The sequence below is a fragment of the Triticum aestivum genome, chromosome 3B (genome assembly GCF_018294505.1).
Source record: "Triticum aestivum cultivar Chinese Spring chromosome 3B, IWGSC CS RefSeq v2.1, whole genome shotgun sequence".
NCBI lineage: Eukaryota > Viridiplantae > Streptophyta > Magnoliopsida > Poales > Poaceae > Triticum > Triticum aestivum.
Genome location: NC_057801.1, coordinates 725,971,833 through 726,043,921, shown reverse-complemented (window position 1 = coordinate 726,043,921; position 72,089 = coordinate 725,971,833).

The window sequence follows — 72,089 nt, the reverse complement described above, 5'->3', positions numbered from 1 at the left end:
TTGACATCACTTATTTGAAATGACATCACAGGCTTCCGATCCTGGCACCGCCACTGGTGAGATCGATGCTGGATCAGTCATGGCAGGAGCCGGCAATGTCCACCATGACGTGGTTGCGTCGCCCGGGGTTGCCTTGCACCATAAGCGGCGCTAGAGAGTGCGACTCCGCCTCGTCAACGTCCAGTGCGAGGGCTTCTTGTTAGAGTATACGTAGTAACCTCTTGTATGGACAGTGTTCGCGCCTTGTAAACCTAGTGAGCGCATGTACCTGAGTAGTGGGCACACAGCCTGCCCACAATCTGTCCTTGTAGTGGCACACGACCTCTCTGTAAACTGTATATGGACTCAGCCAGAGAGCTAATCGAATTGTGTTGAATCCCATAGTGTTCCTCCTTTTATCACTTCTATTGCCTCTCGCGGCCGCTGCCTAGCACGGCAGGCACGCACGCCGCACCATACTTGCGTCGGATGACGCTCATGCATTCACGTTCGCCTCGGCGCGCCAATGTAATTGTTGCATATCCTCCAATGCATTGGGACAGCAAATGGGCAACGGCATCACACCTCGCGCCGTATCCATGCGCCATTTGGGCGTACGCAATAGATTCCCAGTCAAAGGAGTCCGACCGCTGCAGTCGGGCAGCCTCCTCCCAGGAGCGATGCAAAGCTAGGTGGACGGCCATCTCCTCCTGGAGGCCGCGTGGGACAAGCTCCAGGTCAACGGATCTGGAGGTGTAGGACTTGGATCCGTTGTCCGCCATGCCGAAGACGGTGGGAGCTCGCCGGGGGGAAGCTTGTGGGCGGAGGGGAGTGGAGTGAAGAGGAATGCGTCTACGGTTTCATCCTGAGTGCGGATATGGTCCAATTTATGTGGGATCGGATGGGTCGGCATGGACCGGACCTGACGTGGCTGGCGTGTCCAGGTACGTCCGGGCATTCCATATACACGCCATATATGGGCTAGATACGAGGAGTGCCGGTCAATCTGGACGTTTGAGCCGGATATGGGGCGCCCGACTGGATGGCGTTTTTCGTCCGCTGACCGAGCAGCCCGTCCGGGTTTGGGGTGGGTACGGAGAGTGCGGTTGTAGATGCTCTAAGTGGCTATGACGCACATGATCCTCTTTCAGAGTGTTGACGAAATCTTGACTAGTTGCACATCTCCGAGCAAAGCTCTTGACCCGAAGCGTGTGTTTGTGGTGGTGTGATTGTGTGAGTGAGTTAATAAGTTGCTGCTTGCTTGGTGCTTGCAACCTACGCAGCCGATCGATGATGGAGCCGACACAGGGTGGCGATGAGGGCTGACCGATTGTCAGCGCAAGGCGGGAGGAGGTCCCATCTCCCATGCATGCGATGGTCCAGCCGGCAGGCCGGCTGCTCCTGTAGCGGCAGCTGCTGCTCGTCACAGGCCGGCGTGAGAAGTAAGCATCCTCCTGTTGAGATGTGTTGTGTTGGATTGGATACATCCCCCACATCTCTCTCAGCTGCTACACCGGTTTTGTCCGGACATCCTACGTGCATCGATCACATGAGTGGCATATAAGTTGGGTCCTAGGGGAGCACATCCTATCATAGGGATGCCCATTATCGAAGGAAACATCATGTGGACGGATCATGTCATCGGTTAGGGTCCTAGCTAGGAGAGGCCGGCTACAATCTTTCCTAGCTTAACTGCCTTACACGAAATCCTCATTGGCCGTTCGATCAAGCGCAGATTGGACGGCTCGGATCAAGGCATGCGGCATTTTTTTTATTGAAAATATGGGCTAAAACATCCCGACCTCAGCATCCTAGGACATAAACTTACAATCAGAATACAGAGTAGTCGGCAATGACAAAAACACTAAGTCTCAATCATCCACAGCAATGCCTTCAATAAGTAAGTGTGCACTCAAGCAGACATCACTAGATCTAGTCTTTGAAGTTCATGACTAGGATATTATTTTGTTGTCATTTCTTGCTGTGGGTTGAACTAACCAATCAAGGTCAGACATCGGCAAAAAGAGACAAATGCAATGTCTTTCACCGAGTGGATGACACAGGTGTGTCGCTGCCAGGTCCAACGAGGTACACGACATGATTCTGGCAACGCACGAAACACTAAGACAAAACGTGACTTCGGGTCGAAAGTGCCGCGACTGCCGTGTTTTCAGGCTTCATCTGGAAACCGTGTATTTGCTTTTGCTTCAGCTTCGCGCTACACTAAACAAAGGCAGGCTAAAATTTCTAGTTCTTCATCCTATTGTTTGTGTTGAACATATGGTTTGTACAAGTTTATTGTGTAACTCGGCCCATCTCCTAGTCCTTATATAGTTAAGGTTGAGACTCACTTTGTACTTCATATATACGTGCGCTATGCACCGATCAATACATCGTGTAGCATTGCCAAACTCTCGTTTCCAACATGGTATCGTACCTCCGATCCTAAAACCCTAACCCCCAGCCGCCGCCGCCGCCGCCACCGCGATCTCATCGCCGCCGCCGCACCACGCCGCCGCTGCCACATCCCGCCGCTACCGCCGCCGCCGCCGCCGCGTCTCTACGCCACCGCGCCGCCCCCCAGGTCTGCAGCCGCCGCCTCCACCCTACGCTTCCACCTACACCAACCCTAACCCGCGCCGCCGCATCCAGCCGCGTCGCCACCCCCCTGCCGCACCGCCCTCTCCGCGTGCCGCCGCACCGCCTCCCCCGTTTCCTCCGGCACCACCCGCAGTAGCCGCACCAACCCGTTCGACGGTGCCGACCCCGTCATCATCCGCGATCTCAACATCCTTGCTCGGGTTCCCGTCGTCCTCGATCATCTCACCTCCACCTACTACGCCTGGAAGACGTACTTCTCCCTTGTGTTCCGTGAGTACAACCTCCGTGATCACATCGATGGCTCCGTGGATTCCCGCTTCATGGAGAACGATGAGGAGTGGATGTCCATTGACGCCACCCTCATCCGTTGGTTCTACACCACCATCTCGAATGACCTCTTCCACACGGTGGTCTCCGCGGACGATGATGCGCACGCCGTTTGGACCAAGCTCAACGGCCACTTCACCGACAACGCGCTCCAGCGCAAGGTTTTCTTGCACGGCGAGTTCTTTGGGTGCCAGCAGCTCGACTCGTCCGTCGACGACTACTGCATGCGCCTCAAGAAGCTTGTTGATGAGCTCTGTGACCTCGGTGAGACGGTCTCCGACAAGCTTCTTCTCAGCACCCTCATCGCCGGCCTGAACGACGACTTCTGGAACGCCGCCTCCAACATCCCCCTCATCACCAACCCGACCTTCCCCAGATTGTCGCGTACCTAAAGCTGGAGGAGAGGAGGATGCGGATGTCGCGTACATGGGCTACCCACACGGCCCTCACCACCGGTACCCACGGCGGCGCGCCACTGACCGCCCCGGCCCCCCCGCCGCGGCCTGCCCCGGCCCCCTTCCAGGCACCGCCACCGCCAGGGTTTCCCTACCCGCAGCACCAGCCGGCGCCGACCCTGTCCCCCGCCGAGCGCCGTGGGGGCCGCCGTGGCCGTGGCGACTGCAAGCAGCAGCAGCAGCCACAGGCCACAGCTGTCATGGTTCTAAGTCTGACAGTAGTGTAGGGGGGTACTAATGGAGTGGCAAGATCCTAGCTATGGAATAGTTGTATACGCAAGAGTTTTACGAGTTCATGCCCTTCTCGGAGGAAGTAACAGCCCAACGTCTCGGAGCCCAGAGGCGGTCGACTGGATTATATGCGTATGAGTTACAGGGGTACGAACCCTTTACACTAAGGAGGGGTGTGGCTTATATAGAGTTCGCCAGACCCCTCCAGCTCTCAATTATGCAGGGTTTAAAGTACATTAAGACCGGGGGTTACTGGTAACGCCCACATAAAGTGCTATGAAGACCATAAAGGCTACTTAATGACAGACCATTACGTGCAGAGTGACTTTAGGTTCCCCGTTGGTCGAGTGGATGGCATCATGGTCGAGTGCCCTCGAGTCCGTCGAGTGGAGCCTTTACAGGTCGACTGAAAGGTGATTTCTTCTAGAGACATCCTTGGGGAGGGTGTCTTGGACAGGTCCATGACCCTACCCTAGGTACATGGCTTCATCATTAGCCCCCAAATGGATCGAGGTTTGAGTGGAAAAGGAATTGAGAACTCTTCCGACCCACTTCTCGTGCTATGAGTATGTCTTGTCTTGGATCAACGAACTTTAGGTGACGGTGTCCACTTCTTTTTCAGTCGCTTGATCCATTCTTTGTATCTGTCGAGTGAAGTTTTCGCTTCGAGAGCTCCGAGTGACAGAGTGGAGGAGATCTTCCATCTGACGAGTTGTTCTGCAACCCGCGGATTTTGTGGGATTCGAATTTTGGGAAGCGCGCAGGATGGGGCGAGGCCGCAGCAATCAGACGGGATAAGGCATGGACGCCTCGATCTCCGCACCACCTTTTTCGCCACATATCGCGCGCGTGACTGTTGCGGGATTTGACAGGATCGCCCGGGCCTACATGTTAGCCACTCGGAAGCGGCCTTATATAAGGCGCTGGACTAGGGTTTTGAACAGTGCATTCTCATTTCCTTCCCTCTTCTCCAGATTCATCCGCCGCGCTCGCTTCCACCCTAGAGCTGCTGCTTCGTGCACGCTTCGCCGGCGACGATGGTGAAGGAGAAGACGGTGGCTTTGGAGCGGGCGAAGAAGGCGACGGCGAAGGCGAAGGGAAGGGCGACCAGTCGGGGCGGATCTTCGTCAAGGACCGGCCTGCCGCGGGGCTGGATCCAGGGCGACTGGATCCGCTCGACGATCCGTCAGAAAGATCTTGACGACCTGGCCAATGAAGGATTGATCCCCCATGGATCAGCGAGGCTCCAGGGGAACGAGTCGGAGCCGCAGCCTCATGAGGGTGAGTGCTTCCTCTTGGCCACCCACATTGACCGCGGATTTTCTTTGCCCCCTCATCCTTTCCTGGGGGATTTCTGCACTTCTTTGGGGCGCAACTCCACCATTTTACACCCAACTCTATCGTGTATCTTGCTGCTTTCGTGTCGTTGTGCGAGAACTTCTTGGGTTGTCGGCCTCATTGGGGTCTTTTCAAGCACATTTTCACCTGTCGCTCACAGACGGTGAAAAAGGCCAATCCGAGTGATGAGAGAACCCAAGTGATCCAGATGTGCGGGGGTCTTGGAGTTCAAATGAGAGGAAAAAGCGCCTTTCCGGCCATGATCCTTCCCGACTCGGTTCGTGGATGGCAGTCGACCTGGTTTTACTGCAAAGTCCAGCCGACGCCAGGGCAGTCGACTGGACTCCCTCCTTTTTCTATGGACCGAGTGGGGAAGCCTTCTTCTTTGAAGGTGATCCCGGAAGAGAAGGCGCAGGTTAAAGTGTTGGTCGAGCGTGTAGTTCAGCTTATCCGTGACGGGGTGACCGGCATGGATCTCCTGGAAGTCTTCCTCCGATGACGCATCCAGCCTCTTCAATATCGAGACCATCCAATGTGGATGTATTCTGGCACTGAAGACACCACTAGGGTCCACCCGAAGGAGGTCGAGGATGCCACGCTGGAGAGATGGATGACTGCCATCACAGGGAATAGAGACAACCCCCGAGGAGCCAGGAGGATCCCCCCACTCGACCAATCATACGAGCCAGACAAGGTCCAATTCTGTTTCTCCGACTGTGATCCTACTTTCTTCATTCCGTTTTGTTAGAGTTCAGTTGACTGACCTTTGCTTTGTTTGTTGTCTTCTAGGTCACCACTGAGATGTACTCAATGCCCAACGGGGTGCAAGAACAAGTCGAAGAAGAGGAGGCGAGCGGAGGCGAAAGCCAGGAGGAGTGGCAATCTGACACTGAGGGGGACGAAGACGACGATGACTCTGGTGGAGAGGAGGAGGAACAGGAGGAGGAAGAGGAGGTGGAAGCCGACCCTTCTCATACGGAAAGTTGATCCAAGCTCACCCACGACCCCTCGGTTGAGCGTGGCAAAGCAATTGTGCCTGCGGGACAGTCGACGAAGCGCCCTCGGACGTCCTCCCCTGCTCCGACTGAAAAAGCTCCGAAGCATCCCCGAGCGGCGTCGTTGAAGCCGTTGAAGGCCCTGCCCAAGATGAAGATGGCCATTCCCACGATTTCCGGGTAATAGCAGAACTCGTGTTTCTTCGTTTAACATGGGTAGACTCTTGGTCGACTCGTTGGTTAGCCGACTGATTTCTGAAATCTGCAGTGCCGCTACCTCCGAGACCTCCACCAAGAACGATGATCAATAGATGGAAGACGCTGCCACCACCAATCCTGGTACGCTCTCCATAGTTTCGCTTCTGGTCGATTGGATTTTCGTTTCTAACTCTGGATTTATCCTGTAGCTCCTCCTCACGTCATAGATCTCCCTGATGACGATGATGAGGTGCCACTGAGGGGGAGGAAGAACAAGAAGGCGCCGTCTGGCAAGACCATTCGGACTGCGTCGATGCCTGAGGCATTGGTTCAAGAAGGTGGTGAAGTCACTCGGCATTCTGTGTCCTTCGCTGTGCCGCTGACGAGTACCCGGCCTTCATCGTCGACTGCTGATCCGCCCTCCCTTTTCGCCACACACCACGTCCTAGAGGACCAAGCGGGTGCTGCTAGGGAGGCTATACGCCAGGCAGGGATCATGATGGAGCAGGTGAAGGCGATCCGGGAAGCCGGCCAAGTGGCTTATGATGCTAGCTCAGCCCTCCAGAGCAATGTCCAGGTTAGTTGATCACCGCTTGTTCTGTTAGGATATGCAATCTGAAGATTTCCTTTCCGAAGATCTTTGAAACTGTGCACCCACTGGGTGCGTCGATTGATTTTTTCAACTTTTTGAACTGGTGGGGGCACGCTGAGTGCACCCACTAGGTGTAGTCCCCGAGACTATGGTCGACTACTGGCAGTCGACCGTAGTCTGTGTATTTTGAATTTCCTCATTCTAACTTCGGCAGTCGGTCTGGTCAGACCATGTCGAACGGAATCTTGGAACCGGTGGGGGCACGCTGAGTGCACCCACTGGGTGTAGTCCCCGAGACTATGGTGGACTGCTGGCAGTCGACTGTAGTCTGAAGATCCTGTTTTTTTGGTAGATCGTGATGAGACCATGACTGATTGCTGGCAGTTAGCTATGGTTTTGGAACCACAATCTCTTTGTTCCTTTTGGTCGACTGATCGGATCAAGTCGATAAAACTAGTGGGGGCACGCTGAGTGCACCCACTGGGTGTAGTCCCCGAGACTACTGTTGAATATTTTGATCCGACTGTAGTCTTAGAAATGCTACGGTTTTTCTCTTAGTTACTCGGAAGTAACCTCTCTTTGATATCTGTCGACTGACTCTTTGCAGAAATCTTGCGAGCTTGTGGCTCGTTATACTGAATTGGAAAACAAACATATCCAGCTCGATCTTGACCTGAAACTTGTTCAGGAGAACTTTCAGAAGGCGAAGGACGAGGCAAAAGGTACGATTGGTGAGAACTTGACGACTGTTTTCATTCTTCTGCCCATTATTGATTCTGACCTCCTTATCATTTTGCAGAAAAAACGAAGGTGGATCTAAACAAGAAGGACCAGGAACTTGTTGAGGCGCAGAAGGCGGCTTTGGACAAAACGAAGCTTGCGGAAGAGAAGATGGCTTCAATCAGCAAACTTGAAGAAGAGAACGCCAACCTGAAAGATTCTCTCGACGCGGCCAACAAGGAAGTCAGCCGTCTGAAGAACGACAAGATTGCTCTGAGTGACAAGGCTAGTGAGCTGGCGGGGAAGAAGAATGATCTGGAGGCTTATCTGGGAGGGCTCGCCAAGAAGTTGTTCATCATGCTTGAAGGTAACCTCTCCCACCCGACTGATTTGTTATCATTGACTCGTCATGGAACTGCTAGTTTATCTTTGACTTGTGTGTACAGAATTCTGCCAAAACTTCGAGGAGGAGACCAGTCGAGTGGAGACAGGCTTGGATCCGATCAACTCTCCTGTGAAGGATGAAACTGCCATGAACGTGCTCCGACTGGAGTCTCGTGTCGCTGGTGTGTTCGACTATCTTGCTCGACTGAAAGTTGCGGCGTCGCGGATCGACACGACACTCTGGCCGAGAGAGACGCTTCAACTTGACCTCGAGTCTCTGATGACTCGACTGAATGAAGTTCCAGGTCGAGTGCAAGAATGGAAGAAGTCCTTTGCCAGGTGTGGTGCTGATGTTGCTCTATCTCTGGTCCGTGTTCACTGCAAGGATGCGCGAGAGGACAAGCTGGCGTCCCTCAAAGTGGCCAATACCAAGACGTATGACTTCCAATCTTTCATGAAGACCTTCATTGCCGCTGCCACTCGGATTGCAGATGGAATCGACCTGGATCAGTTCGTCGTGCTTTCCAGTCCTCCATCGGAGGAGTAAAAAACTTCTATTCCTGAAGCCTTAAATTTGCCTCGGAATGCCGAGTGATTTTGTAACCGATAAACTTTAACAGGCTTGACGCCTGAGCACTTTTGGACCCGTAGGATGTTATCTGAACTTGGCTTTGCTGTTGAATATGCGTGCGTTTGTCTTCGAACGAACCTTGTTCTCCACTCGGAGTATATTTTAGTGCTTGGTATGTACTCTTGCAGGTTGGAGCACAGATTGCAGTTGACTTGCGTCCTTGCGGGTTGGGATGGAGCTTGAAGGAGAAGGTAGCAGTCGACCTGCACCTCATCGTCCTTGCAGAGCGCATGTTGTATTTGTGCCGTAGCTCGAGGAGAAGGCAGCAGTCGACCTGCACCTTGTCGTCCTTGCAGAGCGCATGTTGTATTTGTGTCGTAGCTCGAAGGAGGAGGTAGCAGTCGACCTGCACCTCGTCGTCCTTGCAGAGCGCACGTTGTATTCGTGTCTTAGCTCGAAGGAGAAGGTAGAAGTCGACCTGCACCTCGTCGTCCTTGCGGATCAGAACGAATTTCGTACTTAGGCGAGTGCTGGACTGCAGCTAAGCCTCCGAGTGAGAGGCAGACTCACCACTCGGCAGGATTTCAAACACTTAGGCGAGTACTGGACTGCAGCTAAGCCCCTGAGTGGGAGGTTTGCTCTCCACTCGGTAGGATTTCAAACACTTAGGCGAGTACTGGACTGCAGCTAAGCCCCCGAGTGGGAGGTTTGCTCTCCACTTGGTAGGATTTCAATCACTTAGGCGAGTACTGGACTGCAGCTAAGCCCCCGAGTGGGAGGTTTGCTCTCCACTTGGTAGGATTTCAAACACTTAGGCGAGTACTGGACTGCAGCTAAGCCCCCGAGTGAGAGGCAGACTCACCACTCGGTAGGATTTCAAACACTTAGGCGAGTACCGGACTGCAGCTAAGCCCCCGAGTGAGAGGCAAACTCACCACTCAGTAGGATTTTTATTACTTCACATTGTATTTGTGTTGTAACTTGAAGGAGAAGGTAGCAGTCGACCTGTACCTCGTCGTCCTTGCGGATCGGAATGAATTTCATACTTAAGCGAGTACTGAACTACAACTAAGCCCCCGAGTGGGAGGTTTTGCTCTCCACTCGGTAGGATTTCAAACACTTAGGCGAGTACTGGTCTGCAGCTAAGCCCCCGAGTGAGAGGCAGACTCACCACTCGGTAGGATTTCAAACACTTAGGCGAGTACTGGACTGCAGCTAAGCCTCCGAGTGGGAGGTTTGCTCTCCACTCGGTAGGTTTTCAAGCACTTAGGCGAAACGGATTCGCAGCTAAGCCCCCGAGTGGGAGGTTTGCTCTTCACTCGGTAGGATTTCAAACACTTAGGCGAAACGGATTCGCAGCTAAGTCTCCGAGTGAGAGGCTTGCTCGTCACTCGGTAGGAATTTTTTTCACAAAGGCGAAATGGATTCGCAGCTAAGCCACCCACTGGGGGATATCTTACATAAACCAAAGCACCAACAATTAATGGGAAAATTATAACACTTTTGTCTTTGATAAACAAACTACAGGAGTACTTTTATTACATCTCATCCGAGTGAATACTTAAGTGTAAAAGGGGCAGAGCAGATCCGCATTCCAAGCTCGTGGCTCATCAATCTGGCGACCGATGTTGTAAAGACGGTATGCTCCATTGTGGAGAACTTTGGTGACGATGAAGGGGCCTTCCCAAGTAGGGGCGAGTTTGTGTGGCTTCTGTTGGTCCACTCGGAGGACCAAGTCTCCTTCTTGGAAGGCCCGACTCTTCACGTTTCTGGCATGGAATCGACGCAAGTCTTGCTGATAGATGGTCGATCGGATCATGGCCATCTCCCTTTCTTCTTCCAGAAGATCAACTGCATCCTGCCAGGCTTGTTCTACTTCAACTTCAGAGTAGAGCTCGACTCGCGGTGCATTGTGAAGCAGATCACTCGCCAGAACCGCTTCAGCTCCATAGACCAGAAAGAATTGAGTTCTCCCAGTCGACTGATTTGGATTAGTCTTCAATCCCCAAAGAACTGATGGAAGTTCGGCGACCAACGCACCTGCTACGTATTTGAGATCACGCATCAACCGGGGTTTTAGTCCTTTGAGAATCAGGCCGTTGGCTCTTTCTGCTTGTCCATTCGACTGGGGGTGGGCGACTGAAGTGTAGTCGACTCGTGTGCCTTGAGAAGCGCAAAAGGCTTTGAATTGGTCGGAATCGAAGTTTGACCCATTATCGGTGATAATGCTATGCGGAACTCCATATCTGAATATCAACTCTCTGATGAAGCTGATAGCAGTGCCGGCATCAAGATTCTTGATAGGCTTGGCTTCGATCCACTTGGTGAACTTGTCGACTGCCACCAGTACATGGGTGAAGCCGCTCCTGCCATTTCTCAGTGGCCCAACCATATCTAATCCCCAAACAGAAAAGGGCCAGACGATTGGAATGGTCTTCAAGGCTGAGGCGGGCTTGCGCGACATATTGGAGTAGAACTGACATCCTTCACACTTGTCGACTATCTCTTTCGCCATTTCATTTTCTCTGGGCTAGTAAAAACCCGCTCGGTATGCTTTAGCCACAATAGTCTGAGAGGACGCATGATGGCCACAGGTCCCCGAGTGGATGTCGTTAAGAATTATCCGGCCCTCTTACGGCGTTATGCATTTCTGACTGGCTCCAGTCGCACTTTCTCTGTACAACTTTCCCTTCATCATAGTGAAGGCCTTGGATCGACGGACGATCTGTCGAGCTTCTTCTTCATTCTCTGGGAGCTCTTTCCTTAGGATATATGCGATGTAAGGCACTGTCCAGTCGGGAGTGATAACCAAAACTGCCATGATCAGGTCGACCAAAGCTGGGACCTCGACTTCAGTTGGATCCGGGGCACTTTTCGGCTGCGGGGCTTCCTCGATGAAAGGATCCTCTTGAACTGCCGGTGCGTGGATATGTTCCAAAAACACACCACTGTGAATGGCTTCTCTCTTGAAACCTATCTTTGCCAAATTATCGGCTGCTTGATTTTTCAGTCGGGGTATATGATGAAGCTCTAACCCCTCGAATTTCTTCTCCATCTTTCTTACTGCATTGCAGTAACCAGTCATGGCTGGGCTTCTGACGTCCCACTCCTTCATCACTTGGTTAACCACTAAATCTGAGTCGCCATAGACCAGAGGGGACGGACGCCGAGTGAAATGGCCATACGCAACCCATACAAAATTGCTTCGTATTCTGCTTCGTTGTTGGAGGAACCAAAGTGAATCTAGAGTACGTATCTGAGCTTATCTCCTTAGGGGGAAACCAACACTACCCCAGCACCAGAACCATTCAGCATTTTAGAGCCATCAAAGAACATGGTCCAGTGCTCCGAGTGAACTTGAGTCGGCAGCTGCTGTTCAGTCCACTCAGCGAGGAAATCTGCTATTGCTTGGGACTTGATAGCTTTCTTTGCCTCAAATCTGATATCCAGGGGAAGGAGTTCAATCGCCCATTTTGCCACTCGACCAGTTGCATCTCTGTTGTGCAGAATCTCTGACAATGGGGCGTCGCTGACGACTGTAATGGTATGGTCAGAGAAATAATGAGCAACTTTCTTCGTGGTCATGTAAATCCCATATACAAGCTTCTGATAATGAGGGTATCTTTGCTTTGATGGGGTGAAAACTTCAGAAATATAATATACTGGGCGCTGAACTTTAAAGGCTTTTCCTTCTTCTTCCCGCTCGACCGTAAGTACTGTACTGACGACTTGTCCTATGGCTGCAATGTAAAGCAGCAAAGGCTCTTTGCTGATCGGGGCAGCAAGCACCGGCTGGGTGGAAAGTAGGGCTTTTAGCTCTGCAAACGCTGCATCAGCTTCAGGAGTCCACTCGAACTTGTCTTACTTCTTCATCAGTCGGTAAAGAGGCGATGCCTTTTCACCAAGACGAGAGATGAATCGACTTAAAGCGGCCAAGCAACCAGTAAGCTTCTGAACATCGTGCACACGCACAGGACTTTTCATTCGGAGTATAGTGCCCACTTTCTCTGGATTTGCGTCGATTCCTCGTTCGGAAACGAGAAAACCAAGTAATTTTCCGCCAGGAACTCCGAATGTGCACTTTGATGGATTAAGCTTGATATCATACCTCCTGAGGTTGGCAAATGTTTCAGCAAGGTCAGTCAGCAGGTCGAAACCTTTCCGTGACTTGATCATAATATCATCCATGTACGCATCCACATTCCGACTGATTTGAGTGAGCAAACACTTCTGAATCATCCTGATGAACGTGGCTCTGGCATTCTTGAGGCCGAATGGCATGGTGACATAACAAAAGCACCCGAATGGGGTGATGAAAGTCGTTTTGATCTCATCGGGTCCAAACAGACGGATCTGATGGTACCCGGAATAAGCGTCCAAGAAAGACAGTCGCTCACATCCCGCAGTCGAGTCGACTATTTGGTCAATGTGGGGGAGAGGAAAATGATCTTTCGGGCAGGCTCGATTGATATGTTTAAAGTCAATGCACATGCGAAGTGACTTGTCCTTCTTGGGGACCATGACAACATTGGCGAGCCACTCGGAGTGGTAAATTTCTCAGATAAATTCTGCTGCTAAGAGCTGAGCCACCCACTCGCCAATGGCCTTCCTTTTCTGGACGGCGGACCGTCGCAGATGTTCCTTGACAGGTTTCGCTTTTGAGTCGACTCGTAGACGGTGCTCAGCCAGCCCCCTGGGTACACCTGGCATGTCAGAAGGTTTCCATGCAAAGATGTCTCAGTTCCCACGGAGGAACTGGATGAGCGCTTCTTCCTATTTAGGGTCGAGTGTTGTAGAGATATTGGTCGGAGCGGCGTTGGGGTCGGTCGGGTGGATGTGAACTGGCTTTGTCTCACCGGACGACTGAAATGCTGATTCTGTAGCGGGCTTCTTAGCTCGCAACAAATCACTCGGGTCTGCATTCTTCTGGTGTTCCTGCCACTCTTCTGCTAAAATCTGAGCATCGGCGATCTTTGAGCCTTTCTGAAAGCACTCTTCCGCCTTCTTGCGGTTACCAGTAATAGTGATCACACCTTTAGGGCTAGGCATCTTCAATTTGAGGTACATGTAACATGGTCGAGTCATAAAACGTGCATAGGTTGGCCTGCCTAAAAGAGTGTGATAGGCACTCTGGAAATCCACAACCTCGAATGTCAACTTTTCTTTGCGGAAATTTTTGGAATCACCAAAAACCACATCAAGAGCAATCTGGCCGAGTGACGCAGCCTTCTTGCCAGGAATGACTCCATAGAAACTCATGTTGCTGGTACTGAGTCTGGACATCGGAATGCCCATCCCTTGTAATGTCTCTGCGTATAGTATATTCAGGCTACTGCCACCATCCATCAACACTTTAGTCAGTCGAGTACCTTCGACGACTGGGTCGACCACCAAAGCTTGCCTCCCAGGGGTGGCTATGTGTGTCGGGTGATTGGACTGGTCGAATGTGATGGCAGTCTAAGACCATTTCAGATAATTGGGTGTCGCCGGAGCAACCATATTCACTTCCCGATTGATAACTTTCAGTCGACTTTTGCTTTCAAAGTCAGCAAAAATCATCAGGGTGGAATTGACCTGGGGATATCCGTCATCACTATCCTCTTTGTCCTCAACTTTGTCTGACTCCTTTTCCTTATCTTTGGGCTATTTCCCCTAGAATTGCTGGATCAAGAGCCGACACTGTCGAGTGGTATGTTTCGGGTAAATGAAGTTACCATCTTCATCTTTCTTCGTGTGGATGTGGCATGGCAAATCCATCACGTCATTTCCCTCCTTGTATTTCACCTTCTTAGGGTTCCAAGGACCTTTGGGCTTCCCTTTAAACTTTCATTGAGTCACGGCCAAGGCTTCTCCAGGAGCAGTTGGCTCAGCTTTCCGTTTCTGCTTTTGACTGGAGTTACCTCCTCCGGTTTCGTGGGCGACCGACTTGTGCTTGCCACTCCGGAGCTGATCCTCTTCTTCACCATTGGCATACTTGGTGGCTATCTCCATCATTCGACTCAGAGACATGTCTCCGGTTCGTCCGAATTTCAGGTTCAGCTCTCTGTACTTAACACCTTCCTTGAAGGCACAGACTGCCTGGTGATCAGATACATTCTCTACCGTGTGATGCAATGTGCTCCATCTCTGGATTTAATCTCTCAAAGTCTCATTCGGTTTCTGTACGCAAGTTTGCAGCTCTGTCAGTCCTGCTAGTCGCTTGCAAGTTCCTTCAAACGTTCTGACGAACACTCGGGAAAGATCTTCCCAAGTGTAAATGCTGCTGGGTGCTAACTGATTCAGCCACTCTCTGGACGAGCCCTCCAACATAAGAGGCAGATGCTTCATGGTCACCTCATCATTGCCGCCGCCGCTCTAAACAGCCCCTCGGTAGTCCTCAAGCCAAGTATCAGGCTTGGACTCACCAGTGAACTTACTGACTCCAGTCGCCAACCTGAAGTTGGGAGGAATCACCGCGACCCTGATGGCTCTGCTGAAGCACTCTGGTCATGAGACGTGCACTCTGCTGCTGGTGGGGACATCTCTGTCGTGACCCTCTCGGTGAGCTTTGTTCCTGTCGACCAGACCTTGAACGGTAATGGATCTCGCATCAAAGCCTGGTTCCATGGGGTCGACTGGAATACTACGCCCAACACTGTGCTGGCGTCTATCATCCTGCTGTCGTGACACGTACGATCCACCCCTTGGGGGAGGGGTGGGCACTCGACGTCGATCATCGCGATCGAATCGGTGATCATACTGCTCACGGTTCTTGTACTGATCATGTCGGTCTCCACGCCCCTCACGCCTCGGGAGAGATCTGGGGCTGTGAGCCGACTGAACTGTATTTGCAGCTATGGATCTGCTGTGAATCCTGTTCCGCGACTGCGATACAGCTGAATTTTGATCTCCTGCTGCCCGGAGTAAATCTCTGATCTGCATCAAGCCTCTGCCAGCCTTTGACTGGGAAGGCTGAATTGACTCTGCTATACGAGCCGCAGCTGCTAAATTCTAGCGGCTCTCCACACCGCCCCCACGCCTTGGGACCCTGCCCTTCTAGCGGCTCTCCACACCGCCCCAATGCCGCAGCAGTACACTGGCGGTGGCGACTGGTACATGGATACTGGAGCCACGGCTCACATGGACGCCAACCCCGGTAACCTTCTTACCGCCCACCCCGTTCACACCGCTGCTCGCATTACCGTGGGCGACTATTCCTCCATGCCCATTACTCATGTCGGTCATGCTGCTTTTTCATCTAACTCCATGCCATTATATCTTTCTAACGTACTTGTCTCTCCTGACATTATTAAAATTTTTGTTTCCGTTTGTTCTCTTACACGTGAAAATCCTGTCACCGTGAAATTTGACATGTTTGGCTTTTCTGTTAAGGATGCCCGTACCCGGATGGTGCTCCACCGATGTGACAACCCCGACGAGCTCTACCCGGTCCACTCATCCACCTCCTACGTTGCTGCACCCATGGCGCTTTCTGCCAGAGTGGACCTTTGGCACGCTGGTCTCGGTCATCCCAACACCGCCACCCTTTGTCATATTCTTCGTAGTTTTTCATTCACGTGTAATAAGATCGACGATCACACTTGTCATGCTTGTCGTCTAGGCAAACATGTTCGTCTTCCTTTTAGCACTTCCTCGCATATTGCATCATACCCATTTGAGTTAATTCATAGTGATGTTTGGACCTCTCATGTTGCAAGTAACACGCGCTATCTTTATTATCTTGTCATACTTGATGATTTTTGCACTATGTGTGGACCTTCCCATTGCGGCGAAAGTCGGGTGCTGTTGCCACTCTCACTGCTTTCTACTCTTATGTCTCCATGTAGTTTGGGCGTACCATCCATGTGTTGCAAACAGACAATGGGAAGGAGTTTGATAATCTTGCGCTCCGCAACCTTCTTGCCACACACGGCACGATTTTTCGTCTCACTTGCCCATACACTTCGCCATAGAATGGCCGCGCTGAGCGTGTACTTCGCACACTTAATGACTGTGTCTGCACCCTCCTCTTTCATGCCAACGTGCCACCACGTTTTTGGCCTGACGCGCTTGCCACTGCCTCACTACTCATCAACATTCGTTCTTGTCACACTCGCGGGAATTTTGCACCTCATCACCTCTTGTTCGGCACGCCACCCTCCTATGCTGAGCTCCACATATTCGGTTGCCTATGCTACCCTAGCATCGCTTCCACCACTCCGCATAAGCTCGCACCTCGGTCTGTGTCCTGCATCTTTCTCGGCTATCCCCCCAACACAAAGGCTACCGCTGCTATGATCCTATCTCACATCGGGTGATCACTTCTCGACACGTTTACTTTGATGAGATGGTTTTTTCGTTTTAGCAGGTACCTTCGGATGTTGCGGCCTTGCCCGCTCCCGGTGACGGCCGCCCACGTGCTTCTCTTGGGCTGCCTCCCGGTTTTAAGGGTGCCCCCTGCGCCACTAGTTGAGTTTCCTCCCCGGCTGGTTGCCTCAGGGGTCGCAACCCCTCCCTGGCGCCCTTGGCATCCTCGGCTCTCGTGACGCCCCAGGCGTCCCCGGCGCCCCTCTCGATGTCTCCCACCGCCTCGCCCATGGCCTCGCCCGCGGCTGCCTCACCCGCGGTCTCGCCCGCGGCCTCGGCTCTAGTGGGTTGTTCTTCGTCACCGCCCGCTGCTGCCCTGGACCTGCTGCCCCACGCGGTACTCTCCGGCCGAGCACGCGGTACCCCAGCGATGAGTACCTTCTCGCTGCTTTCGTCTTCGAGCCGTCCCCTCTCCCATCGTCAGCTCGAGCCGCCCTTCGGGATCCTCATTGGCTAACTGCGATGCAGGAAGAGTTCTACGCTCTCCAGTGGAACTGCACCTGGTAGCTCGTCCCTCGACCGCCTCGTGCCAACATCATCACGGGCAAGTGGGTCTTTCGGCATAAGACTCGTTCAGATGGAACTCTTGAGCGCTACAAAGCTCGCTGGGTGGTTCGGGGCTTCCAGCAACGTGCGGGCGTGGACTTCACCAATACTTTTGCCCCGGTTGTTAAACCAGACACGATCTGCACCGTGCTTCAGTTAGCCGTCTCCCGAGCTTGGCATGTGCATCAGTTGGACGTCTCCAACGCCTTCTTGCTCGGCCACCTTGCTGAGTAGGTGTTCTATTAGCAGCCCACATGCTTCATCGACGCCACGCATCCAGACCATGTGTGCTTGCTCTCCCATTCACTTTACGGGTTGAAGCAGGCACCTCGGGCCTGGTACCAGCGCATCGCTGCATTCCTACAGACGCTCGGATTAACATCCACTCGCTCTGATGCGTCGCTCTTCGTGTACCATCATGGAGCTGAAACGGCCTTCTTGCTGCTCTACGTCAACGACATCATCCTGACGGCATCCACTGCCGCGCTCCTTCAGCAGCTTACTGCCCGTCTTCGCGATGAGTTTTCCCTTAAGGACTTGGCCCCCTTACACTACTTCCTTGGCATCGAGGTGGTTCGACGGCCAGATTGGTTTTTCCTGCACCAGCAGCGCTATGCCCATGAGCTTCTTGACTGTGCTGGCATGCTTAACTACAAGCCCGCTCCCACGCCCGTCGACACCAAGGCCATGGTTTCCGCTCTGGAGGGTTCTCTCGCATCCGAAGCGGCATTCTATCGCTCCATTGTGGGCGCTCTGCAGCATCTGACTCTGACACGTCCTGACTTGCAGTATGCTATTCAGCAGGTCTGTCTTCACATGCATGCTCCGCGCGGCTCCCACTAGACCCTGGTGAAGCGTATTCTTCGTTACATACGCGGCAACCAGTCCATGGGACTTAGGCTGACGGTCTCCGCCTCCACCGACCTCGTCGCCTACTCCGATGCGGACTGGCCTGGCGGCCCGGACACACGGTGCTCCACCTCAGGGTACTGTGTCTACCTTGGGCCATCCCTCATCTCTTGGTCATCCAAGAGACAGCCCACAGTCTCCCGCTCGAGTGCCAAGGCAGAGTATCGGGCAGTGGCTAACGCCGTTGCTGAATGCTCTTGGCTTCGTCAGCTGCTACAGGAGTTGCTTTGTGATATTCACAAGGCCACGCTCGTCTACTGCGACAATGTTTCTGCCGTGTACCTCTCCGCCAACCCAGTCCATCATCGTCGAACGAAGCACATTGAGCTTGAAATACACTTTGTTCGCGAGCAGGTGGGTCTAGGGCGCATCCGGGTCCTCCAAGTCCCGGCGGCGCAACAGTTCGCCGATGTCATGACGAAAGGACTGTATACTTCTGTTTTCGAGGAGTTCAGGTCCGGCCTTTGTGTCTCCGGCGACGCTTCGACTGCCGGGGGTGGGGGGGGTGTTGACATATGGTTTGTGCATGTATATTGTGTAACTCGGCCCACCTCCTAGTCCTTGTATAGTTGAGGTTGAGTCCCACTTTATACTCCATATATACGTGCGCTACGCACCGATCAATACATCGTGTAGTACTGCCAAACTCTCATTTCCAACAGTGTGAATTATCAGTTTCCAGAAATGAAAATTGGGAGCAATCCCTAACAGGTTTGCGGTTGTCCGTGCATCCCGTCCTGGGAGAGGAGACGTGTACCTACAGTTATTGGCACCGCTGTCAACCTGAGAAAAAGGAACCATGATCTCCATAGCATAGCAGTAGCCATGATGCCTTTGCTTTTCTTGATTTGCCGGGAAGGGGGTACAGGTACATGGAGATCATTATATGCTAGTAGTAACATGCAGCAATCAATTCAAGCCCTCAGCACCCCCACACGGACGGCCACAGTCCCGGTCCCTCCCGGCGACGGCATGTGCGAGCCCCCCGGCCGGAGACCCGGACGCCAAACAGTGCGGTGACTACTGGTGCATGATGTTCAAGGCCAACCCGTTGCTACACGTTAGAGGAGCTCGGCGCTGGCAGAAATCTGGTTGCGCTCACGTCTACGTTGCCCCCTAATTTAGTTAGAAGGAGGAATCATGTTTGCTCAGATTGATCCATGCGTTCTGTGTACACGTGAGATGGCAGTCCTGCATGTGTGCCAACAGGGGCGCTTCTCTGTCCCGTCTGGCACCAACCAACCTCGAAACAGATAACAGGCACGCGTTCGAAGGTTGAAGATGCCAAAATAATACTGTATAGGCAAACAGAACCCCAAGAGTACGAGATGAGCACGTCAGACGTCGTTTACAATCATTAGCAAAAAATATTGCTCAAGAGAAGCAAAGTATGGCGCTTAAAAAAAAATCCGAGTATTATGGAGAGAAGCAAGAGAAACACGTAAGGAAAGCATATCCAACGTCCTTGATGAGGTTAAGGATGCTGGATATGCTGTCCTTGCATTTTTCTGTGCTTGTCTTGTCAGAGGTATATGGATAAGAAAAAATTCACAAAACCGCAACACGGAAGTCCTAACATAGGCACTGCCATTTGCAGGTTTCTTTTCTCGGAGTCGATCTTGAATCACATGTGAGGCTGTGGCATGTGAGTTTTTTTTAAGGGAAGTCTTTATGGCGCATTTTATTTTAACTCTAATATAGATACATAAAAAAATAAAGCTAGGAGGAAAATCATCACAAAAAAAATGGACTCGGGGTTCGGTCGGGGTTCGGTCGGCTGGCGTTTTGTTCGGGCTAGAACCGCGGGTGGCCGTCGGATCTCAGCAGACGACTGAGATTATAACCGTAGCGCCAGACTGGGCCGATGGGCCGAAATTGGACGAGGCCAGCGGCACCGGCGCGTGCGCTAGTGCTGGGCCGAGGCCACATCCCAGCGCGCAGGCCAGGCCGTGGGCTGGCTTTTTCTGCTGCGGGCTGCGCGCGCTGGGTCTGCTACTGCTAATTTTGATTTTTTAGAGATTAAAATTTTTTCCGAAAATAAATGTTCATGAATTTTCATAAAGAAAATAAGGAAGTTCATGATTTTTTATTCGGTCAAAGAAATGTTTCTGTAAAGAGTAAAAGTTCATGGATTTTTTATTCATGTTTTTTCCGCTGCGTAAATAATTAGTAGTGCTCATTTTATAAAGAAAATAAAAGTTTAGATAGAATTAAGTTTTTTTAAGAGCATGTTAAAGTGATTATTAAAATGAATATGATTATGTTATTTTTTATGACCAACGTTATTAATAACATGATCATGTTTTATTATTGAAATTAAAGGTGCATTCATTTCTAATATTTTGCCCAATGGTAATATAGATTTAATTGCATAGACAATTGTATGTTTAATTTGACCAATGTTAGATTAATGCATATGATTGTTATACTGTTCTCACTTAAATTGTGATTTTAGGAGGCTTCCACTTGATGAGTTGCCTAAAAGATGTTCCGACACTCAGAGGTGACAACTACTCTGAGTGGAGGAAGAGAGTAGACCTGGCATTTGTCTATGCTGACCTGGACGGGGCTGTGGATGAACCACAGCCGGTCAGACCTACAGAGCCAGTCAGAGAGGCCACCGATGATGATGATGCGAGGGAGGAGAAGAAAAAAGATCATGCTCCAGTGGAGATGAGATATTCCATTGAAAACCAAAAGTGGGTCAATGCAAAAAAAAATGCATGGCATTTATAAAGAATACAATTGAACCACCATCGTGGGCTCAATTGCAGAGTGCACTTTCATAGGTGAGTTGCTTACAAAGATAAAGAGCCAGTTCAGTGGCTCTTCAAAGATATATGCCACCTAGGTGCTGAAGCAACTGGTGACAGAGAACTACACTAGAGGTAGTCATGGAATAAGAGAGCAGATCCTCAGGATGAGCAACATGACAACAAAGCTCAAGACCATGGATGAGGATCTGGAGATCAAACCAAAGTTCCTGGTCCACCTGGTCATGGCTTCATTGCCAAAGGAGTTTGAAAGCTTTGTTGTAAACTACAATATGTCACATGGATCATGGGACATTGAAAATACAATAGCAATGTGTGTCCAAAAAGAGGACAGGCTCAAAGCCTCACATGGTGGTTCACTCAACTATGTGAAGGACAACAAGAAAAAGAATTACAAAGGTTCTCGTTCAAAGCCTCAAGGAAAAGCTCCCTATCAGCATCAGCGCCAGCAACAACCTTTCCCAGTGGACAAAGACACTTGTCTCCACTGTAAGAAGACCGGGCATTACAAGAAAGACTAGCCTGATTGGCTGAAGTCAATCATGGCAAAAAGAGGTAACAATATAGTTTACTTTGTAAATGAATCCTTGTATACATAGTTTTGAAAATCCACTTGGTGGATTGGCTCAGGAGAAATTGTTCATGTTGCAAATTCTTTACAGGGATTCCATTCGACGCGGACTACGCAACGAAGTGAAAGACGCATTGAAGTGGCAAACGGAGTTGAAGCAGAAGTTGAAGTTGTCGGTGACATCTCCTTGGAGTTAGCTGATGGATTCAATCTTCTACTTAGAGATCTTTTATTTGTTCCATCATGTCATAGAAACTTAATTAGTGTTTCTTGTTTGGACAAAGATAATTATGAATGTTTTTTTGGATATGGCAAGTGTGCCATATGGTTAAATAATGCTTATGTGGGTGATGCTTTACTACACAATGAGCTTTATTTGTTATCACTTTGTGAAAAAGTTTATTCTGTATGCAATGTGAAAGAACATTTTTCCGCATTGAATAAAGAGCAAAAGAAAAGAAAGAGAATATTCAACTCATCAAAATTATGGCACTGTCGCTTGAGCCATATTTCCAAGGGGAGAATAGAAAGATTAGTCAAAACTGGAATTGTTCCTCTGTTAGAATTCACGGACTTAGAACAATGCATAGATTGCATTAAAGGAAAGTGTATAAAACAAATCAAAAAGGGTGCAATCCATAGCACAAGCACACTAGAAATCATTCACACTGATATTTGTGGACCATTTTCGGTGAAAAGTGTGGATGGATATGATTCTTTCATAACATTCACAGATGACTACTCTCGCTATGGATATATTTATCCAATCAAAGAAAGATCTGAAGCGTTGGATAAATTTAAAATATTCAAAGCTGAAGTTGAAAATCAGCATGATAAAAGAATAAAGATAGTAAGATCGGACCGTGGCGGAGAGTACTACGGTCGGCACACTCCATATGGCCAAGTCCCTGGACCTTTTGTAAAGTTCTTGCAGTAGACTAGCATAGTAGCCTAGTATTCAATGCCGAGTGAGCCTCAACAAAATGGAGTAGCTGAAAGGCGCAACCGTACAATTATGGATATGGTGCGCAACATGATGAGTTACTCCACCTTGCCACTAGGATTATGGACGGAGGCGCTTAAAACCGCCATTCACATTCTCAACAGAGTACCAAGAAAGTCGGTGCCCAAAACACCGTACGAGCTGTGACAGGAAGAGTGTCCTCCCTACAACACTTCAGGGTGTGGGGATGCCCTGCTGAGGCCAAAATGTTTAATCCAAACATTGCAAAGTTAGATCCCAAAGTAGTGAGTTGCCACTTCATTGGCTATCTAGACAGATCAAAGGGTTTTCGGTTCTACTGCCCAAACAGATATACAAAGTTTGTAGAAACAAGACATGCAGTCTTCTTGGAGGATGAAATGATGAGGGGGAGCTTGGTAGCTCAGAAAATTGATCTTGAGGAGCATAGGGTGCATGCACCTAATCCGATGATTCAGGAGCCATTTTTCTCACTACCAGTTGCAACTCCACCCATGACAACTATGGGGGTAGACCCGAACCTGCCCGTCAGGAGCCGGCTGAACCCGTTGTTGAGCATGAAAGGGAGGTGCAGCAGCAAATTTTAGAAGAAGTGCCAGAAGTTGAGGCGCAGAATGTGCCAGAAACTAAGGCTCTTAGAAGGTCTACAAGACCAAGAAAGTCAGCTATTTCTACTGACTTTAAAGTTTATAGCACCGAAATGGTTCATATGGAAAAATATCCCACCTCATATGAAGAAGCCATGAGAAGCCCTCATTCATTTAAGTGGATGAAGGCAATGGAAAACAAGATGAAATCGATGAGTTCCAAAGATGTTTGGGACTTAGAGGAAATTCCTCAAGGAGCCAAAACAGTAGGCTGTAAATGGGTCGACAAAACTAAGTATGACTCTTAAGGGAATATAGAAAAGTATAAAGCAAAACTTGTGGCAAAAGGATTTACACAAAGAGAAGGGATAGATTAAAATGAGACAATTTCTCTAGTCTCATGTAAGGATTCCTTCAGAATCATAATGGCATTATTTGCTCATTTTGATTTAGAGTTACATCAAATGGATATAAAGACGGCATTTATCAACGGGGATTTAAAAGAAAATGTCTACATGAAACAACCCAAGGGTTTTATCATGGAAGGCAAGGAAAATATGGGATGCCGCCTGAAGAAATCCATTTATGGATTAAAGCAAGCTTCTAGACAGTGGTATTTAAAGTTTAATCAAATGATTAAAATTTTTGGATTTAAAGAAAATATTGAGGATATCTGCATTTATGCAAAGTTTAAAAATGGGAAATATATTTTCCTAATCTTGTATGTGGATGATATCCTGCTTGCTAGCAGTGATGTTAGGCTACTACAAGAAACAAAGAAGTTTTTATCCTCAAATTTTGACATAACAGATCCTGGTGAAGCATCATATGTTTTGGGCATAGAAATTCACCAAGATAGGAACAATGGAGTCTTAGGACTATCACAGAAGACATATTTAGAAAAGGTTGTTAAAAAGTATAATATGCATGCGAGTAAAGCCACACCTGGTCCTATAGTCAAGGGTGATAGTTTTGGGAAATTCCAACATCTCAAGAACGAGTACGAGATCGATTAAATGAAAGCAGTACCATATGCTTCAGCTGTTGGCATCTTACAGTATGCACAATGTGCACTCGCCCTGACTTAGCTTTTATCACCAGGGATACTCGGTAGATATCAAGAGACTCCAGGCATCTCGGGTAGTGTCAAAACTGGCGGATCTCGGGTAGGGGGTCCCGATCTGTGCGTCTTAGGCTAATGGTAATAGGAAGCAAGGGACACAATGTTTACCCAGGTTGGGGCCCTCTCGATGGAGGTAAAACCCTACTTCCTGCTTGATTAATATTGAAGATATGAGTAGTACAAGAGTAGATCTACCACGAGATCGTAGAGGCTAAACCCTAGGAGCTAGCCTATGATGGTATGATTGTAATTGTGATCGGCCTTCTAAGGACCATCCTCTCCGGTTTATATAGACACCGGAGAGGCTAGGGTTTACATGGAGTCGGTTACAAGGAAGGAAATATAATATCCGGATCGCCAAGCTTGTCTTCCATTCAAAGGAGAGTCCCATCCGGACATGGGCCAGAGTCTTGAGTCTTGTATCTTCACGCTCCAATAGTCCGGACAATGTATATAGTCCAGCCGTCCGGATACCCCCTAATCCAGGACTCCCTCAGTAGCCCCTGAACCAGGCTTCAATGACGATGAGTCCGGTGCGTAGTCTTGTCTCCGGCATTGCAAGGCGGGTTCCTCCTTCCGAATACTCCAAGGTTATTATCAAACACGTAGACCGTGTATGGATCTGCAAAATGATCTTCATATATCACCATAGAGAGAACAATATTTCACAAATGTACTCTGTTGACAACTTTTTTAGACGTAACATGTCATTACGGCCGGGTCATTATTCGAACCATTTTCCTTCAACTAGCCACAGTGCATATTGCGAGGCGGTTTCCTTGACACGTCTTGTCAAAGCAGAGATCGCGTCCCCTTATTACGGGATTCTCGTCAATACGGGTATGGGTAATCCAACCGCACCGCTAATCGCAGCGAGTGGGAGGTGAGCGGGTTCCACCAGGCAAGTGGGGAGGCGCAAAAAGCTTTTACCATCTCTATAAAGAGATAAGGTCTCTTCCTCTTTACCCACGCCTTCTGCTTCCGCTAGCTCACTCCCCTCTGTTCGAGCCCTAACGCCCAAGCACTCTTCTTTTCCATCGAAGAGAGGTTTTCCAAAGATGCCCGGATCCGGAGCAGGAGGCAGATGGATGGCCTCTACTGTCCGGGAGAAGGATATTAAGAAGCTCCGGGAAGCCGGGTATCTGGCCAAGAAGATTGGCCACCGTCTCCCACCGGCGGGACAGATTGTCCCTACTCCGGAGCCCTACGAGAGAGTCGTGTTCCTTCCCCATTTTGTCCGCGGGCTCGGGTTTCCCCTTCACCCATTCGTTCACGGAGTCATGTATTACTATGGGATTGATTTTCATGATCTTTCCCCCAACTCTTTCCTCAATATCTCGACGTTCATCGTCGTGTGCGAGGCCTTTCTCCGGATTCCGCCTCACTTCGGCCTGTGGCTGAAGATTTTCAATGTGAAGCCCAAGGTGGTGAGTGGCGAACACGCCGAGTGCGGCGGCGCCATGGTGAGCAAGATGCCCAAGGCCGTTTGGACAAAGGGCGCCTTCAACGACTCCGTCATGGAGTGGCAGCAGCAGTGGTTCTATATCATCAAACCACGCGACAAAAAGTGGGTTGCAGCTCCCAAATTCAGATCCGAAGCCCCACTGCGGCTCACGTCCTAGCCCAAGAAGGGCCTGAACTGGTCCTCGTCCGATGAGTTGTCACTGCTCCTGACGCGTGTTCAAAGCATGGTCGACAGGGACGTCAAACTTGTCAACATAGTCCAGGTGATGCTAGTTCGCCTGGTTCTCCCTTGTCAGCGCCGAGCCTACACTTTGTGGGAGTTCGACCCAATCAAGCACCAAATCCTTCGGGAGCTCTATGATTCCTCCCACAAGGATATCTGGAAGGTGCTCTTCAAGTCCGGAAAATCGTAGCCGGGCTCCGCCGAGGACCATGGGTATCAATTATCTCATTCTGCAAGCCTGGTAAGTTACAGCCACACTCTATCCATCCACGCTTTAGTTGACTTGTCATGAGGGAGACATTTTCGTCATGTTTCGTGACCTCAGGGATGGATAAAGAAGGTGGAGCGGACACATTGTCTGGCCCCGCTGCCGGAGGAACCGGCCAGACCTCTTCTGACGAAGGTGCTGGTCCCCGCGCCTTACAAGGTGCCAGACAAGGAGGCCTCCAAGAAGGTCAAGAAGACCCGGAGTGGCCTCCGTCGCCACGAGGCTTTGGATGCAAAATCCAGAGACTCCAGCGACGCTCCTTCTTCCGAAGACGAAGAGGAGGAAGTAGAGGAGGAGGAGCCTTACTCCGAAGGTGGGAAGAACCGGGCGGCTTCCCCGTACCTTGAGGCCGAATCGCCCAAGAGGGGGAGAGGTTCCCATCCAGAGGCATCCACCACGGCTGCCGATAACAGCCCACGCGTGGAATCCCAGGGCCCAGCCCCTGGAAAAATCGTAAGTAACAGAAATCCGAATGCACCTATACATCTAGGGTCATATGGGTACAGTAGCTTTAACTGTTATCATATCTCGTACATACCGGCGAGGTCTCCTGCCGGACAGTCCTCATCGGAGGATTCACTAAGCTCGGATGATGTGCCGAGCGAGACGCCTCCGGAGGCTCCTTCTCCGAAGTCCAGGTGCGACACCGAGGTGTTGTCTCAAAGTGACCCAGAGCAGGGGGGGGCATGTCTCTGGAGCCGGACACACGGGGGCAGCGGCCCCATGGCGTGTTGACGATGGGGGAGATCTCGGGTTCGGCCCACAGCCGGATAAGGCCCTGGAGACCTCTAGGGCTCCAGGATCGGGCGAGCGGCCGCCTTCGACGAAGGGAGACTTGCCTACTCTGCCGGTAACCTCTGTCCATGCAGAGCTACTGGGCGGTCTATCAACAGCGTTGAAGAACGCGTCTATCATCGATGAACATTGGACCCTCATGGGTACGGTGGTTGGGAAGATTCAGTCTGCCGAAAGCGGGATGAATGAGTCTTGCCTTGGCCTTATAAAGGCTTTTGAGGTATGGTTTCTAAGGAACCTTTGAGGAATCATCATAATATGAGTAGTAGCCCCTGATACACTGTCCGGCGAAAGAGAGAGAGCCGGGAAGGGGATCAAACCCTCTTTTTCATGGGAACCCTTGTTAATGACGTATACCCCTTTGTTTGAAAACAGGCGTCTGCGGAGAAGACGACCGCTCATAATGCGGAAGTGTCCAAACTGAAGCAGAGCCTAGAACGGGCCGAGGAAGAACTTGGTGGTGTGAAGAAGCAGTTAGAGGATAGGCAAGGTATGTTGAAACATTGTCTTGCATTAGGCACGAATGAGTAATTGTGCCTATTGAAAAGCATTTGTGTTGTACACCCTAGAAGCGAGTGCCGAATGTGAGGCACTGAAGAAGGTTGTGGCTGATGCCAACGAGAAGGCTGCCGCCGAACAGGCGCTTCGTGAAAAACACGAGGCCAGGGTCCTCAAACCTGAGCGGGAACTCCAGGAGGCTATGAAGAAAAGCGAGGGCTTGGAGCAAAGTCTAGTAGGGAAAGAATCCGAACTCGCCCAAGATCTCCAAGCCACGGAAGATGCTCGGGAAGAAGCCCGAGGTGCTGTACGGGACATTCTGGAGGCCCGGAAAGTTGTGGCTGGTAAGGCCTGTTGTATTCATGGCCATTTTTATATGATAGTGGGGAGAACCCTAAGCGACAAGCTGAATTCTTTATTTTACAGGGGCGTTTGCGGATCTACCTCGCAGCATATCGGATGCCGCCCATTTCTATCGGACAGAGGTGAAGAAGTCTGCGGAGAGGAACTTCTGGTCACAGTATTTGGCGCCGAACTATCCGGTGCCTTTTATCGATCAGCTGAAGCAGCTGGTCGAACTACACCAGGCGGACGAACTAGCCATGAAGGACTTGGTTATCCGACTGTGGCCTGCGGAGCCAATTCCAAGCAGTTACTTCTGGCTCGTGAAGCGGAGTGTGGGCGCCTGTCCTCGGCTTGATGCTATCAGGCGATCAGTCTGTATAGAAGGTGCGCGCATGGCGTTTTCCCGTGCAAAAGTGCATTGGGGGAAGCTTGATGCGGAGAAGCTGATGACTGAGGGGCCACCGGAGGGTAAGGAGCACCGCAAGGCCGAACTGTACTATGAAGGTGTGTTGAAGGGGGCCCGCCTTGCGGTGGATAAGTGTGTTGGGGAACGTAGTAATTTCAAAAAATTTCCTACGCACACGCGAGATCATGGTGATGCATAGCAACGAGAGGGGAGAGTAATATCCACGTACCCTCGTAGACCGTAAGCGGAAGCGTTGTGACAACACGGTTGATGTAGTCGTACGTCTTCACAATCCGACCGATCCAAGTACCGAACGTACGGCACCTCCGAGTTCAGCACACGTTCAGCTCGATGACGATCCCTAGACTCTGATCCAGCAAAGTGTCGGGGATGATTTCCATCAGCACGACGGCGTGGTGACGATGATGATGTTCTACCGATGCAGGGCTTCGCCTAAGCTTCGCGACGATATGACCGAGGTGGAATATGGGGGAGGGGGGCACCACACACGGCTAGGGAACGATCACGTAGATCAACTTATGTGTTCTAGGGTGCCCCCCTGCCCCCGTATATAAAGGAGGGAGGGGGGTCCGGCCGGCCCCCAAGGGGTGCGCCTGGAGGAGTCCTACTCCCACCGGGAGTAGGACTCCCCCCACTTGCCTTGGTGGAGAAGGAAAAGGGGGAGGGGAAAGAGGAAAGGGGGGCGCCGCCCCCTCCCCCCCTCCTTGTCCTATTCGGACTAGGGGGAGAGGGGGTGCGCGGCCTGCCTTGGCCGGCCCTCTTCTTCTCCCTCATGGCCCATCTAGGCCCAATAACCTCCCCCCCCCGGGGGGGGGGGTCCGGTAACCCCCCGGTACTCCGGAAAAATCCCGGTTTTTCCCGGAACGTTTCCGATATCCAAATATAGGCTTCCAATATATCAATCTTTATGTCTCGACCATTTCGAGACTCCTCGTCATGTCGTAGATCACATCCGGGACTCCGAACAAACTTCGGTACATCAAAATATATAAACTCATAATAAAACTGTCATCGTAACGTTAAGCGTGCGGACCCTACGGGTTCGAGAACTATGTAGACATGACCTAGAACTATTCTCGGTCAATAACCAATAGCGGAACCTGGATGCTCATATTGGCTCCTACATATTCTACGAAGATCTTTATCGGTTAAACCGCATAACAGCATACATAGTTCCCTTTGTCATCGGTATGTTACTTACCCGAGATTCGATCGTCGGTATCTAATACCTAGTTCAATCTCGTTACCGGCAATTCTCTTTACTCGTTACGTAATGCATCATTCCGTAACTAACTCATTAGCTACATTGCTTGCAAGGCTTATAGTGATGTGCATTACAGAGAGGGCCAAGAGATACCTCTCCGACAATCGGAGTGACAAAACCTAATCTCGAAATACGCCAACCCAACATGTACCTTTGGAGACACCTGTAGTACTCCTTTATAATCACCCAGTTACGTTGTGACGTTTGGTAGCACCCAAAGTGTTCCTCCGGTAAACGGGAGTTGCATAATCTCATAGTTACAGGAACATGTATAAGTCATGAAGAAAGCAATAGCAATATACTAAACGATCAAGTGCTAGGCTAACGGAATGGGTCATGTCAATCACATCATTCTCCTAATGATGTGATCCCATTAATCAAATGACAAATGTCTATGGTTAGGAAACATAACCATCTTTGATTAATGAGCTAGTCAAGTAGAGGCATACTAGTGACTATATGTTTGTCTATGTATTCACACATGTATCATGTTTCCGGTTAATACAATTCTAGCATGAATAATAACTTTATTATTGCCTCTAGGGCATATTTCCTTCAAAGTGCACCAAAGAAATTATATTTCCCTGAGGGCATTCATGCCGCTCTTTGTAATATGGGATAATGGAACTTTTATTATATATTGCCTGTTTTGTTTGAACATATGTTCTTCTTGTGCGGCTGTTTGTTGTATGTAAATCCTGAGAGTTGGCCAGTCGTCGGCTTCTGCCCCCACATAGAAAATACGGGGGTGTTCGGGATATATCTGAACACTCTTTATCCCATGGTTGGGTCCTTTTAAGGAGGTGTTTCTCACCATGAGCCAGGCAATCGGACTATAGGGCTTTACTACTCTCACTTAGCCATAGGAATTCGAGTATGGTCGGCGCAACCCCTAGTGTTCGGAGGGCCGGACTAGGGGCTCTATTGGCGCCTGATTGGAAGACCGATCCGTCGCAATCTGCATTTATAATGGCGTTATGCGGAATAAATCTTTAAGGATTTTACAACCTCTCGAACAGCTGACCAGCTCTCGCTGCATCATGACAGTCAGTTTTTGGCTTTCTCTACTGAGGTGCTCGTCCGGATGAACCGGGACAAATCACAGTAGTTCTCCCAGCGCTACCTTAGCCGATGGAATGGAACGTAAGGTACCAAAACATGGGAGCCGGGCAAACCCAACCAATGACCCAAGACATGATTTGCAGCTGATGCATATAGTGCTATAAGTTCGGGGTGCCGAGCGACCGAAAAGGTGGTCGGACTTTATTGCCGTACTGTGAAGCCCCTGGTATAACCGGGCGTAACACGAAGCCTGGCTACTGTTTTTGGCAAAGAGGCGTTGACGATAAACAACGGCCGGTACGCGTTATTTTAGTCTACGCATTGTAGTAGGATGATATGTCTATGCATATGAGTGCGATTTATGATTATGAAAAGAGGTGTTTTTTGGCAGAACCTATGATGGCCGGACTGGAGGGGGCTGCGAGTGGATCGAAAGTGGATCTGAACTACCTTCTAGCTGCATGTTCATGTCCTTGTGTGTCCGGGCAGATTCCACGCCGCCAATCCTGTTCTGCATCAAAGTTAGTTTGTGAAGGAAAATGCTTGGAGGCAGCTGAACGTCCTCTTGTGGTTGGTCTAAGGGTTACTGATCGGACCCTGGTGACCCCAGCCGCTATACCGTGAAGCAGCGCAGACTCCTCAGTTGGTGTCTGGATAGTTGGCTGTTATATCAAAGTTTTGATAGGCATGCATGACTTGCTACTCCGGTAGCTGTATGATTTCCGATCTAAGGGTGGGGTTCGGCCTTGCACGTAGGCGTGAGTATATCACCGGTGTTGACCTAATGGTTTACCACGTGGAATCTAGTCAACGTGGTTCATCTCGTTAGCATATGGTGGGTTACCGTATGAGGGGAATGCGCCGAAGAATTATTCTTTGGCGTGTCATTTTTTGGTTATCTGAAAACAACCGTTAGAGCGGTGGGCCAATGAACTTGGCCTTTGCACCTGACATCTTGTAGAAGGTGTTATTTGTGGTTTCATACCCGCGGGGGCTTTATGTGTTATGGAGCCCCTGGACTACTAGGTCTAGGGGTACGACAATTGAATTGTTGTGGTTGGTCTGATAGGGGGCGATCGGCCGTACTGTTGTGCTCTGGGGGTCTCTTAACTAGACGCCTCCCTTCATTGTTTCCAGCACATGACCGATCCCTTTGTTTTGAGGATCCGGCATTCTCTGTTGGTATGCTGTGCCGTCCTTCTAGGGGTACCGTGAACTTCGCATGGTCGATCAAGTATGTGGCTCGGGCCGGATAGGCTTGATCTGTTCTTCGTCCATTGATCGGACTGGGAGTTGCTGGGCTTGGCACCAGCTTCCTTGACTTGACGTTTATGACCGCTACGCCGAGGTTTTAGAATGCCTCTTCATGTATCCTTCTTACTATCTTGGACCGTAGTAATGTGTGGACGTCGGGGTGTGTGCCTTGGGTTATCCTGCTTAGGTTGAGGTGGCCAGTTGTGCCGCGCGTGCCCTTTGTCGGGGCGGTCGAGTCCGTATTTTTCGGTGGCCAGGATCTTGGTCCACCTATCCACGAGCAAATCTTGGTCACCTTTAAGCTGTTCTTGCTTCCTTTGCAGGCTCTTTGCCGTGGCCCTGAGCCGTCGCTTGAAGCAAACTTGTTCCACTAGATCTTCAGGCACACCGAATTCGTCATTGCCGAGGCTTACCTCGTCTTTGGAGGGGGGTGTATAGTTGTCCCTCTCCAAGTATCCCATCATGGCCAGTCCGGCCTGCTTGAAGGTAGGCTGATCATGGTTGTGTTCATCTTTAGCGCCATTCGTATTGTGTTCGTCTCCTGGGCCGGTATCGCTGTGGCGGGGCTTGGAGCGGCGCCGACAACACCCCTGCTTTGTTTTTCTCCCTGAGGGGTTATCCTCCGTTGCCTCATCGCCATTGGTTCCTTTTGGAGTGTCCACCATATATATATCATATGAAGAGGTAGCTGTCCACCGCCCTGTGAGCGGTGGCTCCTGTACTTCTCCTGCATCATCGTCCATACCGTCGATGTCTTCGGAGTCGAAGTCAAGCATGTCGGTTAAATCATCAACCATGGCAATGAAGTGGATGGTGGGTGGGCAGCGAATTCCTTCGTCGCCTACTTCCCACTCAAGCTGGACATAGTTTGGCCGAGAGCCTCCTGACAGAGAGAGAGAGAGAGAGACTTTAATGAGTTCAGCATGTCGCCAAAGGGCGAGTGCTGGAAGGTATCCGCGGCGGTGAACTCCGTTCAGTAACCGGAGCCCAGCCAGGCTCGGGAGCGTGTGTACTGGAACCTACAACCGGATACGAGTCCGGGGGTCCGAAATCACAGGCGTCCCTAGGGGTGAGGCCTGGGTTCTGCTCTACCACCGATGAGTGTGCGGCCTGCGGAGCGGGGGCCATCCACCCGACCTTGGGCCATGCAGTCTGCTCCGGATTTAGGTCCGGGGCCACTGCAGGGGTGATATCCCAAGCATTGTCCGACATCAGGTCTAGGCCGTGCTCATCGTGACTATCCGGCGCTCCTGGCACAGGCCAGATTCCATTGAAGATCAAGTCTCCACGAATATCGGCCGTGTAGTTCAGGTTTCCGAACCTGACCTGGTGGCCGGGGGCATAGCTATCGATCTGCTCCAGATGGCCAAGTGAATTGGCCCGCAGTGCAAAGCCGCCGAACACAAAGATCTGTCTAGGGAGAAAAGTCTCGCCATGGACCGTGTTGTTGACGATTGAAGGCGCCATCAAGCCTCGAAGCGACGACACAGAGGAACTCTCAATGAAAGCACCAATGTCGGTGTCAAAACCGGCAGATCTCGGGTAGGGGGTCCCGATTTGTGCGTCTTAGGCTAATGGTAACCGGAAGCAAGGGACACAATGTTTACCCAGGTTCGGGCCCTCTCGATGGAGGTAAAACCCTACTTCCTGCTTGATTAATATTGAAGATATGAGTAGTACAAGAGTAGATCTACCACGAGATCGTAGAGGCTAAACCCTAGGAGCTAGCCTATGATGGTATGATTGTAATTGTGATCGTCCTTCTAAGGACCAACCTCTCCGGTTTATATAGACAGCGGAGAGGGCTAGGGTTTACATGGAGTCGGTTACAAGGAAGGAAACATAATATCCGGATTGCCAAGCTTGTCTTCCACGCAAAGGAGAGTCCCATCCGGACACGGGCCGGAGTCTTGAGTCTTGTATCTTCACGCTCCAATAGTCCGGATGATGTATATAGTCCGGCCGTCTGGATACCCCCTAATCCAGGACTCCCTCATAGAGCACTGGAAGATGGTAAAGAAAGCACTGCATTATGCACAAGGCACGAAGGACTACATGCTAATATACAAGAGAAGTGATTCCCTAGAGATAAAAGGGTATTCAGATGTAGATTTTGTGGGGGACAGAGATGATAGAAAATCCATGTCAAGATACGTATTCACCCTTGCTGGGGGAGCTATTTCATGGAAAAGCTCCAAACAGTCGATAGTTGCATCATCCACGATGTATGCAGAATTTATAGCATGCTTCGATGCCACGGGGCAGGCGATATGGCTAAAGAAATTTATACCCGACTTGAAAGTGGTAGATTGTATTCACAAACTACTAAAGATGTACTGCGACAACTAGCCCGCAGTATTTTACGCTCACAACAACAAGTCGAGTAATGCTGCCAAAACAATAGACATAAGGTATTATGTTGTGAAAGATAAAATCCAGGATCTAACTATAAGTCTCGAGCATATAAGGGCAAATGATATGCTTGCTGATCCTGTAGCGAAAGGCTTACCACCCAATGTGTTCAAGGAACACTTAGCCGGCATGGGTTTAAGGGAAAGTATTATGATTCCTGGATAGGCCCAAAAGGAACAGAATTTGTTTCTGAACAAAACGTATGTTGTAGCAGTATGATTCTATCGGCAATTAAGCTGTGACGATGAAACATGCTCTATGTATCAATATGTGATGAAACAAATAAACTAGAAAGTATACAGTTAAAAGTAAAATTAAGATCAAGGGGGAGAATGTTAGGTTGATCTCTCTCCCGTTCGAGCCCAACAGGTCGAACGGGCCCTTGCATCAATCGCGCCCTGATCGGGGGCGCCCAACCAAACTATGGTTCGTGGCCCCCTGTGACCCGAGCTATATAAACAGAGGTGTGGACCGGGGCATGACTTACGAGGTTAATCACTGCCACAAACCCCACCGATACTCCCTACCGATCTAGGGTTAGCGCGGTGCTCAGGGGAAGCACACCGCCGCATCCATCTCTCTGCCATCACCGGCCACTGCTTCACCATGGCCGACACTGGCGGGAGCACCTCAAGTGCAGGAGAAGGTAATACTCTACACCCCACTCCCGGAAATCACTGACCCATACGATCTAGTGGGTCTATCAGTACCTATAGTTATTAGCTCTGATGTCAACCTGAGAAAAAGGAACAGTGATCTCCATAGCATAGCAGTTGGACGTCTCCAACGCCTTCACATGCATGCTCCGCGCGGCTCCCACTGGACCGTAGTGAAGCGTATCCTTCGTTACATACGCGACAACCAGTCCATGGGACTTACGCTGATGGTCTCTGCATCCACCGACCTCGTCGCCTACTCCGATGCGGACTGGCCTGGCTGTCCGGACACACGGTGCTCAACCTCGAGGTACTATGTCTACCTTGGGCCATCCCTCATCTCTTGGTCATCCAAGATACAACCCACATTCTCCCGCTCGAGTGCCGAGGCAGAGTACCGGGCAGTGGCTAACGCTGTTGCTGAATGCTCTTGGCTTCATTAGCTGCTACATGAGTTGCTTTGTGATGTTCACAAGGCCACACCCGTCTACTGCGACAAACGTTTCTGTCGTGTACCTCTCCACCAACCCAGTCCATCATCGTCGAATGAAGCACATAGAGCTTGACATACACTTTGTCCGTGAGCAGGTGGCTCTGGGGCGCATCCGGGTCCTCCAAGTCCCGGCGGCGCAACAGTTCGCCGATGTCATGACGAAAGGACTGCCTACTTCTATCTTCAAGGAGTTCAAGTCCAGTCTTTGCGTCTCCGGCGACGCTTCGTCTGCCGGGGGGGTTGACATATGGTTTGTGCATGTATATTGTGTAACTCGGCCCACCTCCTAGTCCTTGTATGGTTGAGGTTGAGGCCCACTTTATACTCCATATATATGTGCGCTATGCACCGATCAATACATCATTTAGCATTGCCAAACTCTCGTTTCCAACAGTTTGAATTAGGGTCGCGATAACTGCCACATGTGTGGCATGTATGCGAATCCGCCCACACGCCTCGTGTGGCGTGAACAGGAACCCGCCCGCACGTCCGTGTCCGGGCGTGCAATTGCACAGCCCCCACGTCCGGTGTGTGGCAACCCCGCCCGCACTGCTCGGTCCGGGCCACACGACCCGCTGCCCGCACGACCCAGCCGTTCGCGTCCTCCGCTCGATTGCCTCTCTCGACTACCGCCATCGTCCCCCACCTCTCGAACCCCTACCTCCGTCGCCGGCCTTCTCTGGTTGCAATGGCAACCAGAGCAGATCCGTAGGGCAAACCAACCGCAAACCACACCCCAACCCTCCCCACTCCAACCCAGCCCTTCAGAGACCGTCAGCTAAAATCAGGTGAAAATCTCCCGATTTCATCCTTCTCATCCTTCAGGCTGAAAATCTCCCCGATCTTGTACTGGATCCATGCTATCGGGGGGGTGGCAACACCAGTAGTTCTGAGATCCAGTAGTTTTGTGATCTATGTGTTGAGATTAACTTAAGTTCCTAGTTTGTTTGACGCAAGTAGTTGGGTAGGAAAATGGATGAGTAGGAATCCCTTAAAAAGGAGAGGAAGGACAATTTTGGAATGAAGGGGGTGGGAAAAATTAATTGCCACTTGTGTATAACGACAGTTGCCACCTCTCGTTGTCAGTAACTGCCACCTATTTTGACCTGTTGCTTGCCATCCCTATCTTCTATGTGCAAACAGCGGAAGAATACAATTCTTGTGGATTGTTAATGTGTTCTTGTTCGTGCAGCGATTGAGAACACATTGGAAAGAAGCGAGACACGGAAAGAATGAATCATGAAGATGGCGCTGATACTTGGGGTTCTCAAAGGCCAGAAACGCCCCCTTGGGATGCATCAGAGTACAATCAACTCATCTCTGCAGGGCCGTTGCTGCCACTACTAGAACAGTATGCAGGCGTTGGTATGATGCGTGATAACAAAAGAAGAGAAGAGTTGCCATCTTCGCAACGATGAAGATGACATTCTACTTATGTCGTACACTATCATTTTTTTGCAGGTTCTTATGACCAAAACACTCTTAGGGGCCCCCCGTGGCAAGTTCAGTCGCAAGGCGCTAACACTGACAAATGTATGGGCAGCCAACTTCAACTAGCTAATATGGCTAATCAAGGTAACACAAACGAAAAAAGAGCACATACTGGTGTGGACATGAAAAATGAACATGCAAAAAAATGGCAAAAGGACTCACGAGTTATCACGGGTGAAAAATGCAGAGCCTTCATGCAGCACGTGGCATCAGGCAGCACCCATGTACCTGCATCGATGTCATACACAGGTGAGTCCATAAAAAAGTGAAGTTGCGGATGCGCACTTAGCAGAAGGAGCATAGTTGACAACTGCAATTGCCATCACTGGACATCTACGATTGCCATGTGTAAAAAACTGCAGTTGTCATCCCTGGACAACTGTTGTTGCCATTCCTGGACAGCTACAGTTGCCATGGAGGAACAACTACAGTTTCCATGCAAATGCAACTACAGTTGCCATGCCATGACAACTGCAGTTGCCATGAAGGAACAACTGCAGTTGCCATACCGGCGCAACTACAGTTGCCATGCCATGAAAACTGTAGTTGCCACATCAGGGGCAACTGCAGTTGCCGTGCTAGCACAAAACTACATTTGCCATGAATTGACGAACCACTACTATGCTTACAGGTTATTACGGTGGTGGTAACCCGGCAAACGTCTCGTGCCAAGCTTCACAAATTGCAGGTGGAGCACGTCATTTTGGTGTCACAGACCACACAAGATGGTCACATGCAGCACAACAAGGTAAGGAAAAAAACTGAACCACAAAACAGCACTACATTTGTTTTTCTGGCAAAGAAACCGCACGTGCCGAAAAAAAAGAATTGAAGCAGTGATGGTGGACAAAAACCAAGCATAAAATGCTGACAAGTGGTTGCGTGTAAATGAGTCTTGTATTGTCTTTGAAAAATTGCCAACTGGTCAAAGCATGTGTGCATCACTAATGGTTGAACGCATTTCGCCTAGTGAGATCAATCTTATAATGCAGTAGTTTTGTTGCTAGAACACAGTGGTTGCCATTTGTTAGTAGCAGTGTTTGCCATGTATGCAGGACTGCAGCTGCCATGCATATAGAACCCAAGTTTTCGTACTAAAATAAAGGAGCTTGTTATCATGCATTGGCAAACAATAGTTGGCATGTTTGTTGAACCGTAGCTGCCATGACTGGACAGCTACAGTTGCCATACATGTCCATGCACAGACTCACGGCTTGCTGTTTGAAATGATGTCATGCCAAACCACTCGAATTTGATGTGATCTGTTGCGATAAACATGTTATTCAAACAAAAATCTTACTCTAATACCTGTTTTTTCTATTACAGGGCCTACAGCTGCAATGAACAGCGGCGCAGGGACATCTACTGCGGGGAGCTCTGAGCGCACGGAAGAATCGTTCCACCAGCCAGCAGACAATCATGCCGCAAACAATTTCGAGTTGGAGTCGGAAATGGCAATCATTCCAGCAATGCCGACAAGCACCCCTTTGAACACAAGCACTAGCAACACTCAAGTAGATGGAACTGCTGCCGATACTGAAGTGAATGGTGAAACTGACGACGATGCACAAGGGGATGAAGATGGTGGGCAATCAGAGATCGTGGTACCTCAGCCACCGTACATTGCGCAGAGATTTGAATCGTTCGAAGAAGCAAAGGAATTCTACCAGACATATGCAAAGTTCCATGGATTTGCGGTCAACACCGAATACCATAGAAAAATTAAGAAAACAAACGAATACAGCAGAGGTGAGATGAGGTGCCACAAGGCATGGAGGAACAAGAAGGGGAAAGGTGTTGCGCCTGTCCTTCCGGAACGAAAGAGAGGTATCATTCTCAAGACTGAATGCCCTGTCCGGTGTAAGCTAAACGTAGATGGTACATACTGGGTGGTCACTGAATATTTTGACGAGCACAACCACAAACTCATAAAGAAGTTCGACCTGGTAAAAATTTTGACCGCCCACCGAGGGTTCATCCCCGTCGAAAGGCAATTCGTAAAGCTGCTACATGATTGTAACGTCGGTCCATCAAGAATGGTCCAGATACTATCGCTCATCCACAGCAAAAAGGGGACTTTGAGTAGCATGCCGTACATACCAGCTGACGTCACAAACCTACAGGCCAAATACCATAGAGAGCAAGTTGGCTGACATAGAGGCCACAATGGCCTACTTCGATGAGAAAGCGAAGGAAGATCCAAATTTCTTCTACAGGATAAGGTTGGACGATGAGGACCGTGTCAGGAACATGTATTGGGTGGATGGTGGTGCAAGGAGAGCCTACAAACATTTCTGAGATTGCATTTCATTCGACGTGACGTATCTGACTAATATCTACAAGATGCCATGTGCTCCGTTCATAGGAATAAATAACCACAATCAGTCGTTGCAGTTTGGCTGCGGGCTCATTCGGAATGAAGACACGGATGGGTACGTTCGGCTATTCAAGACCTTTTTGGAGTGCATGGATGGACTTGCTCCGATGAACATAATAACATACCAGGATTTCAGCATGCATGCAGGCATAGAGGAGGTATTTCCGTTGGCAGTGCACAGGCACTGCAGGTGGCACATTATAAAGAAGGCTGAAGAGACGCTAGGACCGTTCTTTGCTGACCATCCAGAGCTCCACAAGGCGTTCGAGCTGTGCGCGGACCACAGCTTGACGATGGAGGAGTTTGAAAGGAGCTGGATGGCCATGATTGAAACATATCAAGTCCAAGACAACGAGACGCTTGCTAACCTGTGGGAGAAGCGAATGTACTGGGTGCCCGCCTACTTCATGCAGTGCTTCTTCCCCTTTCTGCAGACTACGCAGCGCAGCGAGGGGTTCAATGCTATTTTGAAGCGGTAAGTGAGCCCTGGCAACTCCTTGCTACAGTTTGCCAAGCAGTACACAGCTTTGCAACAAAAAATTCTGGGATCTGAGCTACAGCAAGAAGCTACCACCGTGCTAAAGCAGCCGAGATTGCTAACGTATTTACCGATGGAGTGGCAAATGAGCAAGATATACACAAACAAGATCTTTAACAAGTAAGTCAGTTGCATTACCGTATTATTTCCACAAAAAGCACTAAGGCTGTAGGTGCCTTATAGAATGCAATGCAGTTGCCATGATATGCAGTTGCCATGTTTAATGAAATAATGTTTGACATGCTTAATCAGCTGCAGTTGCCATGTTCAATGAAAATTCTGTTTGCCATGCTTGCTCGGATGCATTTTCAATGTTCAATGAAGTGCAGTTGCCATATTTAATGCACTGTGCTTCCCTTGGGGCATGTTGGTATGCAAATGCCAATGTCAACTGAAAAATGTTATATTGTCGACACTTATGCTGAAATGTAGTTGCCAGGTTTACTAAAATGCAACTGCCATGTTTGTTGAAATGCGATTGCCATGTTTACTCAACTGTAGATGCCATGTTTAATAAAAATGCAGTTGCCATGCTTTATGCAATGTGCTTCCATTGGGGAATGTTGGTGTAGGAATGACGATGTCCAGTTGAAAATGTACTGCAGTTGCCATGTCTGGTGTACTGCATTTGCCATGTCTAATGTACTGCATTTGCCATGTTCAATGTGTTATATTTGCCATGTGCAATGTACTATATTTGCCATGTTCAAACAAAATGTATTTCTATTTCCATGACAACATAAGGTGGTACAAAAAAAAGAGCGCATGATAGTTTAACAGAAAACACACAAAAATTGTAGATTCCAGGAAGAAATAAAGCGTGCCAGCATGTTCACGGCTTTCCAGGTGGACGAACATACGTTCAAGGTGTGTTCTATTTTGGGCATGTCAGATTCACAACCTGAAGACCCGGACAAAGGAAGGAACTACTTCATCAAAGCCTCGATAGGCAAAGGCGAGTACTACTACCAATGCTGCAAGTTCGAACAGGACGGCGTTGTGTGCTGTCACATACTAAAAGTAATGGCCATGAACGCTGTGACATGGATACCCCGCCATTTCATAAGGCGGCGATGGACTTGGGACGCTAACGACACGTTTGCGCCCCACATAACGAACGCAGTTCTGGCTGTGCATGACGAGAGACCTGAGGCAACCATGGAAGCCGTGAGGCATGTTGTGCTGACAAAGAACTATGCTGAGCTAATTGATGAAGTGTGCAAGAGTGATGAGAGAGCGAGAGTCGCAGAAAAACACAGGAAGGCACTGAAAAGAGAGCTTGATGAGATCAAGAAGAGGAAAGCTGAGGAAGCCTTACACCGGTTCCCCCGCACATCAAGTGTGCCTTGATCCACGGGGCCATCATCTGAAAACTCGGAGATAGGATGTGGAACAGGAAGCACACAGACCCAGGTCAGGAACCCACCCCGCTCCATCACAAAGGGTCGTCCAAGAGAGATAAGGTACAAGTCGGGATTGGAGATTCAAGCAAAACACAAGAAAACGAAGAAAGGGGCGGGCAATCCATAAGCAAAAATTGGGGCGCTGTGATATGGTCCTTGTGGAAATTTTGTTTTGTACCCCTAGATGATGATAATTTTTTTAAAAAAATTGGGAGAATGACTCTTGAGGGGCATCAGAAGTGGAAGGAAAATTCATTGAATGGATAAATGCAGTTCCCATGTTATGGGTACTTAATATGCCATGTTATGTGTAGTTAATCTGCCATGTTATATGTAGTTAGTCTGCCATGCTATTTTATACTAAATATGCCATGCTATTATGAACTAGATATGTCATGCTAGTTGTACTAGATCTGCCATGTTAGTTGTATTGGATCTGCCATGTTAGTTGTACTGTATCTGCCATGTTAATTATGCTAGATCTGCCATGTTGTTTGTACTATATCTGCCATGTTAGTTGTATTGAAAAATATGCCATGGTATTTGCAATGACTCTGCATGGCACATATTTCCATGACAATTCGACGCGGTTTAGTGACACATAGTGTGTTGTGTGCTATGTATGGGAAACAAGTTGGAAAAAGCGTAACGTGCATAAACCGCAGCAAAGGTCGTGGCTACATGATCAACCTACCCATGCTAGCTGGTGCAGTTAGCGATGAAAAATAAGAAGCAAAACAACCAAAATGAAAAACGACGATGACTTTCACTACCATGTCTGATGAACTACATTTGTCACCTTTTTGAAAACATCATAGACACATTCGAAACAGCAAGCCGGTGCTAGAAAACGATGAAACCATAGTAATAATGATAAACATACAAACATATCTACTGTAACGCCTAAAAAGGTTCACGTCCACACATATATTACAGAGACTATTCAAATGTCGCTCACACACCACCACTACATAGTAGGCTATGCGGGGTTGCAGTCTGAACATAGGACACAAACATAGTTTTCGACAAGAACAAAAGAGATAGTACCTTACATTCCTCGGCAACAGAATGTAAGGTATGCGTCCGGTGTGTAATGACACATGATCACTTGTACTTCTTGATGACTTTCTTGACAGCTTCCTCCACGAACTCGCGTGCTCCGGACCGCTTGTTGAAATCTTCATTCGTCAACCAGTTCCATGTGTAGATTTTCCAGAGCTCAACGACCATTTCAGCTGTGACAGCGGGGACAAGTCTACCTTCCCACTTTGCAAAGTATTCCAACGCGTGAAAGCCATTGTCCGTCCTGCATAAGAAAAAGCGTCAGGTGAACACGCAAAAAGGACAGACATAGCAAAGATAGACTTCAATTCAGATGTGACAACAAATGAGGGGTTGGATTGATGTAAATGGCACATGAAGGAGGGGGGTAAGAAATTACGTGTTCCCATGCTTCACAGTCGCCACGTACTCAGTCGGGAAATGCCTGATCTGGACCTTTGAGTGTTCGTAGTGACGGTTCCATGTCTCTTTGAGGTTTTTGATGAAGAATTCAGCATGCGTAGTAAGGTCTGCATCAGCTTCCGAACGGATTGAATCAAGCACCTCAAAACGTTGGTTCTTCAGGTCAAGACAGATCACATAGTGGTGACCACACTTGTCGTGTGGGTCATGTAGTGCAAGCTCCTGGAACATGGGGAACATGACCTGCATTTAAAAGTGAATGAAATGAGAAGCAGAGTTCAGATGAAGAACAGCTGAGGGACAAAAAATTTAGAATCATGTAGAATGTTTGATTATGGGTGGGGGTAGTTGAAAGAAAGTTGCCGTCCATGTATGAACAAAATTTGCCGTGTATTTTACTATGAAGTTGCCACATAGTTTGCACGGGATGCAAAAATCAAAAAAGTCAGTGTGCATGGTAGTTGTTGCCACATGAAAACAACTGCCACATAAACAGAGTACAGATGATGGCAAAAAACCATACCATGTGAACAAACAGTGCAGACAGGGAAGGAGTACTCACATATTTCTTCAGTGTGAGCTTGAATTCACCGTGTTGAGCAAAATTCTTCCTCAGGATTTTGTGGTGGAATTCACCATCCCATATTTTGCAGGTCACACTGTAATGCATGATTATCTTGTCGGCACACACATCGGTGTGATTGTTGATGTAGTCGATCCCGCATGCAACTACATTCGACGACATTTTACCGTTTGGCCTCACGGACTCGGCAAGATCACCCAGGTCAACGTACGTCGCTTTGCATTGAATGACCTTGGTTCTGTCCAAACATGAGCTGTATGAAAACGATATAACATGAAAGAATCATGCCTACTAAGTAAAAAAATTAAAGACTAAAACGTAGGCAGATCGTGTATAGAAAGTACGAAGAAGATGAATGGTAAAAAAGGAGCAAAGCAAAATGAGCGATTATGGGGTGTGGTCATTTACACTTTCAGCTCCTTCATGTGCTTGCTGCTAGCCCTCGCATTTCCAAACCGCTTGACAATATCGTAAAGCTGGGCCTGTTCCTTAGTGGCCCTGAATTCGGGCTTGTAGTCTTCCGCAGGAGGTGGGTGAACTACCCTCTGCTGCCTCACAGAACCAGGGGTTGCACTCCTAATGGTATCCTCAGATACCGTATCTGCAGGCACGTTGGAACTTGATTGCCCTTGCCCTCGTGAGGACCTCCTCTGCAATGCTGCGTCCTCGATCATGCGGTAAGCTTCATCAAGTGACAGTGAAATCTCCTCAGGGGTGGCTGCAAGGATAAAAAAAGTGGATTAGATACCTAGAAATAAAAAACAGATGGATTGTGAGAAGGTAGGGTGCATGATGTGAGACGTAGGTACAAAAAGTGGGCAGTTGCCATGTGTGGTCCAACTAAAGTGGCCATGTCGTAGCAACTACAGTTGCCATGTAGTTGCACTGTAGTTGCCATCTAGTTGGACTGTAGTTGCCATGTCACAACAACTACAGTTGCCATGTTGTGACAACTCCACTTGCCACGTGCTTGCCTTATGGAAAAATGCAGCATGGAAAAAAATGCAGGTGACATGGTGCGGCAAATCTAGTTGCCATGTGTGATGCACTGTATTTGCCATGTGACAGCAACTATAGTTGACATGTTGAATCAACTTCAGTTGCCACATGGTTGCCCAAAATGTGAAATGCAGCATGGCAACAGAAAAAATGTAGGTGACATGGTGCATCCAATCCAGTTTGCCATGTCATCACATGTCAGTTGCCATCGCAAGTGAGAACCCCCAAAAAATATGATTGGGACAAAAGTCAAACTACAAAGATGTATACAAGAAAATCAGAAGGACATGATAAGTGTACCTTGCACTATCGTCTCTGCGAACTTGACAGCCTTCCTGCCCTCGACCATTGGCTGCGCCATCATTGCGGGCATGCCTCCCGGGAAAGCAAAGGCAACTGGCATAGGATCTTGCACCAACGGTTGATCTTGACTGATGCCAAGGCTGAAGCTCGGTGGGGTGCAGGCCATTGGGTGCCTCTCATGCCTACTGGTCGGACCACGAACGACTTGCGGGGCAGAATCCAAGGGTGAAAGATTGACAAACATATCTGAATCGGCCGCTACAGAATGGTCGGGCCTATTTGCAGGGCGGGGCGTGTTGTCAGCGGTATCAGCCGCAGCTTTCATGACAATCTTCTTGTTTGGGCTGTAGGGGACAGCCACATTGACTGGGAGCCTGGAAGTGCGCAGATTTAAGCTGGGTATTTCCACTGCGGGTAAAGGCGTAGTCTGCTTCGGGCGTTCACCTGCGTCACTTGTGCCCGACTTGACACCTGCGACAGTTGTGCTCCGGTCTTCCGGTTTCTCCATCACATTGCTTTTGGCAGGTGGAGGGAACAGTGTGGACGCAGGAACATAACCAGACTCGTCTCTCCTGCTCCTAGATACAGCCGGTGCATTGGGTATGTCTGTTGGTTGCTTGCGGGGGCTACGGCGCCTAGGTGGAAGACCAGCACGCGAACCAGTCGCCTTAGCAGTATCTGCACCGACAGGAGCTGGAGCTGTTGTGCCAGGACTCTCACCTGTAGATGGCATATCATTGTGAACTGCCGCCTCAGCCGCTTCTATCGTGGACATAGGAGTGCCACCACGCACGCGCTTGGAATCAGTGTCAGATGAGCGGGAATCTTCCTTGCTTAGGTTCGTCTCGGGGGCGTCCACTTCAACACTTGCTGATGGGGTGGCATGGCTCACAGCAGCATCCTTCATTGCCAGAAGAGTTGGCAATATTTCACTTGTCTTGGCAGATACCGACTCGTCACTCCCCGATGTATGGATGCCTATTGTTCTAGCCTGCACATCTGCAGCCGGCGGAGATGGTCGGCCACTTGCATCAGAGTTGGTGGGAGCGGTTGATGGTGCAGCAGCAGTATTGTCGCCTGGCGCCTCATGTACATCTGAGTTGCCCCCCGTTGACAACTTTGAATGCAGGCGTTCGAGCGGGTCCTTACTGATATGCTTGGCCCCACGAGTAGTAGTCTTCTTCATCCTGCAAATAAAAAATAGAGCACACGAAAAAGGTATTAAAAAGGAACAAAAATAGTTTTGGCATGGTAGAAATCTTAAAAAAATGAAAAACAAGTGGAAAAGCTGGTAGTTGCCATGTAAGGGGAAAGTGAGTTGCCATGTGTCATAGTTAGCAGTTGCCATACAAAATCTAGCAACAGTTGCCATGTTAGCCCACTTGAAGAATGATAAAAATGTCTGATCTGCCATAAATGCAATTTCAATCCTGTGTGTGGGATGAGCTCACAAGCCAACGGTAAAGATGGCAGTTGCCATTAGGTACAGTAAAGTTACCATTTAGCCTAGATGCCCGTTGCCATGTAAAAACCAATAGGAGTTGCCATACACTTAAAAAAGGAAGGAAAAAATCATTTGGAAAACAGCAGTTGACACGTGGGGGGCGATGAAAGAAGACAATGTGACGAGCTAAATGGATGCATTGGAAAATCAAGAAAATATAGCGCTATGTCAATGAAAGCGCATGGAAAAAACCTACTTCTTGACTGCCTTCCTCAGGTCTGGCAACACGACAGGATCCCCGGTGTTGGTCGTCGTCGTGTGAGGAGATGACCTGGTGGAAGGGGTGTCACCAGCAATGGGGGCGCCTTTGTTCAACCGAGCAAAAACACGGGTTGGCGTTGGCGCCTGTTTCTTTGTAACTGCTCGTCCACCAGCTGTCGGCTCACTGCACGTATGAGATGGAGGAAAAAAAGGTGGCAATTGTCAGAAAGCAAACTCGTTGCCGCACTTGACAAAAAACAAGTGCAAAAAAGGATGAGTCTGTTCAAAGAAAATAGACAAAGCAAAACACTAAGATAAAAGTCGAACCTCTTCCTGGCAGCTACGGGATCGGCCTTAGACCTCTTGCCAGGAGAACCCTGCCCAACACCCTCTGGAGCCCTCCCCCTCTTTGATGGCAAAACCCCCTCGCCTCTCGCTTCCGTATGTTCTTTGACTTTCTCCGGTTGGGGGACATCTGTTGCATCCTTGCCCTTGTTACCACTTGCGCGAACTTCAGCATGTTCATCATCATCGGTGTCCTGCTGCACATTCTCCATGTCATCGTCGTCATCCTTGCTGAGACCAGCATCTCCACCTAGTTCATCTTGTGTGTCAGCAGGCTCTTGGGAACTGTTGTAGTCATACCGGCCATGGCAACTGGTTGGCCGATGTGTACGTTCTGGGACAAATGAAGTGAACTGCCTCGCAACCGCATCGTTGTCAGAGCCACTGAGGGACGTCCACCCCTCAACCAACTTCCCGAGCAAGCCGGTCATTCCGGATGCAAACTGCCTTATTAGATGCTCAACAAGTGCCCTTGCCTGTGCATGAAACAAAGAAGCATCAACAACCACCCGTATTGCAATCACTTGCACGACATCAAAAAATACTCCACGGCAAACCATAGATGTAGATCTTTTGATTACCTCGGCAGGGCAAGACGGAGCTAAGTGCATGTCCATTCACTTTCCAAAGTTTTGAGGCCCCCCAAACACGCTGTAGTCCATAGCATGCTTGGCCGTCAGCTCGAAAGAACAAAAAAATAGCTAGGACGTAAGAGAGAGAATGTAAGTCTCAGCACGAACGAAAAGAGTTGCCATGTGGAGTGAGACATGGATACAATACTCAGACAGCCATGGATAACAAAGGTAGTCATCTCTTATGAACCACAGACGGTTGCATCATACCAAATTGTAAGCATGCCGTGTGGACAAAGAAACCAGAACTAACCTGCAGTTTTCCATATATGGTGTCAGTAGCCTTGTCTGCGGCAAGCACAGCCTTGACAGCGTTGATGGTCCACGCAGAAACAACAAACTTGTGCGCAGGCGGCGGGCCTCCAGTCCCAGTGAAATCCATGGTGGACAGATCAAGACAGTCGACGTACATGAGCTGATGCAAAACAATTTTAAAAAGAAAGAAATATCAGTTGCCATCATGGGTACTGTGTGGAAAAAAACAGGATAATATATGTTCCCATGATAATCAAGTTGATGTGCATGAAGAAGAGAAGAGAAGAAAAAGTTGCCATCTGCATATGCTAATTGCCATCATAGTGTGATAGCAGTTGCCATGTTGCCATGATGGCAGTTGCCATCATAGTATGATGACAGCTGCCATAATAATATGATGGCAGTTGCCATATTGTCATTATGCCAGTTGCCATCTTGTCATTATGGCAGTTGCCATCTTGTTATGATCAGGCTGCCATCTTGTTATGATCAGATTGCCATGCATGAATAAAAGTGTGTTAAAAACAGTGTTCGCAGAAAAAACTGGTAAAAAATACCATTAAATGCAGTAGACAACCCTTTTGGTACCTCTTGTTTGAGAATGCATCATGCAGGAAGTCGGCAATAAACTTACACCAATTCATGTTCTTCACATTTTTCAGATCCGCCTGCACCACACAAAATTTCAGGGCAAAAAAGTTGCCGCATAAGAAAACAAATGGAAAAAAACATCAAAAAACACTGGTAGTCACTAGCTTTACACATGACATCAGAGCCAAAAGATTGAAGGAAAGTAAAGTAGTAAAGATGGATCATTCACCAGGATGGGGAAGCATTTGTTGCTTGGGCGAAAAGAAGTGGTCGGCGTGAAAACAGCTGAGATGAGGTACATGAGTAGCTTCATCTTGAAAACATCTCCATGCGTCGTCATGGCCTGCAGCGAATCTGCCACTGCAGACGTGTTCGACATGGATTCCAACCCAGGAAACAAACGGGGGAACAGCGCTTCCTCGATCTCATTATTGACCTCGTACGGGATTTTGATATGTCCACGAGGCACACCCAAAGTGCAGAACATAGATTCCTCGTTCAACGGTAGTCTTCCACGTCCCGGAATCACGAATTCCCTGGAGGCGGGGTCGTAGATCTCACCAAGCCAGTCGCATACAGGGTTGACAAGGTTCGTGCACCGGACATCCATCATAGCCTGCATACCCATCTCAGCAGCAGCTCCCTTCTGATCATCGGTGAATTTGTCAGTCAACGCAGTCAGTCGTTCTTGGGAGGCTCTGTTGCGAATACGTTTCTTCTTCTGCAAAAAACAGACAAAAAGTGATCAGTTGTTGCCATGTTTTGCGAAAAAGTGATCAGTTGTTGCCATGTTTTGTAATGTCATGAAACTTTAGTTCGTGTCAGACGTGCAAGCTCGAGGTGTCACCCACTAACATAAAGCAGGACGAGGGGGGGGATGTGTGGACATTTACCTCATCACCCTCTTTTCTCCGTGCAGTTGCCTGATTATGCTGTGGTGGATCCATGAATTCATCATCATCATTTTGATGATCGCCACGAGCCATTCTGCTGAGATAGGAACAGACCAAATTGTCATGGTGGAAATGTAAAAATGCAAATAGGTAAGCAGCTAATCAAGAACCTGAAAAAATTGCCATAGTGATAACTGCCACAGCAGCAGAAATGTGCTACGGTGAAATTGCCATGCTGAAATGCAACACATACTACAAAAAAAGCGATGAAACCACATCTAATCAAGAACCTCAAAAATTGCCATAGTGTGTTCAGATAGCACAAAGTCTTTTTGGCAAAAACAAAACAAAGAAAATTGCGCCTGTAGTACAATGAATTTGCCACATTGTACTGACAGTAGCATGGCAATAAACATGATGTGGTCAGCCAAAAACTTGCCACATGCAAAACATATGTATGGCATCTGACACAATTGATATACAAATTTGGTTGCCACATTATGCAGCCAATTTGCCACACTGTCCTATCTGCAGTATGGCAACAGACAGTGTGTTCACATTCTATTTGCGACGTGAATATACTATCCAAGTGGCAACAGGCACACTTGATGTGCACATTAGTTATCGTCCAGTGTAGTTGGCTGCTGAAACTGCATTAACTACCGATCGTGGCAACTATCACAGTGTGGCAACTATCACAAATCATTCAGAAAAATTAGTTGCCACAATGAAAAAGCATGTTTGTGGCTACTATCACAGTAATTCAGCAAATTTAGTTGCCACATGGAAGAGCATGTATGTGGCAACTATCACAGTCATTCAAAAAAAAATAGTTGCCGCATGGGAAAGCTTATGTGTGGCAACTATCACAGTCATTTCAGTAATTTGTTGCCGCATGGGAAAACACGTTTGTGGCAACTATCACTTTTGTTCAGGAAGTTAGTTGCCATACAATCATGATAGTTAATCAACCTACCAAGTTCGCCTCATACAACAGTTTCAAAACCCAACTAACTAGATCTAGGGTTCAATGGTAACTACAGCGACTTTAAATTCAACCTCAAAGTTCTCACCCGAACTGATCGCAAACACAAATTCGAACCAATGCGCATCAAACAAACCGGGAGACACCTGTCCAATCCAAAGGCAAGACTAGTGCGTGCCTCCGGACAGGCATAACCACACCGATGAGGCCGCCGCCGCGGCGGCGACGAAACTACCCGGTGCCACTAAAAACGGCTAGCAGACGACTTCGCCACCGGCGGGAACACCGACACATCGCCAAATCGCCTGAATCACTACAAATCTCGATCGAGGAATCGAACAGGGAGCGAAGGGGGGAAAATGCAGGAAGGGGTCGCGAGAGTTGTAGCGAGCATTACCTTCAACCCACGGGCGCTCCGGCGAAGCCGCTCCGTTCCGGCGAGCACCACCGACGGCCGCGAACACCGTCGATTCTTCCGCCTCCGCCGTCGCCTTCTCCCCTCGCCTTCTCCTCCAATGGTCTGAAGTGCGAGTGGGTTCTGCCAGTAAATGCGGTGCGGGGTGAGTAAATGGAACCATGAGGGGAGAGGGGGCAGAGGTGTGCGACGTGTTTGACGTCAACCGCGGTCGGAGCGTGGCGTGCGGGCGCATTGCAGTTCCACCGCACGCCCTGAGTGGCAACCGCTGACCGCGGGAGGGCAACCAACGTGCGGGCGAACTGTCTGGCACACCGCACACGCGCTTCGTCCTACGTGGCGCAGAAAACCGACCGGATTGTGCCAAGATTCGTGCACAAAGTTGCCAACGGTGATGCTTGCGTGTGGTCGAGATGGTGAACGCCCACACGTGTGGGCGTTAGCATTTCCGTTGAATTATCATTTTCCAGAAATGAAAATTGGAAGCAATCCCTAACAGGTTTGCGGTTGTGCGTGCATCCCGTCCTGGGAGAGGAGACGTGTACCTACAGTTATTGGCACTGCTGTCAACCTGAGAAAAAGGAACCATGATCTCCATAGCATAGCAGTAGCCATGATGCCTTTGCTTTTCTTGATTTGCCGGGAAGGGGGTACAGGTACATGGAGATCATTATATGCTAGTAGTAACATGCAGCAATCAATTCAAGCCCTCAGCACCCCCACACGGACGGCCACAGTCCCGGTCCCTCCCGGCGACGGCATGTGCGAGCCCCCCGGCCGGAGACCCGGACGCCAACAGTGCGGTGACTACTGGTGCATGATGTTCAAGGCCAACCCGTTGCTACACGTTAGAGGAGCTCGGCGCTGACAGAAATCTGGTTGCGCTCACGTCTACGTTGCCCATAATTTAGTTGGAAGGAGGACAAGCATGTTAGGTCAGATTGATCCATGCGTTCCGTGTACACGTGAGATGGCAGTGCTGCATGTGTGCCAACAGGGGCGCTTCTCTGTCCCGTCTGGCTACAACCAACCTCGAAACAGATAACAGGCACGCGTTCGAAGGTTGAAGATGCCAAAATAATACTGTATACGCAAACAGAACCCTAAGAGTACGAGATGAGCACGTCAGACGTCGTTTACAATCATTAGCAAAAAATATTGCTCAAGAGAAGCAAGTATGCCGCTTAAAAAGAAAATCCAAGTATTATGGAGAGAAGCAAGAGATACACGTAAGGAAAGCATATCCAACGTCCTTGACGAGGTTAAGGATGCTGGATATGCTCTCCTTGCATTTGTTTGTGCTTGTCTTGTCAGAGGTATATGGATAAGAAAAAAATCATAAAAACCGCAACACGGAAGTCCTAACATAGGCATTGCCATTTGCAGGTTTCCTTTTTCCGAGTCGATCTTTAATCACACGTGAGGCTGTGGCATGTGAGTTTTTTTTAAGGGAAAGCCTTTATGGCGCATTATATTTTAACTCTAATATAGATACATAAAAAATAAAGCTAGGAGGAATATCATCATAAAAAAATGGACAAGGGTTCGGTCGGGGTTCAGTCGGCTGGCATTTTGTTCGGGCTAGAACCGCGGGTGGCCGTCGGATCTCAGCGGACGGCTGAGATTGTAACCCTAGCGCCAGACTGGGCCGATGGGCCGAAAGTGGACGAGGCCGACGACACCGGCGCGTGCGCAGGCGTTGGGCCGAGGCCACATCCCAGCGCGCAGGCCAGGCCGTGGGCCGGCTTTTTCTGCTGCGGGCCACGTGTGCTGGGCTCTGCTACTGCTAATTTTAATTTTTCAGAGATTAGAAAATTTTCCGAAAATAAATGTTCATGAATTTCATAAAGAAAATAAGAAAGTTCATGATTTTTTATTCGGTCAATTTTTTTTTTGTAAAGAGTAAAAGTTCATGAATTTTTTATTCATGTTTTTCCGCTGCGTAAATAATTAGTAGTGCTCATTTTATAAAGAAAATAAAAGTTTAGATAGAATTAAGTTTTTTTAAGAGCATGTTAAAGTGATTATTAAAATGAATATGATTATGTTATTTTTTATGACCAACGTTATTAATAACATGATCATGTTTTATTATTGAAATTAAAGGTGCATTTATTTCTAATATTTTGCCTAATGGTAATATAGATTTAATTGCATAGACAATTTTATGTTTAATTTGACCAACGTTAGATTAATGCATATGATTGTTATACTAATCTCACTTAAATTGTGATTTTAGGAGGCTTCCACTTGATGAGTTGCCTAAAAGGTGTTCCCACACTCAGAGGTGACAACTACTCTGAGTGGAGGAAGAAAGTAGACCTGGCATTTGTCTATGCTGACCTGGACGGGGCTGTGGATGAACCACAGCCGGTCAGACCTACAGAGCCAGTCAGAGAGGCCACTGATGATGATGATGCGTGGGAGAAGAAGAAAAAATATCATGCTCCAGTGGAGATGAGATATTCCATTAAAAACCAAAAGTGGGTCAATGCAAACAAAAAATGCATGGCATTTATAAAGAATACAATTGAACCACCATAGTGGGCTCAATTGCAGAGTGCACTTCCGCAGGGGAGTTCCTTACAAAGATAAAGAGCCAGTTGTGGCTCTTCAAAGTTTTATGCGACCCAGGTGCTGAAGCAACTGGTGACAGAGAACTACACTGGAGGTAGTCATGAAACAAGAGAGCACATCCTCAGGATGAGTAACATGACAGCAAAGCTCAAGCCCATGGATGAGGATGTGGAGATCAAACCAAAGTTCCTGCTCCACCTGGTCATGGCTTCACTGCCAAAGGAGTTTGAAACCTTTCTTGTAAACTACAATATGTCACATGGATCATGGGACATTGAAAATAAAATAGCAATGTGTGTCCAAGAAGAGGACAGATTCAAAGCCTCACATGGTGGTTCACTCAACTATGTGAAGGACAACGAGAAAAAGAATTACAAAGGTTCTCCTTCAAAGCCTCAAGGAAAAGCTCCCTATTAGCATCAGCGTCAGCAACAACCTTTTCCAGTGGACAAAGACGCTTGTCTCCACTATAAGAAGACCAGGCATTACAAGAAAGACTGCCCTGATTGGCTGAAGTCAATCATGGCAAAAAGAGGTAACAATATAGTTTCCTTTGTAAATGAATCCTTGTATACATAGTTTAGAAAATCCACTTGGTGGATTGGCTCAGGAGCAGCTGTTCATGTTGCAAATTCTTTACAGAGATTCCATTCGACGCGGACTACGCAAAGAAGTGAAAGACGCATTGAAGTAGCAAACGGAGTTGAAGCAGAAGTTGAAGTTGTCGGTGGCATCTCCTTGGAGTTAGCTAATTGATTCAATCTTCTATTTAGAGATGTTTTATTTGTTCCATCATGTCATAGAAACTTAATTAGTGTTTCTTGTTTGGACAAAGATAATTATGAATTTTTTTGGACATGGCAAGTGTGCCATATGGTTAAATAATGCTTATGTGGGTGATGCTTTACTACACGATGAGCTTTATTTGTTATCACTTTGTGAAAAAGTTTATTTTGTATGCAATGTGAAAGAACATGTTTCCGCGTTGAATAAAGAAAAAAAGAAAAGAAAGAGAATATTCGACTCATCGAAATTTTGGCACTGTCACTTGGGCCATATTTCCGAGGGGAGAATAGAAAGATTAGTCAAAACTGAAATTGTTCCTCTGTTAGAATTCTCAGACTTAGAACAATGCATAGATTGCATTAAATGAAAGTATATAAAACAAATCAAAAAGGGTGCAATCATAACATTCACAGATGACTACTAGAAATCATTCACACTGATATTTGTGGACCATTTCCGTTGAAAAGTGTGGATGGATATGATTCATTCATAACATTCACAGATGACTACTCTCGCTATGGATATATTTATCCAATCAAGGAAAGAGCTGAAGCGTTGGATAAATTTAAAATATTCAAAGCTGAAGTAGAAAATCAGCATGATAAAAGAATAAAGATAGTAAGATCCGACCGTGGGGGAGAGTACTACGGTCGGCACACTCCATATGGCCAAGTCCCTGGACCTTTTGTAAAGTTCTTGCAGTAGACTGGCATAGTAGCCTAGTATTCAATGTCGGCTGAGCCTCAGCAAAATGGAGTAGCTGAAAGGTGCAACCGTACACTTATGGATATGGTGCACAGCATGATGAGTTACTCCACCTTGCCGTTGGGATTATGGATGGAGGCGCTTAAAACCGCCATTCACATTCTCAACAGAGTACCAAGCAAGTCGGTGCCCAAAACACCGTATGTGCTGTGGATAGGAAGAGTGCCCTCCCTACAACACTTCAGGGTGTGGGGGTGCCCTGCTGAGGCCAAAATGTTTAATCCAAACATTACAAAGTTAGATCCCAAAATAGTGAGTTGCCACTTCATTGACTATCCCGACAGGTCAAAGGGTTTTCGTTTCTACTGCCCAGACAGATATACAAAGTTTGTAGAAACAAGACATGCAGTCTTCTTAGAGGATGAAATGATGAGGGGAAGATTGGTAGCTCAGAAAATTGATCTTGAGGAGAAGAGGGTGCATGCACCTAATCCGATGATTCATGAGCCATTTTTCTCACTACCAGTTGCAACTCCACCCATGACAACTATGGGGGTAGACCCGAAACCTGCCCGTCAGGAGCCGACTGAACCCGTTGTTGAGCATGAAAGGGAGGTGCAGCAGCAAATTTTAGAAGAAGTGCCAGAATTTGAGGCGCAGGATGTGCCAGAAACTGAGGCTCTTAGAAGGTCTACAAGACCAAGAAAGTCAGCTATTTCTACTGACTTTAAAGTTTATAGCACAGAAATGGTTCATATGAAAAAATATCCCATCTCATATGAAGAAGCCATGAGAAGCCCTCATTCATTTAAGTGGATGAAGGCAATGGAAGACGAGATGAAATTGATGAGTTCCAAAGATGTTTGTGACTTAGAGGAAATTCCTAAAGGAGCCAAAACAGTAGGCTGTAAATGGGTCTACAAAACTAAGTATGACTCTAAAGGGAATATAGAAAAGTATAAAGCAAGACTTGTGGCAAAAGGATTTACACAGAGAGAAGGGATAGATTAAAATGAGACATTTTCTCCAGTCTCATGTAAGGATTCCTTCAGAATCATAATGGCATTAGTTGCTCATTTTGATTTAGAGTTACATCAAATGGATGTAAAGACGACATTTCTCAACGGGGATTTAAAAGAAAATGTCTACATGAAACAACCCAATGGTTTTATCATGTAAGGCAAGGAAAATATGGGATGCCGCCTGAAGAAATCCATTTATGGATTAAAGCAATCTTCTAGACAGTGGTATTTAAAGTTTAATCAAACGATTAAAAGTTTTGGATTTAAAGAAAATATTAAGGATAACTGCATTTATGCAAAGTTAAAAAATGGGAAATATATTTTCCTAATCTTGTATGTGGATGATATCCTGCTTGCTAGCAGTGATGTTAGTCTACTACAAGAAACAAAGAAGTTTTTATCCTCAAATTTTGACACAACAGATCCTGGTGAAGCATCATATGTTTTGGGCATAGAAATTCACCGAGATAGGAACAATGGAGTCTTAGGACTATCTCAAAAGACATATTTAGAAAAGGTTCTTAAAAAGTATAATATGCATGCGAGTAAAGCCACACCTGCTCCTATAGTCAAGGGTGATAGTTTTGGGAAATTCCAATATCTCAAGAACCAGTACACGATCGATCAAATGAAAGCAGTACCATATGCTTCAGCTGTTGGCATCTTACAGTATGCACAAGTGTGCACTCGCCCTGACTTAGCTTTTATCACCAGGGGTACTCGGTAGATATCAAGAGAATCCATGCATAGAGCACTGGAAGATGGTAAAGAAAGCATAGCGTTATGCGCAAGGCACGAAGGACTACATGCTAATATACAAGAGAAGTGATTCCCTAGAGATAAAAGGGCAGATGCAGATTTTGCGAGGGACAGAGATGATAGAAAATCCATGTCAGGCTACGTATTCACCCTTGCTTGGGGAGCTATTTCGTGGAAAAGCTCCAAACAATCGATAGTTGCATCATCCACGATGTATGCAGAATTTATAGCATGCTTCGAGGCCACGGGGCAGGCGATATGGCTAAAGAAATTTATACCCGACTTGAAAGTGGTAGATTGTATTCACAAACCACTAAAGATGTACTGCGACAACCAGCCCGCAGTATTTTACGCTCACAACAACAAGTCGAGTAATGCTGCCAAAACAATAGAGATAAGGTATTATGTTGTGAAAGATAAAATCCAAGATCAAACTATAAGTCTCAAGCATATAAGGACAAAGGATATGCTTACTAATCCGCTAACGAAAGGCTTACCACAAAAGATAAAATTCAAGGAACACTTAGCCGGCATGGGTTTAAGGGAAAGTCTTATGATTCCTGGATAGGCCCAAAAGGAACAGAATTTGTTTCTGAACAAAACATATGTTGTAGCTGTATGATTCTATCGACAATTAAGCTGTGACGATGAAACATGCTCTATGTATCAATATGTGATGAAACAAATAAACTAGAAAGTATAAGGTTAAAAGTAAAATTAAGATCAAGGGGGAGAATATTAGGTTGATCTCTCTCCCGTTCAAGCCCAGCGGGTCGAACGGGCCCTTGCATCGCGCCCTGATCGGGGGCGTCCAACCAAACTAAGGTTGTTGGGCCCCTGTGACCCGTGCTATATAAACAGAGGTGGGGACCGGGGCATGACTTGCGAGGTTAATCGCTGCCACAAACCCCACTGATACTCCCTGCCGATCTAGGGTTAGCGCGGTGCTCACGGGAAGCACACCGCCGCAGCCATCTCTCTGCCATCACCGGCAACTGCTTCACCATGGCCGGCACTGGCGGGAGAACCTCAAGTGCAGGAGAAGGTAATACTCTACACCCCACTATCGGAAATCACTGACCCATACGATCTAGTGGGTCTATCAGTACCTATAGTTATTAGCTCTGCTATCGACATGAGAAAAAGGAACAATGATCTCCATAGCATAGTAGTTGGACGTCTCCAACGCCTTCACATGCATGCTCCGCGCGGCTCCCACTAGACCCTGGTGAAGTGTATCCTTCGTTACATACGCGGCAACCAGTCCATGGGACTTACGCTGACGGTCTCCGCCTCCACCGACATCGTTGCCTACTCCGATGCGGACTGGCCTGGCTGCTCGGACACACGGTGCTCAACCTCGGGGTACTGTGTCTACCTTGGGCCATCCCGCATCTCTTGGTCATCCAAGAGACATCCCATAGTCTCCCACTCGAGTGCCGAGGCAGAGTATCGGGCAGTGGCTAATGACGTTGCTGAATGCTCTTGGCTTCGTCAGATGCTACAGGAGTTGCTTTGTGATGTTCACAAGGCCACGCTCGTCTACTGCAACAACATTTCTGCCGTGTACCTCTCCGCCAACCTAGTCCATCATCGTCGAACGAAGCACATTGAGCTTGACATATACTTTGTTCGTGAGCAGGTGGCTCTGGGGCGCATCCGGGTCCTCCAAGTCCCGACGGCGCAACAGTTCGCCGATGTCATGACGAAAGGACTGCCTACTTGTATCTTCGAGGAGTTCAGGTCCAGTCTTTGCGTCTTCGGCGACGCTTCGACTGTCGGCGAGGGGGGGGGGGGGGCGGGGTTGACATATGGTTTGTGCATCTATATTGTGTAACTCGGCCCACCTCCTAATCCTTGTATAGTTAAGGTTGAGGCCCACTATATACTCCATATATACGTGTGCTATACACCGATCAATACATCTTGTAGCATTGCCAAACTCTCGTTTCCAACAGTTTGAATTATCAGTTTCCAGAAATGAAAATTGGGAGCAATCCCTAACAGGTTTGCGGTTGTGCGTGCATCCCGTCCTAGGAGAGGAGACGTGTACCTACAGTTATTGGCACTGCTGTCAACCTGAGAAAAAGAAACCATGATCTCCATAGCATAGCAGTAGCCATGATGCCTTTGCTTTTCTTGATTTGCCGGGAAGGGGGTACAGGTACATGGAGATCATTATATGCTAGTAGTTACATGCAGCAATCAATTCAAGCCCTCAGCACCCCCACACGGACGGACACAGTCCCGGTCCCTCCCGGCGACGGCATGTGCGAGCCCCCCGGCCGGAGACCCGGACGCCAACAGTGCGGTGACTACTGGTGGATGATGTTCAAGGCCAACCCGTTGCTACACGTTAGAGGAGCTCGGCGCTGGCAGAAATCTGGTTGCGCTCACGTCTACGTTGCCCATAATTTAGTTGGAAGGAGGACAAGCATGTTAGGTCAGATTGATCCATGCGTTCCGTGTACACGTGAGATGGCAGTCCTGCATGTGTGCCAACAGGGGCGCTTCTCTGTCCCGTCTGGTTCCAACCAACCTCGAAACAGATAACAGGCACGCGTTCGAAGGTTGAAGATGCCAAAATAATACTGTATAGGCAAACAGAACCCCAGGAGTACGAGATGAGCACGTCAGACGTCGTTTACAATCATTAGCAAAAAATATTGCTCAAGAGAAGCAAGTATGCCGCTTATAAAAAGAAAATCCAAGTATTATGGAGAGAAGCAAGAGAAACACGTAAGGAAAGCATATCCAACGTCCTTGATGAGGTTAAGGATACTGGAAATGCTGTCCTTGCACTTTTGTATGCTTGTCTTGTCAGAGGTATATGGATAAGAAAAAATTCACAAAAACCGCAAAATAGAAGTCCTAACATAGGCATTGCCATTTGCAGGTTTCCTTTTTCCAGGTCGATCTCGAATCACATATGGGGCTGTGGCATGTGAGTTTTTTTTAAGGGAAAGTCTTTATGGCGCATTTTATGTTAACTCTAATATAGATACATAAAAAAAAGCTAGGAGGAATATCATCACAAAAAATGGAAGAATTCGAATTAATAGCATGTCTAGTCAAATTGTGTGCCCAGAAATCCTACTCGTGCGTAAGAGTTTTACCCTAGTCTTACATACTGTGAGGGAAGGAATAACTACCTTGAGAAAAAAATGCTAACAACCGTTAACCAAGTCAACTAAGTACTCTCTCCTTCCCAAAATCTTAGCCATATAAGATTTTCATGCAATCCCATAATTTAAGACACACCTGCCTTTAGCTCTCATTCAGTTACGGCCATCACTAACAATCCCTAATTTTCTGGAATGGAAAATAAATTGTTGGTTAGGTCTATCGTGCGGTTACCTCACAATATCCTCTTCATTTGAGATTGGATCACGCAAGTAAGCTTGTGCTAATTTTCATGCAAAAACTAATGCGCCTAACATTATGGGAAGAGGAGTACGTACGATTTACGTAACTCATACGTCAGAATAGCATCGCTTTTGTGCGCCACATAATTCATTTCCGGATTGCAGTGGCGTACCATAGTTGCACCAATCATGCGTGCTCCAGCACCACCCGAGCTATCGCCCATAATTAAGCTTGTATGTGTTCTTTGGAAGTTTACACCATGTTATTTCATTTAACTTTGCACTCAAGTGAGCTCCCCCACAATTGCTTGCCAGAGCTTGAATTGCAAAAGCTGTTCGTGGCGGCAAAAGCTGCAACTTCTCCTTCCACCAACTCTCTGCCACCAAATGTACCCGGCTTGCACAATGATTAATTATTTAAATCCGACATGACCAAGAAGAAAAGAACAGGTGACTTGTTGTTTGGCTGACGCAGAAGTTCCAATAGCACTATAGAACTCGATCTATCAACGCAAGCTGCTTCATCAATTACCTGCATCAAGCCCAACATGATTTTTACTTGCTTCACACGTGCACATGTGAATATCAAATGCTTGATGTCCTCTTGACCCCTAGAACAAACTAGGAATTGTGCTGAAGCTGGAATATGTCTATTTGCTAAGATAGATAGGCCCGGTATTATTCTATATAGAGCTTTCCATGCGAAATTTTTGACTTTACTAGGCACCCGTAGCTTCCATAAGATATCCCAAACTGGACTACGTGCGGACGTCCCCTTACCATCAGATCTTGCGCATCTATGTCGATGGGAATGTTCCCATTCAATATTGTATGCCGAGTGTAGAAAAGGTATATGATTTGGTGTAATTCCATGCCACAAAATCATCATCAAGTTGCTCACTTTGAGGGATCCAAAGAATCCTTTCTACATCAATCTGATAAAAGATATCTCGAATTAACACCTCATCTAGTTCTCAATGGGTCTATAAGCTCATCAATTGTTTGGCAAAATATATGGCCTTTAGGTGTTTGGACCATGAGAGATTGGCTTCCTGGGATCCAAAAATCCTCCCAAATGTTGATCATCTCACCTGTACCCACTCTCTAGATATGACCTCTTCAGAAGATGTTAAAACCAGCAACAATGCTTTGCCAAGTAAAAGACGATCCTTTTTCAATCCCGCCTTAAGCAAGTTGTAGTTTGGGTAGTATTTTGCTTGAAGCACTTGAGCCCACAGAGAATCAAGAGGTTACACGAGTCTTAGGGATTGCTTCGCCAACATATCCCAATTAAAATAGTGCAGGTCACGAAAGCACATACCTCTATCTTTCTTAGGGACACACATTATCCGCCAGGTCATCCAGTGCATACGTTTCTTTTCCTCCGTGTCTCAACGCGAAAACTCAGCCATTGCATCTGTCGTTTGCATGCATAGTTTCTTTGGGATATTAAAAAACCGACATGGCAAACACAAGGATAGATTGAATCGCCGCCTTTAATAATATTTCCTTCCCTCCCATCGGCAAGATTTTTTTCCAGCTTTTCAATCTGTTTATTATTCTCTCCAACAGATGAACAAAGTTGTCACTTTGTCAACCCATACCACAGACGATAAACCAAGGTATTTATCTGACGAAGCTTCACACATAATATTTATCGCCCTAAAAATATCTGCCTTCGGGTCAACATTAACATTAGGACAAAAAATAGATATTGCAGTTTGCTTCACTCACCAATAGGCCAGAACTTGCACAATATTGATCTAGAACTTGCCTCAATGAGGTTGCATTAGTCATATTAGCTTTCATAAGGATCGGGCATCATCAGCAAAATAACAAGTGAGAAACTGATGGTGCAGTTATGCAAACCCCGACACCTTCAATGCCACGAAACTCCTCTCTATGAGCCAGAAGACTAGACGGACCTTCTACGCAAATCAAGAACAAATAAGGGGAGAGAGGTTCTCCCTGCTGGAGTCCCCTTTTCAGGAATGAAATAATTTGTCTCTTGATTATCAAATATCACATTATATGTGATTTATTGAAGACATGCCATCAACAAATACACAAACTCAACATAGAAAGCCAAATGAGTCCGCATACCATGTAGAAATCACCATTCAACATGATCATATGCTTTATACATGTCCAAATTAACTGCACGGTAACTCCACTTGCCCTTCTTCTTATTTCTAATTGCATGCATACTCTCGTAAGCTGGTAAGATATTATCAGTGAATAGCCTTCTAGGTAGAAAGACACTTAGGGCTGGAGAAATAATATCTTCTAGGAAAAATTTCAAACGTATGGCAATCACTATGGAGACTACCTAAGGATATTGCATAAATGATTGGTCTATATTACATAGTTAGCTTTGGGTTTTCAACTTTCGGTATCGTAACAATCACCGTGTCATTCCACCCTTCCGGAATCACCTTACTATTTATTGCATATAAAACTTGTGAAGTCAAAGAATTGCCCAAAAAATGCCAACACTTCTTAAAGAAAATTGCATGAAGCACATCAGAACCAAACCAGGAGCTTCATCATTTCGTCGACAGAATAAGGCTTTATCAAACTATCGTTCATTGCATTTGACACTTTAGGAATCACCTTGTTCCATACCTCTAGGTCTGGTTCCTCCACTTGTTGGGAAACAAAGTGGGAAACAAAAAAAATCGCGCCTACAATCACCCAAGATCAATATGATGCATAACGGGTTGGGATCACGAGCGTTACCATCACCGAGTTGAAGAACGTGTCGGTGTAGATCATACTTGGATTTTCTCGAACCATGAACGAACGATCCCTTGTACCGCCCACAAACAGTCCCTCGGACTAAAGACCGAAAGCATGGCCTCTCTACTTGATTGCAAGCGTGCAACCTTCACGATTCAGCAGCGCTTCGCCGTCTATAGCTAATCATCGCCAACCTAGAGGGAGGAGATTAAAACCACATAGGGCTTCTAATTATGAGGACAAGAGGATTACTCAAGCTCTAATTAGTCAAGTAGGATAAACTAGAGCAAGAACTAGAAGAACTAGAGGAGGCTCCAAAACTTGTATACAAAAGAGCAAAATCCCTAGTATATATAAGTTCGAGGGAGAGGGAGGGCTGCTACCAAGGGGGGAGGAGTCCCCCTTGGTGCGCCGGCCTAGGGGAGGAGGAGTCTGACTCCTCCCCTTCCCCAATTTGGCCACAGGAGGCACTTTCCCACTTGGGCCCTTTTGCCCCAAGTTGCCTTCCATCACTTGGCCTTTTTAGGCCCGTTGATATTCAATTAAATATAAAATAGTTCTAAATATTTTAGACCATATTATATATATATATGTGTGTGTGTGTGTGTGTGTGTGTGTGTGTGTGTGTGTGTGTCAGTAATACCCGGTATTACCCGATATTCACCGAAACCGTTTTGGTGACCCTGAAACACTTCCGGATCCTCTTGGAACTATTTCAAATATTATTGAAACAATTCCACAAATATATTCTCATCACCCCCGTCCTTCTAATAGTCGATAAATTTGGTGTCATATAGTTCAGAACCACTTCCTTCTTATTATTATAAAACAAAACGAGGCCACCAGAGTGGCCACCTCTTTCAATAACATGAAGGGAATCGAACCCAAACTTAATCCTCAACTCAACTACCTTAACTTCTTTCAGATGAGATTCAGACAAAAAGATCACGTCTGCTCTCACACGCCTTTGAAGATCCAATAGCTCACGTACTACCGTCGTTGAGAGCATGTCGTGAACAATTCCAAGAAAGAACTTCCATTGTCGCCAACAGTACGTAGGTGCAACGAGGAACTGTGAAGGAAAAAACTCTCGGCGACAGAAGCCGCTGGAGGACAGGAAACCCTAGCTATTCTTGCTAGGGGACAACAAGTGTGTAGAGAATCCTCCCCGACAAATCATCAAGTTATGACGATATAGGTATGCCCCATAGATCCACCAGTTTGATGTGTACGCACAAGCATCCTAGTTCGACCTAGGCAGCGGTGGCGGCGGAAGCATTGATAACCTCCAACGCACGTCCTTGTTGCACATAATGTGCGAAGTCCACATGTTGTTTACGAGTTTTTTTCAAAGAGAAACGGGAGATGGATCGATTCATCTCCCTAATCATTCATGTGTGTGCATGGATCAACAAGATCGAGGGGGGGTTCCTATTTGGCGCGTAGGGCACGCCCTAGCGATGTAGCGCATAGCCCCTCCAGCGTTTGATCCTCCTTTGGGCCGACCCATTAACATATTTCTTCCCCTTGGTTTTGGGAAAGTTCTAGAACCTTCCCTGAACGAATTTTCTTTCCTTTCGGTTTTTCCTTTACCTTCTTTTTTTCCTTTTTATTTTTCTTTCTTCTTCTTTTTTCATATTGCATTTTTAGTTTATATTACGTTTTATTTTTATTTTTCATATTTAATTTGCAAAACTCTTTCAAATCTGTGAAAAAAATTTAAATCATGAACAACTGTTGAAATTAGGAACATTTATTGAAATCATTGAACATTTTATAAATTTCTAAACATTTTTCAAATTGATAAGCATTTTTGTGAAATTGAGTACTTTTCACCTTTTTGCGAATTTTCTTTTCAAATACACACGCATTTTTTTTGTTCATCGGATTTTAAAACTATTCATAAAAATTCCAAATTAGTTCGTCGAACTAAAAAAATTCATCAACCTCCAAATTTGTTAATCTACTTTTGAAAAATGTTCATAAAATTCAAAAAAAATCATTGAATTCCAATATTGTTCACCCATTTTTCAAAAACAATGTTCTTGAATACAAAATTTGTGCATCAAGTTCAAATAATGTTCATCATTATTAGAAAATGTTGATACAAAATTGTTCATCAAAATATACATTCAAATTAAAAATGTTTATTCTTTTGCAATTACGAACATTTTTTGAATTCAATAACTGTTTTTTAATTCGGTGAACATTTTTTGAATCCATGAGCATTTATCATTTCCTGAACATGTTTTCAAATCATGAACAATTTTTGAATTCACGAACATTTCACAATTTGCAACTTTTTTCAAATACCAAATTATTTTTAAAAAGGAAAAAATAGAAAAAGTCAGAAAAAACCAAGGTGCTTCTGGGTTCCCGCCCCGCACATTGGTTGACCCAGGTGGGCACGCCGGGGGAGGGGGGTGCTCCCTTATTCCCTGGCGCGTACATCACCAAATATGAGGTTCCGAGATCGAGTGTATACGTGACGTGGGCAGTGGGCTGCTAGAAGCGAAGCCAAGAGCCTGGTGCGGCCGTGCGAGCTTCTTCCATCGGCCATGTGGCCCCTTGATGGGCCACCCTGATGCCTTGGGCCAAATTTCTGATAATTAGTACTGAAAATAGTTTTGGACCCTATAGCATGTGCCACCAGTTTGCCCCTTGGGCTTAGCCCTGCAGGCGCACTCCTCCCGAGAGTGGTGAATGACAATGCACAACCATAGCCTCCTCCATTTCACATGGGACGATACCCTAGTTGACGGATCCGGAGTGGTCGAAGTTAGATCCACTGTCTGACATGCCGGAAAGGGCTGGAGATCTCCGGAAGGGAGCATGGGGCGGAAGGGAGTGGACTGGAGTGGAGTGGCTAGGGTTTGCTCCGTGTAGTGCATGGGACAAATATATGTGGCGTCGGGATGGCCAAACATGGGCCGGATACCACGTGACGGATGCGCCTGGGCGCGCCAGGGCCTGCCCATATCCGCTCAGATTTGGGTTGGATATGAGGGGTGCCGGTTAGCCCAGGCGTTTAGGACAGGGTATAAGGAGCCCGTCTGGGTCGGGTTTTTTCAACCAGTCAGTGATCAGCCATCCGCTCAGGTGTATAAAAGGGGTTTGAGACGCCCGGTTGTAGATGCTCTTACCAGCAGCCGATCAGGCGGCCAGTTATATACCTAACAGCCAGCAACTAATACTGAAAGAGAAAGTTGGGCATGTGAGAAAACCTGGGGTTATGTTCTTACTTCTGTCGCATGCAAGAATCACGAATAGATCTAATAGTGTTCGAAAGCAACATGACATGATTAATGCTTCCAATAATCAATCTTTGCCTAAGCTAAAGAATATCATGCTACTTTTGTTATGGGGAGACATTGTTAAGGAGGCGATAAGGACAGTGTAGAGGTTTCTTGGCAGTACCAGATGGCTACCGCTGTTCTCGTTTTATGTTATGAATGTACAGTGCCGATGCAAGAGAGGAAAATGAGCTAGCTTGATCTAGGGGAAAAGCATTTCAAAAAGGGAAGGGTGTCGGTGTCAAAACCGGCAGATCTCGGGTAGGGGGTCCCGAACTGTGCGTCTAAGGATAGAAGATAACTGGAGACAGGGGACACGATGTTTACACAGGTTCGGACCATCTTTATGGAGGTAATACCCTACTTCCTGCTTGTTTGACTTTGATGAGTATAGGGGTTACAAGATTTGATCTACCTCGAGATCGTAATGGCTAAACCCTAGATGTCTAGCATGTATGATTATGATTGTCTCTACGGTCCAACCCCTCTGGTTTATATAGGCATCGGAGGGGACTAGGGTTATACAAAGTCGGTTTACAGAGGAAGGAAACCACATATCCGGACGCCAAGCTTGCCGTCCATGCAAAGGAGAGTCTCATCCGGACACGGGAGAAGGCCTTCTGTCTTGTATCTTCACGGCCCATCAGTCCGGCCCATGCCACATTGGCCGGCTCCCCGAGGACCTCATAATCCAGGACTCCCTCAGTAGCCCCCGAACTTGCCTTCAATGACGATGTTGTATCCGTCTTCATGTCTTCAGCTTTGCAAGGCGGGTTCCCCATTATACTTCGTATAGTTCGACTTTTACATTAAATACCATATCCTTCACCTTATGTGCCGTTGTCGCCTTGGCCTCCACGCGTCGAGTGAATATTAAGGGTCTGAGCGTTTTTACAGGCAACCCCTTGTCCAACTAGGGAAGGCGTCTATTTAAAGAGATTGAATCTCAGATGCCATTCCTCACTAGACAAAAAATCCTTAGAGCTCGCCATAGGAAACCATTCAAACATTGGCTGGCGCTCCTAGTTCTACCTCACGCCCCCACGACCCTCAAAAAGGTGATTGGGAGAGCTGCTCGGTATCCCATGCCTAGTTGACCATGCTTCAGACGCAGGGATATCTTCCTTCCCTGGATCTAGTGCCCGTTCGGGCAGGATTAACTTCTATAAATGGCGAAGCCCTGACGGAGAAATTCCCCAATCCTACTAAAGGGGAGCGGGTATGCTTTGTTTCCTTCCTGCTGAGAGGCGTGGGATTTCCGATTCACCCCTTCCTCAGAGTGTTGACATTAGATTTTGGCACGACATAAAAGCAAAGTAAGATATCCTCGAGTGAAAGGGTTTTCAGCATGAAAAGTTTCACGTCGCCGAGTGGAACAACTTTGATGTTCAGGTTATTGTCATCCGACCTCATCTTAGGGGCCAAACTTGTACTCCGAGTGGCAGAATTTAGTGTTCCGAGTGGTCTTTGGCCGATTACACCTTCAAGAAGACATGGATGAAGAAGCACTCAACATGGGTTGTCTTCTTCTCGCCGAGTCGATCAATTTTCATATATAAATCATCTCAATCTGAGTTCATATGCAAAAGTTAGAGACAATACACTGCAGATCGAGCCTAAATGGAAATATGGCGTAGGGTACCAGACACCCTATCTGATGGGTCGCCCAAGCAATTCGGCCCTCAAGAATGCATTGAATCGAAAAACCTTCAATACGAGAAAGTTTCGTCTCATCGAGCCGATCGATTTTCATATATAATTCGTCTCAGTCCAAGGTCGTATGAGACCTGGAGAGGCAAATCAAGACCAGGCTATGTTTTCAGTCGAGAAATCCGAGTGAAAAGCTTACCATCCGATTGAAAATTTACCGATCGAGTGGAAGTTTGCCGTCCAAGTGAACTTATTATCACCCGAGTGAAAATATAGTCATCCAAGTGAAATTGTCCTCCAAGTGAAAATATTCCGAGTGAAAAGATTACCGTCGGAATGAAAACTTGCCGATCGAGTAAGATATTGCCTTCCGAGTGAAAATATAGTCATCCAAGTGAAAGATTGTCTTCCGAGTGAAAATATAGTCATCCGAGTGAAAGATTGTCTTCTGAGTGAAAATTTGGCCATCCGAGTGAAAAGGTATCTGTGGCACCCCGGCTCAGAGAAAACCGGAACGCCCCGTATTCCAGCCCAAAGATCGAGATGAAGGCTTCTAGAATACGGCACTGCTTACCATAGAACAAACCAGCTCTTTATTACGATCTATTTGGGTGCAAAGGTTACATCGGCACGGCGACACTACGTCTGCCACTGTTGCTCTATGCAAGCAGCAGAACAATATGATGCAGCGGAAGAACTCTAGCAGCGGAACAACGACGATGGTGGTGAACTCCACTCCGCGGGGACTCTGGCTGGAACGATTATCCTAGCTCGCACGAACGGAAACCACGACAAGCAAGCAATCAAATCCGGCATGACCTGCAAACTGGCATGACATGCCAGGTCAGTACATTGAATGTACTTGCAAGCTCACAATAACCAGAAGCATTCAAGACAGACAACAACATGGCAATTACAGGTTAAACAGGAATTACCATGAGATAATCAAAATAACATGGCATGACCAACATATACATGATACAACTAGAACAACATAAGCATTTTAATCCACTAGCATGCAACATGATGACACTATATGCACCACTTATCCTGCTCGGGCTACCTCGTAACCAACACATGCATCACTTACCAACCTCGGACATCGCACGATCATCTCAGGAATCAAATCAAGCTTGGTATAAACAATACCATAGTAATCATTAATTGACCACAAGGAGCTTGATCTTTACCCACGACTCTCGCATAACATCACGAATATGCAACAACTCGGTATCCTCGAGACCACCGTGATCCTTTCGGAGATCACAACCCGACCAACACTTGGCCCGTGTTCCTTACGGCGATCACAACCACGGGTTGTCATTAATCAAGTTATTTTTATTACTGTTGACTCATGGTGTACCCTACTTTCGACCTGGGCCCTTATCCACGGGCGTGACTATCGATAGATTTAATATACACTTTGCAGAGGTTAGTACACTGTACCCACACTACGGAACCCATGGCCTCGCACTCCCATTCGGGTGGACCAATGGCGTTCCGACAAAACCGATCTACTGCCATGACACTCTCCCGGCCACTCCGACTCACTCCCCTCTGGGCTAAGTCATGGGTGGCCCCGTGTCTACCTCAAGACACCTCAATTCACCGTCGTGGCAACGATCCACTCTGGGACCCAAAAACTTAACTCAACAACGGGCACACAAGGCTTATGTCCGCCTACCTGATCAGGGTAGCGCGCACCCATAACCTTCCCTCGTTGGAGGCACCAGCTAGAGGCAAGACAATAGACCCAGTTAGGACCGTCCCATACCGGTAAGCGTGGTTGCACTAGTCAGCATCGTTTCAGCAGCACCATGACTCAGGCAACAGTTATGCAAGTTCAATTTAATCCGGTTAACTTGAATGCAAATATGCTGAGCCATGATAAAATGCATGAACATGATATCAAGATAATCATGAGTGTCGGGGGGGTGAACCCCGGGCAGGCAACGGAACCCGGATCCTTTTCAAAAACAGCAGGGCCCGCATCGCCCGACCAACCGACACGCGCCTGGCCGGGTCGCTCGACCCGGCAAGGCCCGCAACCCGGCCAAGCCCCTCGACTCGGCAAGGTACGTCGACCCGGTCGCAGTAGCTGGCGCAAGGCAACTCAACCCGGCGCAGCCATGGCTTCCCCAGCAAGCCAACCCACCCGTGGCGTCCACGGCAACCCAGCCACGGGTCAGCTCCCGTCCCATCTAGAACGTACGATGGGACGAGACCTCAACCACCGATGACCAAGACAACAGTGTTCCCGCCCATGCCTATGGTCAGCCGGAGCATGGCAACAGTACCCCTTACCTACCCGCTGACCAGGGCTGGCGTGGCAACAGTGCTCCCGCCCTCACCGTTGACGACAGCAAGCGGCAGCCTGACGGAGAGCACTGTACACGACTCGACTCGGCCATGCCCTGATGATCGACAAGACGGCGCACAGTCCCCCTAGGCACGCGGGGCCCGCACCTAGGGGAACCCGGCGAACCACAAGCCCACAAGCGGGACCCAGCCCGGTACCCGAGACACTGACAATACGGACCCACCGACTCGGCATATTACCATTGTAACCCTGGGTGGGTTGATCTATAAAACCCCCAGGAGCCCATGCCTACAGAAGCATGCGATACAAGAGAGATATGAGACATATGTAAGAGAAACACAGGCAAGCATAGGACTAGCCACCCAACAGCGACACTGGGGAGACGGAGCAGCCCAAGCCTTGGACAGCTTCCTTCCTCCTCCATACAGCTCCAGGAGTGACATTGTACTATCGATCATCCAACTAAAATCGGCAGGACTAGGGGTGTTATCTCTCCAAAGAGCCCCGAACCTGGGTATGTCCGGCGTCCCGCGCCCGCGCATATCAACCTCGCCTCTGGAGCCCACCAGCGCCCTCGAGCCTCCCCCTCTCTTTAGCCATCCCTTGGCATCTGCCGTGCGCCCACCACGACAGTTGGCGGCCATCGTGGGGCAGCTCGAGGAGCTGGCCGGGAGCATGCTTCAGACGGGGCCCTTCTCCTACTCCGACGAGTCCGTCGCTCTGGCGGACGACGTCATCGGCGCTCTCGCCGCCTCCTTCACCGTGCTACGCATCTCCGATGCGTTCGCGGTCGGCGAGTACCCCAGCGAGGTGCTCAGCTACTCCGACTCTCCGCTCTCCCTCAGCAGCGGATTCAATGTCGGGGCGATGGACGCCCATGTGGAGGTTTTCATCACCGACAATGGCGCCTCTTCCTCGTCGACCAAGGTGAGGAGGGTCGTAGAAGCCGGGGCCGCCGCAGCACGGACCGAGCCGTCCGACCTGCTGCGTGCCGTGATGCAGAGCCTCCACATCCCCATCGCACCAACGTCGACGCCACCAACGTCGTCGAAGCCCGAACCCAGCTCGAGGACAGGCGCCAGCAGATGCTGGACCTGTCTGAGACGCTGGCTGCCACCAGGCGTCGCCTGGAGGCCGCTCAGATGGAGCACGATGCCACCCACGGATTGACGCCCGCCGCGGCCGAGCCAAGCCGGGTCGCCGACACTCGCGCCCGGGAAGGAGCGATCGGCCGGGCCTTCGGCGCCGTCCGGACCGTCTACGAGACCCCAGTCAAGAACATGCGCCCTGCAGAGGCAGCCACGGTCGGCCTCGACCAACTCGCGGGCGAGGAGCTCAAGGAACGCATCGGGCGGATGCATGAGCTACTCCACACCGCTAACACCCAGCAGGATCGCCTCAACCAGCTCACCAAGCCGGCAGGGTCTGGCTCCGCCCGCCTTGGCGGACCCGGCAAACTTCTGCACACGGCTTCCTCGCCGCCCGACGAGGCGCACTCCGGCCAAGGCCGGACCCGATGCAACCCGGCCGCCACCACCGCCGATCCTTTGAGCAACGAGCCCGCCCCGGAGACCCAGCGCGGACCCGGCCAGCCTGGCCGGCATCTGGCTCCAACCGACCCGGCCCCTCGGGGCCTGGCCCCCAGTCGAGTCATCCCGCGCGCCATCGATGATGCCGACGCGCGCCACCACCTCGATCAGCTCGCTCGCTCCCTTGAGGTGGAGGAGAGCGGCACTATCGGGCCAGCGTGCTTCGGCCCACGCATCCGGGAGGAGCCCTTTCCCAAGGGGTTCGTGCTCCCCCGCGACGCCCCGAAGTACAATAGGACCGTGAAGCCAGAAGACTGGCTCACCGACTACACCACGGCCATTGGCATCACTGGTGCCAATCGTCGTCTCGCCGTGCGCTACGCACCACTCATGCTCCAGGGGTCGGCCCGCACATGGTTGAACAGCCTGCCGATGGGCAGCATCAACGCGTGGGTCCACTTCGAGGAAGCCTTTGTCTGCAACTTCACGGGGACATACAAGCGACCCGGTCGCTCCAGCCAGCTCGCCATGTGCGTGCAGGGGCCGATGGAGACCGGCCGTGAGTACCTCACACGCTGGACCGAGCTCCGGAACAGCTGCGAGAGCGTCCATGAAGTCCGGGATATCCAATACTTCGTCAGCGGGTGCCGAGACGGCACCCTCCTCAAGCAGAAGCTCCTACGCTCCGAGCCGGCCAGCTTGTCCGCGCTCATGGTGGCGGCGGACAAGTACGCCAACGCCGACTCCGCTCATGGTGGCACTAGATGAAGCCGGCAAGGCGAAGCCGGTTCCTCCCCGAAGTCGGCCGACGAAAGCAGCCAGCAGCAGCATCACTAGAACAACAAGTGCAAGGCCGACCAGCAGGCGCAACGTCACGACAACCGGCTCATCGCGGATGCCAAGCCCGCGGCGGACCTGGCAGCGAAGCGCCGGCAGACTGGCAAGATGGCGTGGCAACCCGCCATGAGTTTCGAA